Raw genomic sequence first — 72089 nt, 5'->3', positions numbered from 1 at the left:
GAGCATTCAAAAAGTACGTGAGGAGAGTTTTCCGGTAGCCCACATCGACAGGAGACTGTATTGGAAAGTCTGAATTCGTAGAGTTTTTTTGCGTAAAGCGAACCATGTCCAGTTAGTATGTAGGAGGTAAACAGAGAGGATGAAAACAATTTTCTGGTGGATGATGAAAGTAGTGCAGTTACTTCGGGAACGAATTTTTTGGTAATAGCTCCTTTTTCGGTAGAATTCCATCTATTCTGGTGTCACTAACAAATTCCAGCATCGGGTTCGTTCAGTTTTAGGATCAGCCTGAGGGTTAACAATGATTCCCTGAAATTCCGTAGAAATGCCTCTGCGGGCGTAAAAGCAAACCCCCTCTAAACACAACATGCAGGTCAAGTGGTATAGTGCCTGCAAGAGTTTGTAGAACTGGAGTTGATACTGTTCGGCAAACGAGAAGTAGGCTAAGGAGAAAAACAACATTGAATAGTAGATAACTTTGTACAGTTTTAAGTGCAGTACGTCTAAACCAAAGGCTGGTAGCATAGGTTGTAATTGGGATTATGGCAGCATTATAAAATAGATGTAGTGTTTTGGTGTTCAGTCCCCAGTCTTGTCTGGTAATTCGGAGCAGCATTGCTGTAAAACTCTTAACTTCGATGGACAGATGTTAAATATGTGCAGTAAAGGAAAAGTGGTCGTCGATGATGACTCCTAAAAATTTGGTGCTTCGGACAAGTGGCAGTGATTTCTTATCAAGTTATCCAGTAATATATGTATGTAGACATGTATAGTATCTTCTGTATAGCGGCTCCAGGAACATAAGTTCATCTCTGCCCTGTTACTCTGTGATGATACAAAACTCTGTAGAGCGGCCAGAAACGTGTAGTGTTATGTTTGTATACATTATGTGTTGTTTAGTTGTTTCTGGCCTTTTTGCCACCGGGCAGGCGATCTCCTGGAAAGCGTGCCCGATGCCCGTCTACACCAGGAGGAGGTGGGCCACAACTAGATATGTCCTTAGCCAAGTGGAGATAGACTATTACAATCTTTGTCTGCCCTGAAGAGAGCGAAGTCCCGCACCCACTGGAGATAGTGCTATACCAGTGGGTGCCAGCAAATCCCATACCCACAGCTACCCAAACTTAGGGTACCAGCATAGAGGAAAAAATTTATAAATAAAATCATAATTAAAAAAAAAAAAAAGTTAGCTAAAAAAAAAAAAAGAAAATAAAATAAACTCGGATAAAAATTTATAGAGAAGAGTGGGGGAAAAAAATAAAATAAAAAATTAAATTAAAAAAAGGTAAAATAAAATAAAATATAAAAAGAAAAAAAAAATTACACAAAAGTAAAAATAAAATATATTAAAAAATAAATAAATAAAATAAAAAAAGAAGAGAAAAAAAGAAAAGAGTAAAATAAATATATATAAATAAATAAAATAAAAAAGAAGAGAAAAAAAGAAAAGAGAAAAATAAATATATATAAATAAATTTAAAAGAAAAAAATATTTAAAAATAGATTAAAAAAATAAAAAAAATAGATAAAAAAATAAAATAAAAGTGAATTGTCTAAGATTAGACAAATCCCGCACCCACTGGAGGCAGTGCAATACCAGTGGGTGCCAGCAATCCTCGTGTTGCCCAGACCTGAGGGGATAAAAGTAAAAGTTAAAAAAAAATAAAATAATAATAATAATAATAAATAAAAAAAAAACTGGATCTATGTGATCTTCTAAGAGCTATTCAAGATGACAATATTTTATCTTTGCAAGACACCGCTCACTGTTGAGGCTGACATTATTGAAGGTGCTGGAGGCACCGTAGCAGGTGAAGCTGAACAAGATTGGCCAACAGAAGTTTTCTTCTAGCAAATAAATCAGAAGCAAATTGTTGTAGGATTCTAAGGTGTAAGGAAGAGATGTTTTTCATTGTCAGGTGAGAAGGTGTTTATAGAGTCTTGTAGGGATTTCCGTAGGTCAGCATAAAGAGGGCAGTGGTAAAGCAGGTGGTTCCAGTCTTCCAGTTGGAGAAAAAGACAAGAATCGGTATTGCTTATTCTGACTGAAAGAGTTTGGAGTTGAAAGAGCCATGTCCAGTTATGATAAATGATATGTAGAGGTTTGGAGAGAACCATAGGGAATTTTTCTTGTTGGCAGTAAAGGAGACATCTGGTAGAAATTTATATGTAGTTCTGCCTTTAGGGGTTGTATTCCAACGATCTTGCCAAATTTTTGTTAAAGCAGACCAAATCCGAGTTGTTTCAGCTTTGGTGTCTACAAGGACATCATTCTGTATTCCATAGAATTCCATGGAGGTCTGATGTTTTTGAAAGTAGCAGAAGGCACGATGTAAAATGTGCAAGTCCAGAGGTAATACTCCAGCTATGACCTGCAGGGCATCAGTTGAGACAGTTCTGCAGGCACGGAGCATTGTAAGAATCACGGATCTTTGCAAGGAGAGTAGTTTCGATTTCAGTTTGACGTTCTTAATTCTGTCATATCAAACCGGAGCAGCATAGGTTGCAATAGGGATGAATACTGCCTTGTAATATAAGGAAGAACTCTAGTAACCACACCCTCTAGCCACGTGCTGTCTATGGGTGTCTCGTAAGAGAAATAAACAGATATTAATAATAATAATAATAACTCTGCGTCCAAGCCCCCAGTCGGTTCTCGTAATCTGAACAATAGCCATAGTAAATTTCTTGATTTTATCTATTAGGTGGTTTGCGTGAAGAGTAAGATCCAGTAATATATAGGAATTGTCTCTGCTTTTGGCCCTAGATAATTGCCGCCTTTAATTAAGGCTGTATTAAATCCTATAAAATATTTTATCAGTACCGCTACTAAATGGTTCTTCTTCCAGTCAAATAGTTCCCTGAGGAGCTGTTGTGGCCACCTACTACATCGATCATATACTATACGAGCGGCATCGCAAAATATCACACCCAAAAGTTCACTGATCCCTTCCTTCCACCTAATTGCAGATCTTCCTTTAACAGCAGTTTTTGGAGTTGGTTTTGTTATGGTCTCTGTAGCATCAGATAATGTGATGGAATGCCATTGCCTACCACATGGCCGATTTTGAAAGGAGCCGACTTTAATCATAGAAAGAGTCATCATGCATCCCACGAGATGCTCTTGAAGAGGAAAGGTGACTACAGCAGAGCCCCACTTAGTGCAGAAGGCTGATTACAACTGGTTTTCTCCTGGTTTCTTGACTGTATTATATCAAAGTCTCTTTCCCTTCAATATTTCTTCTTATTTTGATGCCATCTCCTATTAGAGGTTGTAACTAATTGTAACTCTTTCGTTTCCGATATTCTAATATATCCTTTAATAGCCAAAGGTTATATTCTACCGCATTCTCGGTATACCGTAGCACTGTGTACTTCTAACTACCTGGGTTACGTTGCGTTTTAACTTAACTATCAAAATCTTTGCAAATATTTTGTAGTCACAATTAGCCAACGTTATAAGTCTCCAGTTACCAATTTTCGTTAAATCCTGTCCATTCTTCGGAATTAAAGTAGTATAGACATTTAAAAAGCCTTTGGGTTCAAACTCTTCCTGAAAAAATTTGCTAAAGACAGCTAGAAGAATAGGCGCTAACAAGTACTAAAATTTCTTATAAAATTCAACTCCCAAACCATCAGATCCAGGCACGCATCAGAATTTACATGATTTTAGAGCCACAGTTAGATCCCCCATAATTATTTTCCTGTCCTGTAATGTTTTTGCCGGGTGTGAATTGTCCAATCGTCCAATCGTCCAAATGGAGTCGTCTTTTTTTCTGCAAAGCAAGCTCTTTTTCATAGTAATTAACAAAACAAATCATAATAGTGAGCGCTGTTGAATATGTATTGTTATTGTCTTTGTTACTGTCATCAGCCAAAAAAAAAAAAAAAAAAAAAAAAAAACCTTCCCATTTCACCAATCCAGTCACATCAAATGTTTGTTAAGTTCAGCCATAAATTTATTTCAGCTATCAACATCCACAACAACAGATGAAAGTCTGTTCCAGCAATCAACTACTCGTTGGCTAAAGGCAAACTTCTGGACACCTATTCTACAACTGTCTTTGCTCACTTTGAATCTATGCCCCTCAGGTTCTTAGTCTGAGCAAGCGAAAGTATCCCGTCAGCATTGAGCCTGCTCAAACCATTCAAGGCCTTATACACCTCAATCAAACCACCTCGAAGGTGCCTAGTCTCCAGATGCTGCAACTTTCAGAACTTAAGCCTTTCTTTGTAAGCGCACCCCTTTATTACTCTCACTAGTCTTGTTGCCCTTCTCTGTACTCGTTCTAGCAACTCTACATCCTTCCTAAAATGAGTACTCCAGACCTGTATACAGTACTCTAGGTGTGGCCTGACCATTGCCTTGTATAACGTCATAATCACCTCCCTGTCCCTCCTAGCAAAATTCCTATACTGTATATCATTGACAAGACGCCATGACCTGCCCTGGCAGCCCGTCTGCGCTGCTCAGCGAACTTCATATTGATTGCACAATTACCCCCAGGTCTTTTTCACTTTCCACTTCCCTGAGTATAGTACCACAGAGTCGTTACGTTTCTCTTGGGTTACTGCTACCCATATGCAGTACTTTGCATTTGTTAATGTTAAACTTCAGTTGCCACTTCTCAGCCCACTGCCTAACTTTTCTAGATCCTGTTGCAGTAGTATACTGTCTTTAGGGTGATTAACAACCGTGCCAATGGGTTGTTAATTCGCAAACTTAGACATTAAGCCTGATATACCTTCGTCGATATCATCGATAAATACACAAATCAACAACGGGCCCAGCACTGATCCCTCGGGAACTCCACTAGTAACATTAGTCGACGTAGAGCAGGGTCCATATATTACCACTCTCTTCCATCTCCCACTCAATCATCACTTTATCCATTGCAGAACTTGCTCTTAATGACATACCTCTCCAATTTGTACAGCAGTTTTCCGATTTCTCCTCCACTTTACTCTCAGTTATTACAAAATCACTTAGCTCCATGTTAGCGTTTGATAAACTTCTAGCACCCCCCTCATTGAATGACTCCTCATGTGTGAATGTAGATGCAAAATACTCATTCAACTTATCAGATTCCTGAGCATGATCATCAATAGTCAACCCATCTATGTTAAGTGGTGCAATCTGATTCATCCCCTTCCTTCTAGAGTTTACATAAGGCAAGGACTTTTTGCTGTTTTTCTTGGCATCCTTTGCCAAAGATTTCTCGTAATCTGCCTTCGCCTGCCTAACTTCCTTTGTGACTTGATTACAGACTAGTTTAAACCTGCCATAGGCTTCTGTATCACCTGATACTTTATATGCATATATTCTTCTTCTCTGTCACGAGCCTCATTAATTCATCTGACATCGATTTAGGCCTAAACCTTGAACAGTATTTCTTAGTTGGAATGAACAGCCTTGTAGCCTCCATAATTAAGTCCCTGAAGGCTTCCCATTTAGAATTCAACGTTGGTAACATCATCAGTTGATCCCACTGTACAGAATTTAAAAACTGTCTGAGACCTCTGTAGTCACCTTTACAAAAACAAAAGCCCTTCCCTTTAGCCTTGATGGTAAGTAATTTCCACATCAGTACATTGTGATCACTGTCATCCAGTGGTTCTTTTATCTGCAAATTCTTAATGCATGAATAATCACTGCTGATAATGAGATCAAGAGTATTATTCCCTATGATTGCCTCTCGAACATGTTACTGTAGAAAACAGTCATCCAATCAATCCACAAAAGTCTTGCTAGTGTGCGAGTGACCAACTCAGAAGTTCCAGTCAATATCTGGAAAGTTAAAACCCCTCATTATGAGACATTCTGATTTACTGGCTCACTATTTCTCTGCACAATTGCTCATTATACTCATCAGATTCATTAGGCCAAACAGACACCAAACAGACTCAACACCGCATTGTCCTCCAACATCAATTGGATGCACTTCTTTAGATTTTATGTGTTTCTTAACTAACAGCATAACCCCTCCTCCCTTCCTGCCCTGTCCATCCTTTCTGTACACATTGTACTCCCCAAATTCCAATTCTGCACTGCTTATATCTGCGCGACACCACGTCTCTGATATCCCAACAATATCTGTGTACATGCAAGTATACATGCACCTGTTTCTACTCTTAGTTACCCTAACACAGCCCATGTATTTATTTGTTCCACTATGACTCCCAACAGTCCTAGAAATCTCCACTGCCTTGCTTTCCAGGCTCCTGCTCATTCTAATAGAAGCAGTGCAAGAATCACTTTTGCCTCTGCCTGCAGCTACTGTTAACCTTTCAGTCTGTGTATCCCCCAAAGCTAGCAGCTTTCCGAACCACCTAACATATTTATTTATTACTTCTATAGTACTTATATTACTTATTATTTCACTCCTCCTTGCTCTCCTCGAGTTTTAACAAGTTCAGCCAACCTTCGCCTATATTCTCTGTATTTTTTTCTGTTTCCTACTACATTTAACCATTCTATTTCTTCGTATTCCCTTGTTTGTATACCATCTGAATCCGAATTGGACCACGAAAGTGTTTTACAATCTTTCCTACCACCTGACAAAATTGATACCTGTGACCCATCAAATCAATGATGTTTGGCACGGGCGTTTTCATGTCAATATGAATTTGAATCGTATCCTGTTTCTACACCTGGCCATTCCTCATATTCTTTCCTGTGAATACCTGCCCACCCACCGATGATGAAGCCAAGCTTCGAAACGGTGCCGTCTGGGTAGTGGTGCCCATCTGAGAATAAGTAACAGTAGTCTTCTCTACCAGAGAAGTATGCTTATTCGAAGTAGTGCGATACCTAGGCAACTCGTTGTGAAGGTATTTACAATATGGGATATGAATAAACGATGCATTCATACCACCTGGGTAGTAGAAGTGATGCAATTGCCATAGCCATGCATAAACAACCTGTTTCATACTCTTAGACATTCAGTCAAGAAATATTAATGTATTTTTATTCTGAATTAATGACTAGATTAGTGTTTTTTTTATACTCTCCTCCCACCTAACACACGACCTTCAAAATAGCGGTAGTAACACGATAAGACGTTTTCCATCTTATTGTTATTGACAACGTGGATGGTTGAGGAAAGGGATGAGTGAAAGCGCGTTAAAACATTCATCCAATTATTTGTAAATATTCGCAATAATTCCAGACAGCTGAAACTGCGAAACCTTACTGAAGGAAGTACATTTCAAAATGGAGTTCCTCCACCATAGAAGGAAACAGGAGGGATAATGGCACTCTGAATCAGACTTGCGACTTCCTTCCGTCTATTTTTTCGTGTCTTCACAGTCAGGCCGGTTGCGTACTATCATACTATCATATACTTTGCATTGTGACTACGTTAGCTCTCAACGCCCCTTGAAATTCATATTATTAAGGAAAGCTATTATTTACTAGAATAATTAAAACGGCAATCTTTTTCTATGGGTTCGCCGTTGTATAATTATGCTCTTTGTCTTCAGAATGTGTGTGTATATGTTAAGCTCTAATGCAATTAAGGCTATAAGGCACAGTTGTTGTTGTAAGGTTTTAGAAGCATCAGCGACTGAAGATATTGCGCCGTATATACACTGAAAGGACAAAATACATGGGATACTTGGTTCCTGGATAACGCAACGCTGTCACCCCTTTCGCTAGTGGACGAACCCACCACTTGGCAGGTATATAGGTACTCTGTATCACTGCATTCACGTAGACGGTAATTCGATGTCAGTATGGATAAATGTCGTGAGTTAATCGACTTCGTAAGAGGGACGATAGTGTGTGTGCCCGACGTATGGGTCACTCTAACGCGGAAGTTGGACAGAAATTGCACGGTCCCCGTTCGATAGTATCAAGATATCACGAATATGCCATTTACGGGAGGAGATGGGAGGAGAAAGGTGGTGGATGAACGTGGCCGTCGACGTTTGTCTCGCATTATTTTAGCCAACTGGAGAGCGACAGTGGCACAAATCACCACCGATTTCAGCGAGAGCGACAGAAACGTCTCCACGAAGACCATCAGGCGATCATTAACCACAATAGGTGAGCCTCCGACCCACCAGAGGTCCCATTGCTAACACCACAACAGAGGACTCTACGCCTCAACTGGGAGAAAGAACATTGGCACTGGACTTTGGATGATTTGAGACGGATCTCCTGGTCTAATGAGTCCCGTTTCCAGCTACTTCTAGCGGACAGGAATCCTCCCGTCCGCTCGAAGTAGCTGGAAACGGGACTGGTAGTAGCTGGAAACGCGTATCTGGTGGAAACCACACGATGATATGCACCCGTCATGTCAAAAAGGAACTGTTCAGGCAGGTGGACGGTCGGTAATGGTCTGGGGTATGTTCAACTGGCACATGTTGGGACCTCTGGTACGTCTAGACGCATCTCTGAATGGTCCAGGTTATGTGTCCATCCTTACAGACGATCTACATCCCTTTATGGTCATCGTGCACCCAGAGAGTAATGGACTCTTCCAGCAGGATATTGAGCCTCCTCACAGAGCAGTGGTGATTAGAACATGATTCGAAGGGCATTCCGCAGATTTTACCACCATGGAATCGCCTCCCCATTCACCCGACATGAACTCTGTGGAGCATCTTTGGGATGCTCTGGAAAGGTCCGTTCGAGCTTTGGATCCTCCACCCAGGAATGTAACGGAATTATGGACAGCGGTGCAGCAAGCATGGATGGAAATGCATGTGGAACGATTTCATGGAATAGTGGACTCAATGTCTTGCCGTGTGACTGCCCTTATTCGGGCGAAAGTTGGGCCTACCTGTGATTTCTGTCAACTCAATGTAATATATCTGAAATTTGGGTTCTGCGGTCGGTAACACTGAATTTCCAGGAAAAAACCATGCTAACCTTGCCTGAGACAGACTAATTTAGCTATGTTGTAAAAAAGACCCGTAAAAATTTCCTCACGTCATCGATGGGAGGCTGACTGAGGTCTTTTCTGCCTGGGGTGGGAAGGATGGCGATTCTACCATGCGCTACGGACGAGGACCATCCTCATCGAGGGTTACACACTGGCCTCGCTGGAGAGGTCAGCCAACTCCATGCTGGCTGGGCCGACTCGTACTGCTAACTGCCAGGCCACTCCTAGGAGTGAATACCTGCTGCCACTAAGGTCTCCTCCATTGGTGTAGGATTTATCTTTGGAGGGCAGGATGCCTCCAAAAGGGCCACTTCCTTCTTTAGGTTTCCTGGCTTGTTTTGCCTAGGGGTGGTGTCTTCTCTAATATCGCCTTATTTGTCTTTCCCTGTCATCCAACCCTTAAACTACTGTATACGCAAATTCCCTTTCCTTCATGATACCCAGGCCAGGGCAACACGCTTTCCCTGGCCAGAGTGTTGCTAGCCATAACAATCCAATCTATCAAAGGTTCCAATATTCCTTGCCAACGCTGGCTTCCCATCCCATGAACGAATTCTGGGAGGTCACATCCCGCTGGTGTACATCCCGGTTACTAAATGACTAGTCGAACAACACGCTACTCACGCATAACCCAAACCATCCACACCTACTGGTTTTGCAAAATTATGCAGCTTCACAGGGTACTTGTATATCAATAGATTGATATAAAATTGACACTCACCAACACAAACCGTACAGAAATGTTAATGATTTTGATAATTATTTTTAATTTTTAAAAGCAGTTGTAATTAAAATATTGTCTTCATTTATAAACCTGGTTTAACTGTGACAATGATCCAATATGTTTAGGTACACTTTTCTTCTTAATATCTGTATTAAATAAAAAATAAATATCCGTTCATTCGTTGTGCTAGAGAATGACATAACCCTTGCCTGGTGACAATAAACCCTTTGTGAGCGAGGCCAGATGGAATCCAATATAATTTTTTTGTCATCTTGGGGTTAGAGTTGTTACATTCATAGTTAATTTATACATTTATCCAAATTAATAATAGCCTGTATTCTACTGAGAAGAGACCTTTAATAAGAGCGGGCCATGCAGTATATAAGATTTTAGCTGAAATTAACATCAAAGAGAAAAGATGAAAGGTGAGCTCTTGTGACCTGGTGGGTAGCACAGTTGGTAGAATCACCGTCCACCTCCCCATTGGGTGGAAAAGGATTGAATTCGAGTCCCGGCAAGAATTTTTATGGGCGAATTTTTTTCACAACATGGCTGAGTTAGTCGGTCTCAAGCGAAGTTACCATAGTTTTTCCCTCCCAGAAACTCTAGTTTTTCGTCCAGCAAACAGAAAATCGACCACAGAAGACGCCCAATTTATAGTCAATATACATGGAGCAATATGACCTTAGTCGCTGATGCTCCTAAAATCCTACTACAACAACATGATCTCTAAACGAGCTATATAATTCAGTGTGGTTTGTGCTAGCTAACAGGAGAGCTGCTTCTACAGGGATGGGATACACTTAAATAGAAAGAAAGGTGCAAGAATATTTGCTGATGCTATCGAGGCATAGGTGGGTCTGAAAACTTGGGGAAAATTCACAGAGAAAGATTAACAGTGGTCACAGGCAGAGGCGAAAGTGATTTTTGCACTACTTCTGTTAGAATGAGAAGCAACCTGGAAAGCAAGGTGCTGGGGATTTCCAGGACTTCTGTGAGTCATCGTGGAAATGGAAAATGAGAGTAGGCCTAATGACTTTCATGAGTATAATGAACAATTGTGCAGAGAAATAGAGTGGGCAAGTAAATCCCAATGTCTAATAATGGAGGATTTTAACTTTCCAAATATTGACTGGAACTTGTGAATTGGTCACTCGCACACTAACAAAGCAGTCAGATATGAAGTTTGTGAATTTATTAGATCACTGTTTTCTACAGCAATATGTTCGAGAGGCAACTAGACGGAATAATATCCTTGATCTCATTAGATAATTATTATCATATACTTGGATTTCAGCAAAGCTCTTGATACATTGCACATGGAAGACTGCTGTACAAATTGGAGCGGTATGGTATTAAGGGCAAGTGCAACAATGGATGAAGGGATGGTTGAGTGGGAGATGACAGAGAGTGATAATCAATGGACACTGCTCTACGTGGACTAATGTTATTAGTGGAGTCCCCCAGGTTTTGGTACTGGGGCCCATTGTTGTTTTGTGTATTCCTCAATGATATTGATGAAGGTACATCATGCTTAATATCCAAGTTTGCATTTGATACAAAGGTAGGCAGGGTTGTTAACAGTATGCTACAGTAAACACAGTATTCTACTCCAATAGGATCTAGATAAGTTGGGATAAATGGACTGAGAAGTGGCAAATGAAGTTTAACATTGGCAAATGCAAAGTACTGCATATGAGTAGCAGTAACCCAAGAGAAACATACCAACCATGTAGTACTACATTCAGGGGTTCGAGTCCCGTCGATGACGCGAGGAACTTTAATGGGTTTTTTCACTCCGTGGCTGAGTTAGTCGGTCTCAGACAGAGATAGCAAGGTTTTCACCCCCAGAAACTGAGGGATTTTCGTCCAGCAAAACAGGCAAATTGACCAGAGAACACATGCAATTTAGAGACATATTACATAAACGGGTATACGTAAGAAATTACGGGTGGCCGTAATATGATAATTTGAATTTGACTCAGGAAAGTGTAGAATGCAAAAGACCTGAGGGTAATTGTGCAGTCAGATATGAAGTTCGCTGAGCTATGCAGAAGGGCTGCCAGAACAGATCACGGAGTCTTGTCAATGATATATAGGAATTTTGCTAAAGGGACAAGGAGGTGATTATCCCGTTGTACAAGGCAATGGTGAGGCCACACCTTAAGTACTGTGTACAGGTCTGGAGGCCTCATTTTAGGAAGGATGTAGGGTTGCTAGAACGCGTACAAAAAAAGGGCAACAAAATTATTGAGGGGAACTCTTACCAAGAGAGGCTTAAGTTCTGCAAATTGCAGCGCCAGGAGATTAGGCACCTGCAAGTTGATCTGATTGAGGTGTATAAGGCCTTGAACGGGTTGAGCAAGCTCAATGCTGATAGGATTCTTCCCTTTAACTCAGATTACGAACCTGAGGGGGTATAAATTCAAATTGAGGCAAGACAGTTGTAACATAGATGTGCGGAAATTTGCCTTTAGCCAGCGGGTAGTTGATTGCTGGAACAGACTTCCCTCTCTTGTGGAAGTTGATACATAAATAAATTTAAGGCTGAGCTGGACAGGCATTTGGAGTGAATGGATGGGTGAAATGGAAGTGGGTTTTTTTTTGGCTGATACTACATAAGCTTGCTTTCTTGCATCGTATGCTTCAACTAATGCTAATAATAGTGGAGGATGATAAGCGAATTTGAGACATGAAAAGCTGTCGTATTAATACCTACTTCTTATGGAGAGAACAATTTTAAGAAAGTTAATGTGAGAATGAAAGATAAGTTTAGGATCAAAGAGAACCCGATATTTTTACACGACAGGACCGATTTACCAAGATGAGTTCCAATAAGAGGGGTTAGTTTAGAAGAAGAGGTTTTCCTCTAGAGAAAAATATGGGCACACTTATCAGGATTACTGAAAAGTCGAGGACTGAATAATTGAGACTACAGCAATAACATTATTATTATGCAAATTGTTCTGCAATGCCCCATCTAGTGAGGTGGAGATAATTCACTTTTATTATCATCAGCATATGTGACAAGTGTGATTCTTGCATAGGCACTCTTACCAAGGAACATAATAGTGGAATTAAAAGTACTGTAGCATTCTCCCCACCCATTTTCGAAACAGTATTGCATTGTCACTGGTCATTAGCATCAATCAAATAAAAAAAAAGGTTTCTCGATTTTTCATATTATAACATCATTTGAATTCATTCAAGTAATTTATTACAAGACTAAAACATGAAGCCTTGTCATTTATTATATTGACGAGCATGTTTTGCAAACTTAAAACAATGTTCTGTGGAGACAAAAAAGTTGTCTCCATTTCTAAAACAAGTAAGTGGGTCATTCACTCACTAGTGATTAAGAAAGCTCAAGCCTGATGACATTCTTCCTCAGAGTACACACGGTAGGAGGCATAAATTCAAATTGAGGGAAGATGGTTGCATGATAGATGTACGGAAGTTTGCCTTTAGCCAACGGTTAATTGCTGCAACAAACTTCCGTCTGATGTTGAAATGGATCGCTTGAATAAATTCAAGGAAAAGGAAAAAACAAACTGTTGGATGCCATGAATAGGTGAATGTAAAGGTGTTTTTTATTTTTTTAAATTTTGGCTGATGCTGAATAAACTTGCTTTCTTCCATAATTTGCTATAATAATAGTAAAAATAACACCAACTTATTTTTAAATTTAGCTAGAGATCTTGGAAATTACGACTAATTATTCATACCGCTATTCTATCGATGTTTTGGCTCGAATATCATAACACGTAACTACACTGCTCGACAAAATTAACAGAACACATAGAAAACATGGTGTAACTTGTGCAGCTTGAGATGAAGCGGGACAAAATTTGTATGGTGGTGTACCATAGAATAACGATGCGATAAGGAGACATTTATAGAGGTTGAATAAGAATTACCAAAAAGGTCACATTGTAGAAGTCGATACAAGAGGCTCAAAAATGTGGTCACATGACATCAGTATGGATGTATATAATCCCCTCCAATATCTAAACAGAATCTGACAGCAGTGAACCCTGCTGATATAAGGGTGTCTATAAGATTCTGAGGAAGCAAATCCCATTCATCCAACCAGCCCAGGAGGGGTCATAAATTTCCTTTTCTATAATTTAAAAATATTTTTTTATATTCTAAAATAAATCCATTACTATCTTCTAATATAGTCCTGAAAAGATTTGCTAGTTGCAATTATTTTTTGTAATATTCTGTCCAATATTATTGCCATTAACGCAGTTTTGCCTCTGCATTATTCCGATTTGTCAACATTTTTGGCCAGATCCGAACTTCTAATCGGTAAATAGGTTTTTCACTGTCACAGGCAGATCAATTAATTAAAGCTTGCTCAATTTGTTTATACCCTCTTAATGCAAATAAGCAAGCAGTAATCCAGTTTTAAAACAGTAATCACATGACATCAGTATGTCATGTGAAAAAAAAAACACTTCCATTTCACCCCTCCGTTCGTTCGAAATACCTGTCTAGCTGAGCCTTAAATTTATTTAGGCTATCAACTTCCACGACAAGGGATGGAAGTCTGTTCCACCAACCAACCAACCGCTGGCTAAAGACAAATTTCCATACATCTATCCTACATCTGTCTTCCCTCAATCTGAATTTATGCCCTCTCAGGTGATTATTCTGAGCAAGAGGAAGAATCCCATCGGCATTGAGCATGCTCAAACCCAGGAGCGGATTAAGGTCGGTTGAGGCCCCGGGAGCAGAAGAAAATATTGGGCCCCTTAAAAAAAAGAGAGAGACAGGGAAAATAAAAATACATGTTAACCAATTTTTTAAATAAATAAAAAATATTATGTACTATTAATGTTTTATTTCCAATAAAATTTGAATAGAATATATGTATAATATAATTAATAATAGCATAATAATTATCACAAAGTTTTGAACTAATATGTTGGGGTTTTGCGTGGGCCCTTCAGAAGTTGGGGCCAGGGCACGCGCCCACCATTAAATCCGCCTCTACTCAAACCATTCAAGGCTTTATACACCTCTATCAGATCACCTCGCAGGTGCGTAGTCTCCAGACACTGTAATTTGCAAAATTTAAGCCTTTCTTCGTAAGAGCAACCCTTTGCTAATTCACTTTGCTAATTCACTAATCTTGTTTCCCTTCTCTGTACTCGTTCCAGAGGCGGGAATAGATCTGAGTAAAAGTTGCTATCAATAAGCTTTGACAAGAGACCATAACGCTCGACTACGATTTGGACAAAAAGCAAGTTTTTCTATTCTTAGCCTGTTTAAAATTTAGTTTGGACTGATTAATAACTGTTTTACAATTGTTGTGAACTTTGGTGTATGCAGAAAATGAACTTGGAGATTTCGAAGCAAGCCACTTGTGATATGCATTATTCTTATCTTGAACAGCCTTAGTACATTTACTGGAAAAGCAAGGTTTAGATGAAGAACAAGATTTTAGGGTGGAGTGTGGAATATTGGCATCAAATGACTTAGTATTAGCATTAGCATTAGTAGAGGCATATGATGCAAGAAAGCAAGCTTATGCAGAATCAGCCGAAAAAAAAAAAAAAACTACTTCCATTTCACCCCTTCGTTCGTTCGAAAAATACCTGTCCAGCTGAGCCTTAAATTTATTTAGTCTATCACTTCCACAACAAGGGATGGAAGTCTGTTCCACCAACCAACTACCCGCTGGCTAAAGGCAAATTTCCGCACATCTGTCTTTCCTCAATCTGAATTTATGCCCTCTCAGGTGATTATTCTGAGCAAGAGGAAGAATCTCGTCAGCATTGAGCATGCTCAAGCCATTCAAGGCTTTATACAATTCTATCAGATCTCCTCACCAGTGCCTAGTCTCCACACACTGTAATTTACAAAACTTAAACCTTTCTTCGTAAGAGCAACCCTTTGTTCCATTCACTAATCTTATTGCCCTTCTCTGTACTCGTTCCAGCAGCTCTACATCTTTCTTCAAATGAGGCCTCCAGACCTGTATACAGTGCTCAAGGTGTGGCCTGACAATTGCCTTATACAAGGGAATAATCACCTCCTTATCCCTGCTAGAAAAATTCCTGTATATCATTGACAAGACACCATGAGCTACTCTTGCAGCACATCTGCACTGCTCAAAGAACTTCATATCTGCCTGCACAATTACCCCCAGGTCCTTTTCATTCTCTACCACTGTCAGTGTAGTACAACAGCGTTGATACGTTGCACTGGGGTTATTGTTTTCCATATGTAGTACTTTACATTTGTCAATGTTTAACTTCATTTGCCACCTCTCAGCCCATCTGCTCAACCTTTCCAGATCCTGTTGCAGCAGCATAGCGTCAGTAGTGTCCTTATCAACCCTGACAACCTTTGTATCGTGTGCAAACTTGGACATTAAGCTTGATATACTATCATCATTATCATTTATAAATACAGAAAACAATAATGGACCCAACACTGACCCCTAAGGGACTCTACTAATAACATTAGTCCACAATGAGCAGTGTCCATTGATTACTACTCTATCTTCTCCCCCTCAACCATCCCTTTATCCATAGCAGCAATTTTCCTCCAATGCTACACTGCTCCAATTTGTGCAGCAGTCTTCCATGTGCAACAGTATCAAACGTCTTTCTAAGATCCAAGTATATAATATCAAAGTTATTCCCTGCATCCATTTCTTTTGTGACCGCATCATAGTATCCAATCAAATTGGTCAGACAAGACCTGCCCTTAACAAAACCATGCTGTGTCCGAGCTATAACTGAAGTCTTGTCTAGATGATGCTGCAGTGCTTCTTTAACCAGTGCCTCCATTAATTTTCCTGGAACAGAAGTTAAACTCACAGGTCTATAATTACTTGTCAGCCTTTGATCCTCCTTTGTGAATTGGGGACACATTTGCACATCTCCAGTCTATGGGTCCCTCCCCCGAGTCCAAAGAAGCTCTCATAATTATGGCTAAGGGTTTGCTTACTTCCTTTGCTGCCTCCTTTAATATAACTGAATAGATTCCATCCACCCCAGGGGGCCTTTTTTATGTTTATCCCCAACAAGTTCTCCTCCACTTTCCTCTCAGTTATTACAAAATCATCTAGCTCACTGCCAGAGTTTACTTCACCTCTGGCATTCTCCTTCCTGAATAACTCCTCACATGTGAATGTAGATGCAAAATACTCGTTTAGTTTGTTAGCCACCTGAGCAGGATCCTCAACCATTGAACCATCAATATCCAGTGGACCAATCTGATTCATCCCTTTCCTTCTAGAGTTTACATAGGTAAAGAACTCTTTTCTGTTTCTCTTTGCATCCTTTGCCAAGGATTTCTCGTAATCTGCCTTTGCCTGCCTAATCTCCTTTGTAACTTGGTTACAGACCAGCTTATATCTATCATAGGCTTCCATGTCACCCATTAATTTATAATGTATCCCCATGCATTTTTCTTCTCTGCCATATGTCTTATTAGTTCATCTGACATCCATTTAGGCCTAAACCTTGAACAATATTTCGTAGCTGGTATGTAAAGCCTAGTAGCTTCCAAGATAAGTTCTTTGAATGCTTCCCATTTTGAATTTGCCGTTGGTAACATCATCAGTTGGTCCCACTGTATAGAATTTAAATAGTGTCTCAGACCATCGTAGTCGCCTTTTGCCTTTAGCCAGCGGGTGGTTGGTTGGTGGAACAGACTTCCATCCCTTGTCGTGGAAGTTGATAGCCTAAATAAGTTTAAGGCTCAGCTGGACAGGTATTTTGAACGAACAGAGGGGTGAAGTAGTGGGTTTTTTTTTTTTTTTTTGGCTGATGCTTCGTAAGCTTGCTTTCTTGCATCAAATGCCTCTACTAATGCTAATGCCTTTACGAAAGCAAAAACCCTTCCCTTTACCCCTGATGGTAGTTACCTCTTTGAGTAAATCCCACTTCAGCACACTGTGATCACTGCCACCTGTGGTTCCTTTATCTGCAGATTTTTAATGCATGAAGAATCACTACTGATAATCAGTTCAAGAGTATTACTCCCTCTAGTTGCCTCCCGAACATGTTGATGTAGCAAACAATCATCGAATAAATCCACAAAAGCCTTGCTAGTGTGTGAGTGACCAACCCACAAATTCCAGTCAGTATCTGGGAAATTAAAATCCCCCATTATAAGACTCTAATTTACTGGCCCACTATTTCCCTGTACAGTTTCTTATTATACTCATCAAAGTCATTAGGCCTATAGCACGCTCCTACTGTCAATTTTGATCTCCCAATGCTTATGTCACACCAAACTGACTTGACACTGCAAGTGTCCAGCGATGTCGACTGGATTTACTTCCTTTGATTTTATGTGTTTCTTAACTAAGAGCATAACCCCTCCTCCCTTCCTATCCTGTCTATCCTTTCTGTACACATTGTACTCCCCAAATTCCAGTTCTGTAATTGCTTCCTTATCAGACATGTGACACCACGTCTCTGATATCCCAATAATATCTGCCTTTGATGTTTTGAGCAATACCTCAAATTTATTTACCAAACTCCTAGCATTTGTGTACATGCAAGTAGACATGCACTTGGTCCTATTCTTAGCACCCTAACACAACCCATGTTTACTTGTACTGCAATGACTCCCAGCAGTCTCTGAAATATCCTGCATCTTGTTTTCGAGGCTGCTTAAAACACTTAAAAGCCGCTTAAAACAATAATCCAACCAAGGTAAGAAATTGCACTGATTATCCTGCATTCTTTTAATGTCAAACAATGCAAGGCTGAGAATGGCCACAAGAAAAAGGCTCCATTGGAGAAGAGACCATCAAGTTGTGATCAGATTTGTCCCAGAGAACTACTCACTTCAACTGCGTATTTGAAAGGGTTGAGAAAAAGATAACTTTTTTTTTATACGTAACTGAATTTTCTCCTAAATATTTGTATGTTCCATTTCTTTCTTGGTGTCTCTCTTTCAGGGTAACTCAATTTTTTTTTTTTTTTTTTGGCTCGTGCAGCATAAGCCTCAGGCTTCCTTCTACCATATGGCTAATAATAATAATCATCTTGTAGAAACAGGGGGAAAAAATTGTAAATTTTTGTATAAAATGAATGACTGGCACATGTTACGTTATTTGCTGTAGAACTGTATTGTTTCAATCTGGCCTGTAATACCATATTTAAAGCATTGTTGTAGGTCTTGTCCTGTACAGCTTTTAATATCTATAGGTAAATCATTTAATTTGTTTAAGATTATATAAGTATTCTGCACTGTGCTATTGTGTAGATAGGAAACCAAACTGACATACCTAATGTCAGTTTGGTTTCCTATATACCTATTATAAAAATTGCTCTGTGACTAACATCTGCATCAATGCAACTATTAGTGAAAATAAATTGCTTCCAGTATTTCAATTTCCTGTTTTATTCACTATCAAATTTATGAACTCATCACAAGCTTTGTGGGAAATACAATTTGTTCTATTAGGTCCACAATTAGCATACATTTCCAAACACTTTAAAAATTTGTGAAATTGCCTAAGATATTCAAAGCATATTAAGCAATTGCCACTACATTCAAAATACGTTGCTGTTGTAATAGCATTTTAGGAGCATCAGCAATTATTGCCCCGTGTATACAGTCTGTAAATTGTGTTCTGTGGTTGAATTTCTGTTTGCTGGAAGAAAAACTATAGAGTTTCTGGGGGAAAATCATGCTACCCTCGGGTCTGAGACCAACTCAGCATGCAAAACAGGCCCATAAAAATTCCTCACGTCATTGCCAGAACTCAAACTCGGGTCTTTTTCCATCTGGTATGGGGTATGACAATTCTACGAACTGTGCTATCCACAAGGTGTTCATAATGTATATTATCATTGCTACCTCAAAATGCAAAACCAAGCTTACTTAACAGTAGCAATAATTCTTTTCAAAAGATCACGCCAGTAATTTATCAGATTGAATTGTTAATTCCACATCAACACTTCCTTTTATTATTATTAGCCATATGGTGAGAGTGAGAGATTTTTCCAATCACTGGGGCCATTTGCCAAATTATTAAATTTGATAATTTACAAATAAAGCAATACACAACCCTTCTGGTGTCAGAACAAAACTTTTAAATTCATGAATATTTCTGTAATATGTTTGACTGCATTCTACATATGCTATTTAAAATTTTCCAATTTTTTTTTTTTTTAAATATTCTTACTATAAACCAAGAGCAATCACTGCTCAATGTATCCTATGTCTAAATCTAATTAAAAATTCATGAGTTACCTCTATTTTTCTTCATAGGATTGCTTCTCTTCCAAACTCTCCTTGTTTACACACAATTCGCAATTTAAAATAATTAAAAACGTATACTATACTTAATCAAATAAATGCATTCAATTTTCCAAGCTCACGAATGCCTCGACATCCCTGGGTTCATAACTAAAGGCCCAATCTGATCCCAGATCCATCAAAAACACCTCACAACTCTAAGAAATTTAATGCATTGTGTCAAAGTATTTAAAAATAAACATCATTAATATACGATAATTAAACTGGTTAATGTGAATTGTCCCCCGATGGTATGTATTACTACAAGATTACTTACTAACCTGCATGCACAAAAAAAGTCCACGAATCCAATAGGAGGAACGGTCTCCAATTGTTAATTGCATTGTTTTTTTATTTTCATGTCTAAGGTTTTACCTATTGTCTTGTGTAATCATGTTGTAAACTCAAAACCTTAGCTTCTTTAAACAAGGCATAGTCCTTGTTTATCGAATGAAATGACAGTTCAGATGCCGCAGCCCTCATTGCCCTAACCGACACATCATGTTGTTTTAAATGGATATTTAAAAAAGGCACCTAGTAGAGAACAGACATACAAAGAATCACAATTACTGCATGGAATATTATAGACTATATCATGTAATTCTATAACTGAAGAGGAAAGTGCAGAGTGCCTTGTCAGTACAGAATGCAGTTTTTGAGTGGGCTCTGCTATTACTTTGAAATCAATTTCAAAGTAATTGAAAAGCCCACTCAAAACTGTCATTGATTTCACTCCAATTTCCTCCTCTCTTAATGACATCAGTCTTTATCATGTCCTGTCATCTCATATACAATAATAATGCATTATATTGTTTCCTGATATTGGATTTTTCTATTTGGTTGCTTCTTTTCCACTTTGATTCATAAAGTATTTTTCTAATTTTGTTCTAGTTGTTTTACTTTATCAACTTTCATTTCATCATTAAATTCAGATTGCCTTAAAAAAAATAAAATGGTATTCCTTTGAATCTTCTGTTCTTAGCAACTCTTGAATCATATCTTCTCTGCATTATTTGAAAAGAAATAGTGCTCTGTACACAAAATATTACTAGTTTTATTATGAAATGGAAAATTTATAAAAAAAAAATTTTAATGTATATAATTTAAATATATAATCCGATAACAAGTCAGTCTTTTTTTTTTTTTTTTGTTTGTTTCAGTTTAGAAAATGTTCTTTCCCCTGTAGCAATTGACACCATAAAGGCTAAAGTGCATGTCAAAAAGCTTGTTTGGAAATATACTTTCAAGGTTTCTTAACAGAAATTTTTGTAAATCTTGCACCAATTGGGTGCTTGCATTGTTCGCTTCCTTCACAGCACTTGTTTCATAAGAAAATTTCCAAGTGCCGTAGTTCTGTGAAGATCAAGTCAGTTTCTTATTGTTGCTATAGTGCATCAACTGGTTGCTCAACTTTATCGAAGGAATTTTCCAAAAGGGTCTATCAGAATGCCGATGGGAGCACAAGTTGTATATGCATTTTCACACAGAGGCTCAAACTGGATACAGCAAGTGCAGCCCCAGACACAGGCAGCAATTCGTCAGATATGCCAAACGGAGTTAGACTTAGTATAATGAATTTATAATTTATTTTAAAATAAGATTACCTGAATAAATTATGAAAGCCTCATTTTATATAAAGCTACCATCTCAGTGATAATTTTTTAATTATCAATAAATACTAAAATTGATTCAAAATATTAGTTAATGTTAATATACAATTTAATTTCATTTTTATGGAATTTAAACATTTTCTGATTTTGATCATTAGGTGTCAAAATTATTAGCTTCTGTTTCCATATCCTTTTAAATTGGAAACTAGTTTTATCAATTACAGGTAGAAACATTTTTCCACAATGAATTTCTTACAATTTAGTCACATTGGAATGAGGATCATCATCAGCAAAAGTTGTGCTGTTTTCAAATTTAACTCTTTGCATAGCCTTGCTGAGACACAATTACTTCTAAACCTATTCCAAGTTTCAGATTAGTTTTCTGAAGTGATAGATTAGTCTTTATGCTCTCTAGTAAATAATTTCACATTTCAATCAAAAAGTTTTGAAGAAAGGTCAATGTCATAAAAGACCCACATCTCAATATTATGCGGTTTGTTTAGGAAGATTTGCATATATATAGTATATTATAATTGTTTATTTGTTATTACCATACTTATTGAAAAGATCAATAAACATCAAGTTGTCTTATGATTTATAGAAATATTCTTTAAGACAAAAATTTGGCAGTCCTGTCATAAATGTCCCCCCACCTCAAAACAATAACCTAAAATATGTTTCTATGCTTTTAGTTTAAAGATATAAACTATATTATTAAGACCAATACTGTCACAAAAACTTCTTTATGATAAAGTTATGGTCCTTAAATTTTAGGAACTTAGAAAAACACTAAACACACTACAGAAATAAAACTAAACGTGATCAAGTCTTGGATTAGGAGGGAAAATAGAGCTATGAAACAATGTTTAATGGCACAATAAACCTAGACTCCTCACACTTTTGCATTCTGTGGAATGCATGCAGTACTGTAGGCAGCACAGGTGGGAAGGCAGAGAAATGTAGTGTTTTACTTGCACTGTTTTTTTCAATGAAAATTGACATACTTATGAATGGTACCTAATATATTAAACTTTAACACAAATTTAAAAGTTTGTGAAACAGCATGTCTATATGTAGCCAACTACCAAGTAGTTACAAAATGGCATCGTTTTAAGAATATATTTATCACAATTAGAACCTTTGAATTAGAGCCATATTATTATTAATGGATGCACACATTTTAACATTTTAAGCACAAAATATATCAAATTCCATTCTTAACTAAACTAATATTTGGTCTGGATAGCCACTATTTACTTGTTTTGAGAAATATGGATTATTTAACAGTGAGAATTTCATAAAGGCCAGTTATGCAGGAGTAATACTTAGACCGCAAGTGCCTCTGTAGCCGAGTGGTCAGGAGCGGGGTGCAATAGCACACGCTCTTTGAGTAGACCAGGGTTCAAACCCCTGACTGCTAAATACGGTTGATCTGCCAACCGGCACCGGACCAGCGTGGCACATTATGGTCCATTTCCCTCAGCATGAATTGTTGAGGAAGCTTTCATCCTGCAGTGGGTTGATAATGGCTGCAGTTTACCTTTTTTTTTTTTTAATACTTAGACCATCTTAGTGTAAAGGGATTTTTATCATAGAAATGGTCCAGAAACAAATGCTTTAAAATACAACACACACACACACACACACTTGTTTACCACTACTTGGGAATGTATTGTTTGGTGGTACAAATTAATAAATTAAATTAAAGTTCAAATAATGTAATCATGTAAGAAACAAAATTTATACTTTATCAAAATTTAACTAAGAATGACAACAAGAATTAGGAAAAAAAAACAATTTTATTTAACAAAAATATTCTTTTCTCAGCATGATGGTATGGTAGCTATTCAACGTAATATCTTTATTACTAAACACTCGCAAAATAATGACACTGTTTTAACATACAAATATGTTAGTTAGAATTGTCTTCAGGTTCAAATAGTCAGAATTTAGGAGTTCTTCTGTGGCATTTTAATTGTCACCTGCATAGAAAAGAAAAACTATAAATGAACTGATTATGCAACTTCAAAAAGAATGAAAATAACTATGCATCCTAAGATTATCACTCACTAGAAGTAATTCATACACTACTTGCCTTGCCCTGAGATTTTCCATTCTGCAAATATTTGATACAAATATAGAAAAACTAAAAACTTTTTTGCTATATATGCACTAAACAGTTTCAAAGGGTTACTATTAAAAGCTTCTCAACCAGGAAATTAGTGTAATTTATGATAAAGAATCACTGCATTTCTACTGAAATGCAGTGATACTAAGCTGACAGCATAAATAATTAAGAGTTCAAATTAACAACCTAATAATGACATAGTAGTGGTATTTTATTCGCTAATTCAAATACCAGACATTAACATGTTAATGTTAAGTGAAGATCTTAATTTAAGTAAGTTTCATTCAGTAATGAATGAATAGTTCTGGTTGGTTGATAAAGTTAGAATTTTGACAGGGATAGAAAATGTTATCATTAAATGAAAACTTACCGTTTTAATCTCTAAGTATTCATGCAAGCAATCTTCTCCACTGTAAATAAACAGAAAAAGTTAGTTAAAATTTAAGAAAAGTGAAAATAAAATATTACGTCAATATTCACATAAATAGGAAATCAAGTACAGAGTGACACTTTAAACTGTATGATATGAATATGCTTGGAAGGATAGTACAGGCTGGCCTCGATTAATTTGTCCCGTGAGCGCATATCAAATAAAATAATCAATAGGAAAAATTATAATTGGTCCTTGACCTTCTGGAATGTCCACAAAGAATTTTAAAAATAGTTTTTAAAAACTTTAACTGTATACAATGTAAAAGATAATGAAAATAATTATGGAATTAAATGTTTATTGCATAAAACAGCGGTTCCCAAACGGTGCGCCACTGAATATTTTAAATTTGAGGAAAACACAGCGATACTCGACATCTGTCGGACACCGCACAAACTATTAGCTAACTCAAGGTAGTTCAGTTTCAACATTTCTTATTAAGTTGTTTGGACCTAACTATTTAATAAATGGAACTGTTAGGTATTTCTTTTGGTCTAAGTGCGCTGTGAACCGAGAAAGTTTAGGAACCTCTGACATAAAATACACAATGAAGAAATGACTGTTGTGGAAATATTTGAACAGTGTTGACTTTCTCTTGTCATCAATCAATTTCCGATAGCCGACAACAATCTTCTCTGAGCCCTGGCGAAATAAATATTGCAGAGAACCTCAAACCTTTTGTTTGAGGATCTCTGCGATACAAAAGATCTAGTTCTTTTATCTCCTTCACGGTAAAATTTTTAAACTGAGCTGGGCAGCAGGCAAACATTTGTTTATTGCCTATCCAACACGTGGTAAGCTTAACGCGCAATTCAAATCTTTTTCAACTATCACATAAAAAAAACGCATTAACTGGAAATTTGCATCATGTAAAGTGGTATAATTTTTTCAAATAGCGGTAACTGAAAAAAAGCGTTAATCGAACTCTCGTTATGCGAGGCCTGGCTGTATATTTAATCAAACAGCAGCTAACTTGTGAAAAAGTTCTTCGCAATTAGGAATTCAGTTTTATGTGCCGCAAGAAACACATGGCATTAAGTACAAAAACAAGTTATCTAAACACTTATTTTTCACATAAATTTATGATTCAGTGGAGTTGAATTAATGACCAAGTGGAGTTGAATTAATAGACTATTTCAAGCAGAACTGTTAATTTTGTTTTGCAATATATATCTTTTTCATCCTGAAAATGGAAAAACATGGTGCCCGTACAACTTAGGGTCTACAATGCCTTAGTGCTGATTCACATTGTAGTGCAATCTCCAGAAAGAAGCCAGAAAGGCCCACATTATACTGCAAGAAAAGTATGAGCAGAAAGACCACTACATTAACATAGCAGTTAACCTTGCTGACCACAAAAATACAAGCATGTTCTCATACTTTATCATTTAAAGATGGAGTATTTTGTGGTGCATGACAAATCAAGCTCTCAAAGAACTAACCTAAATCTGCACGAGCAACATGTGCTTTGAACATTTACTACTTTGGACAAACCGCACTAGTTCAGATGGTTGTTATTTTGAATTAACAATACATATGTGAAATAACTGTACAAGCAAGAATTTAGAAACTGATCAGCATGTTGAAACCTGAAATACAACACTGGAAAAATTTGTGCTACTGTAGGATTATTTCATAGCATCTACTTGTTGCTTGCTGACACTTCATCGATTTTGTCAGACAGCTAGTATACAGTTTGAAAAATTGAGTTGACAAAGAAATCTTAAGAGATCTGAATGCTATCTACATTTGCTTTACTTCTTATTAATGTGACACATCATGCTGTTTTAATAAATGTCAGGTTTAGTAACTAGAGCTGCACTTTTTTTAAAAAATTAGCCATAGGATGCAAAGAATGGATTAATATAAAAGGTAGGGCAAATGTCATCTAGCACTATAGGTCGGGCCTCTTGATTTTTTAATGTTTTTCAGAACACAGGTAGCTTGGGCCATGTCAAGGCATTGCAGGAAATTTCACTAATAGTATTTGTCTTTTCTGTTACAAGTGACTACTAAATGAAATATTGAAGAAGTGATGTTGATATATAACGTTGATAAAAAGGATCTTCAAAAAAAAATAAAAATCATTCTTCAGACTAGATTTATTTCTTATTTTCTTTTTGTGTATGTGGTACAAAGGGTACTAGGAAAGTTTTGCAATATGATGCAACAATGAATCACAGGAAGCTGCTTGTTGCTGCATGTTGAGACATGTTCATACGTGCATAGTAGGCGCCGCGCCAAGTCAATGGGCTCAGTTATTCATTAGTAGTGAGAGTGTAAAGTGTTTGCGATGGCATCGTGGTCACGAAATGAGATAAGGACAGTTTGCGGTATAATTTCGTGCGTGGTTTAACCATAGACCAGTGCTTAGAAGAAATGACTCTTGCACTAGATGATGATTGTCCACATCGTACAACGATATTCAGGTGGTATAGAGAATTCCAAAGGGGAAATTTCACTCTGGAGGATTCTGAGAGGCCTGGAAGGCCACGAACGTCAGTTACGGAGGAAAACGTTACTGCTGTGAGGAAAATGCTTGACGGAAACAGGCGAGTGACCTACCAACAGATAGGGGATACTTTGGGCCACCAGCAATTCGTTCGATTCTGCAAGATCATTTGCACGTGAAGAAACTTTGTTCTCTCTGGGTGCCGCATCAACTGACTGAAGAGCAGATGACACGACGTGTGACTTGGTGCCGGGAGATGTTAAAAAAGTTTGATAAGGGACAATCTCGGTATGTGAACAACATCGTGACAGGTGACGAGACTTGGCTGTACTATTACGATCTGCCGACCAAGGCTCAAAACAAAGTTTGGGTCTTTGATGATGACGACACACCCGTAATTGTCAGAAAATTCCGATCTGTAAAGAAGAAAATGATAGCTGTATTTTTCAAATCGAGTGGAATTGTGGAACGTGTCGTTTTGGACACGCAGAAGACAGTCACAGCTAAGTGGTATACTGAACAATGCCTACCTAAAGTCATTGGATCTATGAAGAACCTGCGGCCAAAGTCAAGAATGGACACCTGGTACCTCCATCACGATAATGCTCCAGCTCACCGCGCCAAAGCCTGCACCGAATATTTGACCACGACAGGACTGAAACTTCTTGAGCACCCTCCCTACAGTCCAGACCTTGCTCCCTGCGACTTTGCACTGTTCCCGCATGTGAAAATGAAGCTAAAAGGGAGGCGGTTTTCCAGTGATGAGGACCTTCTACGGGCTTGGGACAACAAGTGTGCTTTACTCCCTAGTGAAACTTGGCAGAACTGGTTTAAAGATTGGTTTCGGAGGATGGAGAGGTGTATTGAATGTAGAGGAAATTACTTTGAAAAAATTAAATAAACAAAGCTGTATTGCAAAACTTTCCTAGTACCCTTTGTATATTACTAAAATTAATATACAAATTATTGTTATTTAAGCAAAGTCTACTGCATATAAATAGAATAAAAATATTCAAAAATAACTGTTCTGGGCGAATAACTATCAATCTTGATACTAGAAGGAAAAAGATTCAGTGGCAGAAAAACATCAGGGGCTTATAATTAAGCAAATAAATGCTTAAATATTAAATAATGTGTAATGTATAGTGAATAACTGTTACTACAATAAAATCTGAAATGATCTAATTGTGAATGATTCACCTTGTCCAGTGGAAACAAAACCGTAGGAATAAATAAAAAAAAAATTTTTACAAGCAAACTAAAATTAGGAGATGGAGGGCTGAGAAGTAGGAAATGCAGCTTGTTTGTTCTATTGGCTTCCTTTTATTATTCTGAATAAAAATGATTATCCACTTGATAATCATTTTTATTCAGAATAATCCATTATTGTGTGAACTGTTATGCCTGAGTCCCACTGACTCATATATCAGACAGAAAGTAGTGTAGACATTTATGAAATTACTTTTAGGCTTGCTTACTTTAGGCTTTTTGTTGTCTGAAGTTTTTTTGTTGTTGTAATTCAGCTAAAATTGAATTGAGTTTTGATTTTATAACTTCTAAAATCAAAATTTCAGCCTAATCAACTTTTTCTCCTTCTCTCCCATGGAAAGTTGTTCCCTTCTTCAGTTTACTCTTAAAACATTATTTCTGTACATAATCATGGTAAACCAATTTTATTCAAAGAAAAGACAAAACAATGGATTTGTGGGATGTTTGCACATTGTGTGTGTGTGTGTCACATCTGATTGGTCCACTTGATAGCAATGGTTTGACTGTTAATGATCCTGCTCAGATAGCAAACAAACTGAATGAGTATTTTGCATCTACATTCACACATGAGGAGTTATTAAGGTTTGAAAATGGCAGAAGGTTATCAAATCGTAGCAGGGTTCTTAATGATTTTGTAATAACTGAGAGCAAAGTGGAGGACAAATTGTTGATGTTAAACATAAGAAAGGCACCTGGGGTGGATAGGATCTATCCAGTTATATTAAAGGAGGTGGCAAAGCAACTAAGCAAACCCTTAGTCATAATTATGAGAGCATCCTTTGACTCAGGGGAGGTCCCCACGGACTGGAGATGTGTGAATGTATCCCCAATTCACAAAGGGGGATTGAAGGGTTACACTAGTAATTACAGACCAGTTAGTTTAACTTCTGTTGCGGGTAAAATAATGGAGTCACTGGTTAAAGATGCATTGCAGGATCATCTAGACAAGACTGCAGCAATAATTCAGACACAGCATGGGGTTTGTTAAGGGAAAGTCTTGTCTGACAAATTGGATAGGATATTATGATGTGGTTACAAAGGAACTGGATGCAAAAAATAGTTTTGATATCATATATTTGGATTTCAGGAAAGCTTTTGACACTGTTGTGCATGGAAGACTATTGTACAAATTGGAGCAGAATGGTATTAAGGGTAAGTTGCTACAATGGATAAAAGGATGGTTAAGTGGGAGAAGACAGAAGGTGGTAATCAATGGGTGCTGCTCTTCTTGGACTAATGTTATTAGTGGGGTCCCACAGGGTTCGGTGTTAGGTCCACTGTTGTTTTGTATATTTATCAATGATATTGATGAAGGTATATCAGGCTTAATGTCAAAGTTTGCAGATGATACAAAGGTTGGCAGGGTTGTTAATGACAGTAATGGCAGTGTGCTACTGCAACAGGATCTAGATAATTTGGGCAGATGGGCTAAGAAGTGGCAACTGAAGTTTAACCTTGACAAATGCAAAGAACTGCATATGGGTAGAAGTAACCCCAGAGAAACGTACCAACTGTGTGGTACTACACTTAAGGTGGTAGAAAATGAAAAAGAATTGGGAGTAATTGTGCAGTCAGATATGAAGTTTTCTGAGCAATGCAGACCAGCTGCCAGGGCAGGTCATGGGGTTTTGTCAATGATATATAGGAATTTTGCTAGCAGGGAAAAGGGGGTGATTGTCCCTCTGTATAAGGCAATGGTCAGGCCACGCCTTGAATACTGCATACAGGTCTGGAGGCCTCATTTTAGGAAGGATGTAGATTTGCTCGAGCGTCTACAGAGAAGGGCAACAAGATTGGTGAGGGGAATGAAGGGATCCTCTTACCAAGAGAGGCTTAAGTTCTGCAAATTGCAGTGGCTGGAGACTAGGCACACGCGTGGTGATCTGATTGAGGTGTATAAGGCCTTGAAAGGGTTGAGCACACTGACTTCTAATGGGATTCTTCCACTTGTTCAGATTAAAAACCTAAAGGGGGCATGAATTGAAAAAGGACAGATATAGAATAGATGTGCAGAAATTTGCCTTTAGCCAGCGGGCGGTTAATTGCTGGAACAAACTTCCATCTGTCATTGTGGAAGTTGATAGGTTAAATAAATTTAAGGAGGAACTGGACTGGCATTTGGAGGGAATGGTGTGATTATTTTTTTTTTTTTTTTGGCTGATGCTGGATAAGCTCATACACTTGCTTTCTTGCATCACATGCCACTACTACTTCTGCACACTACACCATTCTGTTATTATTTTTTCCTTCTTCAAATAAAATGATTTGTGCTCTTTTCAGAAGTACACCGAGGACATGGAACAAGTTTTCCACTAAGAAAAATAGCATTTCATTAGGCAAAATTTTAATGGTAATATGTATTCCAATTTTAACATCAAATTAAAAAACTAAATGAAAGAAAGAAAAGAATTTATAAAAAATTTGCTGTTTTATTTGGTTTTGACACAAAATTTTTCTGTCAATAAATAATTTGGTTGTGGAAGGGGGAAAGAACATCTTATGAGTAATGTGCACTTTGCGTATGACATAAGGTGGTTGAAATTCGACAGAGCAGCCTGGAACCATTTGTCCTATTTAAAGTTTCTATGAGAACTAACGGTAAACGAGGAATAACAATTCTAAACATTTTTTTTTATGTCATAAAATCAAATTAAGAACAGCAATAACTGCAAAACATTTTCAGAATTTTGTGGAGGGAACCTAAAAAGTTAAGCTTAGTGGCATTTTACTCTTTATTCTGAATTTTACTTTATAATTAAAGAGATTAAAATTTTCAATAGAGAAATTCAATTTAAAAAAAAATAAACACTTTTCTTAAAAGCCATTTCAAGTTGCATAGTAAAGATTACATTTTAATGCTCACATTGAAATAATTTTAAAACTGTTTGCATCCTGTATAATTCCAAATACTGATTGCAGGGTTTGGCTTCTGTCACTGAAGGGCATCTAAAGAGAAAAACTGAATATATATCCAATTCAAGCTGAATGGACAAGGTAGATGAAGAGGTTTCAATTGAGTTATTTTATTTATTTTTTTTTTTGGCAGTGATGAAAACAAAAATTCACACAACTGTTGCAGTGCTCTTTCCATGTGATGCCCTTGTTGTATTAGTCTTCAAAATATTGCTCTAATCGGGGGAAAAGAAGTACGTCTTAGAGGATTTGCTTATAGTATTTAATGCTGCCTGCAGTGCAAAACAGTTGTTCATAGTTAACTCCTGCTTAAACCAGGACATAAGTCAGTTTGTGTAATCACAGATTGACTTTGAAAACAGCAGAATCAACAATATCAGTTTGGTTATTAGCCAATGAAAGCATCTTACTAGGTCAAGAGATATCTAAAACTAGGTTTTGGGGAAATTTATTAAAAAAAACAAAAACACAACAATAAAGGCTGAAAAGAAAGAATGAATAAGTATCTAAAAAAAAAAAAACACACACACACCTTACACACACCAATTTAAATTTGCTCCCAAACTTACATCACCTGCATATTAATAACATCATTAACAAATACAAGAGAAAGAAAGATGAGCAAAAATCTAAGTTTCAAAAAACAGGATGTTAAGTACAACAGATGCATAAAAACTTACAGTTCTCGTCCCTGACCAGACATCTTGAAGCCTCCAAATGGAGTTTGTACAACTACAGCATCATAACAGTTAACCCTAGAAATAAAACAAAAAAAATGTTAAATTAGATCTGGTTTTAACTACTTAAGAAGATTAATTTATGGGAAGGGAATGGAAGGTAGGTATGTATGTATGGGCACAAACAAATATTATATTATAGTCATGACTTAACTATTTGGATCATTTCTATATACAACCTTACAAAACAACTCATAAAACATCTGCATGCATGTGAAATACATGAAAATGAATATAATACTTTTAATCCTCACCCCAGTTTAAAACTGTCGCTAAAACTCAGTTTTCATAAATGGCTGTAATGGAATTGAAATATTTAATGTCTTTGAATTAGTTTTTGCAACATTAAATCACATAACTGTTGTAGATTATTTTTTTAAATCAACCAGCAAATTGGTAGGCATATATTATTGAACAGACGAATTGTGATTCATCTTAAATTTAGGTACAAGGAAAAGGCAAATCACATAGCAGTTATCCATTTTAAATTAATGAAAAAAAAATATAATAATAAAAAATAAACAAGCTGCTACTCATCTTATAAGAATTACCACAATATCACTACTGAAAGGCATGAATCATGGTGCAAGACAAGATCCCATACCATGGGATCACATGCTTTAACCCATACCAAACAATAACATGTCAGCACTGGAGAGGAACTTTATTGATAACATGTTCAATATTCCACATACATGATAATTATGGGTATTCACAACACTACAGCTGAAAATAAGTCTTCATTTGTCCATAAGATGTTCCTATCAACAAACATCTTATAAAGGAACCATTGCAGGAGTGACAAAACAGTTTGTGGATTGTTGCTTATGGATTACCCTGGCGCCTCCATAGCCAGGCGAGTGGGAAGGAGCAGCAGTGCGTAGCACATGCTTCTTGATTAGACCGGGGTTCGAGCCCGTCACCACCAAATACGGAAAGGTCAGGGAATGACCACTGCATATTCCCGGAGCAATATGGCCTTAGTTGCTAAATGCTCCTAAAACCCAAATAACATGGACTAAAAAATGAATAGAAAATGCTTAAAAAACAGTACTTAACGTGTATAATCTGCAATAAATTTATTGGTAGATGGCGGCTAAATTTAGGTTGGAAGATGCATTAAAAAGAACTAAGGCGGAGAATGGGGTGAAAATATTTTAAACAGATTTTAAAATGAGCACAAGGAAGTAGAAGTGCAGATCTCCAATCCTTGGTTGTCATAAAGAGGTTAAAGGATGCGAATGAAAAAAAAAAAAGAGAAGACTGGTGGTGCCAATAGTCGTTGTGAGGGACTTTCGTTGAATAAACTCATCAGTTGGCAAATGGGAGAGAAGTGAGCACGTGTTGTATTTAAAGTTCATCTATACTCTTGTGATGCTCTTTTTGACACGTGGGAACTTTAGCCACGAGAGGTTGAAGGGAAGTTTAGTGTTAATAATATTGAGGTCAGATTGGTGTCGGTACCATTCAATGGTGAGGGCTTCATATTGAAGAATTCTGTAGCTCGATCTAAGTTAATGGCGATGACAGAGTCAACAAGGGGGGTGTGGTTGTGGATTTGAGCGTAGGTTGTTAACTCAGTGCAGGATTGACTTGTCCTGAAACTGTTGAAGTGGTAGTATGCGTGGGTATTGGAAGTTGTGGAGGAACCGAATTTGGTGGTAGTGCTGCCGATGTAACAGGTGTCGCAGTTTGGTTGGCATTTATGAGATATATTATATTATTCAGATCATTGATGGGATATTTGTGTGTATATCTTTATAAGAATTAAATAGGGAACCTAGTTTATTGTAGGTAGAGAAAGTGAGGGAGATGTCTGTATCTTTGAATGTACATCGGAATTGTGCTGCGAGTTCACTATGGTAAGGGAGAACTATGCGAGTATTTGTCTTGTTACTGTGTCTGGTGGGGTTATTAATACTGTTTTGAATGGTGGATATTGTGTGTTGGATGAGTTGAGGGGGGTAGTCCTAGCTATGAATTTATCAGTAAGGTATTGAAGTTCATTGTGTAGATAGTTTTGTGAAGAGCTGAATTTGATAGTGTTGTTTTGGTTGGGTAGGACGGCTTTTTTGGTACTAAGGGGATGATGTGAAGTGAAATGTAGATATTTACCGGGGTGCGTGTTTTTCCTGAAAATCTTGGTATTTAAATTTGTGTCTGTTGTATAAGTAGTGAGATTAAGAAAAGTAATCTGGTTGTCCGTTGCGATTTCGAGGGTAAGGTTTAGCCTGTCATGTATTGTATTGAATTTAAAAAAAAAAAAAAATTGTCTATGGTTGTTCTGTTACCTATTATTAGGATATCATCGGCGTAGAATATGCATAATTTAATTTCAGAAGGGAAAGGTTGTAAAATTTGGTTTTCAATAGTGGAGAGAAATTTCAGAAAGGGGGGGGGGCAGAAATGCCTAAACTCATTGGTAAACCGAATGTTTGTCGATAAATTTTATTATTAAATCTAAAACATCTAGAGTCTAGTAAAAGAGTGGTAAGTTCAAGGATGTGGTCAACTGAAAGAGAGGTATGTTTCATTTGTCATCAGCTGTTAGAAGTATGCATAATGCTTGTAGGGTGAAAGGAACATGCACATTAGTGTATAGGGATATGATGTCAAAAGAAGCTAATACGTCTTCGTCGGATATGGTGGTGTTACTGATTTTTTAGAATGCTTGGTTGGTATTATTAATTTTGAATGTAGAGAATCGAGTGAGTGAGTGGGGATATAATTTTGACAAGGAAGGTGGATAAATTAGCAAAAGCTGATCTACTAAAAGAAATGATAGGTCTCAGTGGGTGGCCAGGTTTGTGTAATTTGGTTATTCCGAACACGTGGGGCAGAATGCTGTTGCGAATACCTATCTGTTGTAACGTAAAAAGGTTGATTTCTTTGTTCTGTCTGAGTTTTCTGAGAATTGTGTCAAGTTTATTTTAAAACTTAAGCTTCTGTGAGGGAAGATGTTATCCCAAATTTTCCTAAACATTGGTATAGCCAGTCATTGTGCATATGTACCATATTTTTCATTCTTAATACCCTAAGTGATTAAGGAAGAGGATTAAAATAACCCTAGGTATTCAGAAATTTTGAATACACTTATTTATTTCCAGTTAGCCTTAGCAGTTTTGAAAGAAGTAATTATTCCTTGACTTGCAGTTATTTAGAAACCAATTGTGCAATGAAGTCTTAAAAAGCATACCACTTGCATTATATCAGTTTTCTGGAGACAGCTTGTTTATATTATCATTTGATGCCGCCTAATGTTTACACTATCTTTAATCTTGTGCTCCTCGTGTTCCAATGGATGGTTCTTTGTAGAGAAATCATTTGGTGGAATGTAGTTTGTTTATATCACAGCTGTCTTACAAGCATTCCATTAAGAGTGCACTATTACTTTAACATTTCCTGTAAAACTTAATGAAAGCCCCTCATATGCTACAAGCTATAACTGTTCTGAGAGTTGTACATTTTAAGATAGTGAAATTATAGTAACCTTATTTTTTTTAGTCACATTTTAAGATTTAATTTGCTTTTATAATATTGTTTATCAACAGAAAAGATATTCAACAATGTTGGTTTCCGTAACACTTACTACTAAATTTGAGGTGTAGAAAGTTACTGAAAATCACTCCCATTACAAAATTATTTAAAAAAAAAAGGGGGGGGGGGGGGACAGAGGAGCAATTTTTTTCCAAAAAAAAAAAAATAAATAAAATAAGTTTATCAATATTTTAGAAACTACAGCAAAATACGATAAAAACATCACTAAACATCTTTTTCAGTTTCTTCCACAAAACTGCTAACAAAAAATATTCTTACCACACACTTCCTGACTGAACTCCTTGGGCAAATGTAAGGGCAGTTTCTATATTACTAGTGAAGACTCCTGCTCCTAACCCATAATGGGTATTATTAGCTCTAGTTAAAACTTCCTCTAAAGTTTTAAATTTCAAAATTTGTTGGACAGGCCCAAAAATTTCTTCTTTTGCAATTCTATGATTGTCTGTAACATTGGAAAATATTGTTGGCTGTATAAAATATCCTTTATTTCCAACACGGCTGCCTCCAAATTCAAGTTTGGCACCTTCTTTCTTACCAGATTCAATTAGCTCCAGGACTTTATTGAACTGTATGTCATCAATCTATTAAATGGGAGAGAAAAAAAAAAAAAGTCAGTGATGTATGCAGTGCATTCGATTTTTATTTCTTAATTTAATCAAATTTTCTTTTTCTAATTAACAGAAGTGAAAAGTAAATAACTAATAATCTTGTTGCCAATTAACTAATAATATATAAAAGTAATTGAATATTATACTTCCTAATATAATATTCACTTCATAATTTTACAATATTTATAATGAACAGCACATGATCCAACATGTGCTTTGGGGTCTATGATTTAATAAATTTAAGCAATCATTGCATACTGTCAACACCTGTAACACGTTTACTTATTTCCAACTGGATTTTAATAATGATTGAAATAACATACTTAACATTCCTACTCTGATTAATATAATAAGCAAATAGAAATAATTCACTAGTTTTGTATTAAGTAAACTGATAACTCCCCAATAAAGCAATGACATTCACGCACAAACCGAGAATATTGTCACTACACAATCCACCACATTGACAACAAACATAACATCCAGTGCTTCAACTATAGTATGCATGTAGTTTGTGATATGTATGCAACAAAGGATAACAACTGCTAAATTTCTATTGATCTAATTTCAATTAAATTTTGGAATACCCAAAAAATCTTTCTAAGAGGAAAAAACATAAGATGTCATGGAAATCCATCCACTGGGCATAGTTATTATATGCAGACAGACAGACACACACATGGTAAAGAAAACATGCACTTTATGCATATATGCCAACAAGGCTAAACATGTTAAGGGAATAAGGTAATTAATTTAAAAACAAAAGTAATAAAATAATTTTTAGCTTCCAATTTTAAAACTATTTAAATCTTATCTTGAAATTAATTTTTCACAAGAGATCCTTGTGGCTGGGATATGCATTTCCATATCATTAACTCCTATTATGATAAAGCTTTGAAAATAAATGGAATCAGAGACAGATATAGAGAACAAAATCTAAAGTAATATTGAGATGAACTATAAACTACTTCAATAACAAATTTTAGAAACAAGAACGCAATTATTTTTTATTATTTAGAATGATTATTTATTATTATCAGAATGATGCAATTATTATTTAGAATGCAATTATGATTATTAATAATAATAAAAAAAAAAAAAAAAAAAAAAGTCTTACTTGTGGTCCTTGCTGGGTCTTGTTATCAAAAGGATCTCCAACTACTCTCTTAGCAGTGAGTTCTTTGCTCTTCTTGACGAATTCATCATAGATATCTTCCTGAACAAATGTACGAGTACCAGCACAGCAGCACTGACCCATGTTAGTGAACACAGCTTCATGAGCAACTGCTACAGCATCGTCCACTACATGCAAACAAACACATTAGTCTTGCTGCAAATAAACTTTTAATATTCTTTAATAGCAAGCAAATTAAAGTTTAAATCCAACATTAATGCAGATAAAAATCAATATGAAATGGTTCATAGGGCAAAATTTATTTTTACGTCTAATTTTCCTTCTTTGGATACACAAAATTACTAACTAACTTATTCCAATTTTTAGTTATTCCATCCAATGTTTTCTTATCTCTTCTAACTTTCATGTCAAATTTAATTCCTTTAACCTATTCACAGATTCTTGATCTTATAATTTTCCTATTTAACAGCACTATATAAATTTGCACATAATAATGATCCAATTTTTTTATATTTGTCACACGAAACATTGTCAATAAATTATTTGGTTGACTACTACATGAAATTTTAAAAATAACCAGCAATAATGTGCAGGTCTGCCTAACTGCAACCTAAGAGATTATCCTTGATATATTTTTCGAAAATTTGAAAAAGCAAAATTTTTAGGTACTTGGATATAAAATGTTAATTAAAAAAAAAAAAAAAAAAAGTTACAAACCAAAGAATATTTGAATTTATTAATTTTTTCAAATAAATGATCTTTAAAAATCACAGATTAAGAGAGCTAACATATGCTATACAAAATGTTGACTTGAATAGTATATGCTTCTCAAGACAGAAGAAAATAACCAAACAATTTTCCCATGCATAATACAGTAATACCCCGAAGTTACGCGATAGGTGGGTCTGACGAAAATTGCTCAAGTCAAATTCGTGTAGGTTGGGGTACAACTTTACATATAAATTTTGTTTAATTGGGATCAAGGACTAACAAAAACACTAGTTTACAAGAAAAATATTTAATAAAATTGCAGTTCTTTATACGTATTAATACAAAATATGTATTAAAGAAATAAATGAGTTATGTAAAAAAGTTATTTCGATGTCGATGGCTTCATAAAATCTAACAAATTCATCTGACGACACGGCACCTTTTTCTCACGCAGAATTTCTTCGTAGCAAGCTAATAATTTTTTTATTCCTTGCTTTGTAGCTATAACGCATTCTTTGTTGGAGTCTGTTTTCTAAAATTTTTAAGCCCTTTTCAATTGAGCTGAGACCTGTCAAGCTTGCAATTGTCATGTGCTTTTCTGGTGGAACTGGGTCTGAAGTGTCGGATACTTCAGTGACATTTTACTCATGCATCTCTATGAGCCCATTCATAGTCAGGAGCTGACAATGTGAATCCAACAGCTCGTTGACATCATCACCATTGACTTCCAAATCTAATTGCATGGCAAGATTAACAACTTCTATCACATGAGCGACATGATCAGTTTCTGACATTTTTTTTCAAAAACGAGACGAAAACAATGGACAAAGTTTCTTTCAGACACCATTTAATGTTTTTTTGTGAATTTCATCCCAAGATTCTTCAATGATTCTTACGGCATCTAAAACATTGAATTGTTTCCAAAAATCTTTAACAGATATCTCACTATTTTGTCTCATAGCTTCATTCAGATGTGCAAACGAACGCCTCGTGTAGTAAACCTTGAATGTTTTGACGACTCCCTGGTCCATCGGTTGAAGCAAGCTGGTTGTGTTTGGAGGCAAAAACACAACTTTCACATGTGGGCCAAAATTAATTAGGGTGGCAGGAGAGTGACTGAGTGCATTGTCAATAAGAAGCATCACTTTAAATGGAATCTGTTTACTTGCAATAACGTTTGACTTCGGGTATGAAGTAGTGACTAAACCAGTCCTCAAAAAAGGGAAGCTGTCACCCAAGCTTTATGGTTCGACTTCCAAATCACTGGTAAGCTAATTTTAGATATATTTTTTAAAAAACTCTTGGGTTTTTGGAGCGATAAATTAAGAGAGGTTTTAACTTGCAGTCACCAGCTGCATTCCCACCGACCATCACTGTCAAATCGGTCTTTGGAAACCTTAAAGCCTGGAAAGTTTTTTTCTTCATGCATGATAAGAGTTCTTTTAGGCATCTTCTTCCAGAACAGGCCAGTCTCATCCACGTTAAATATGGTTTCACTGCTTTAGTCACCTTCTATCATAGCCTTGAGTGTCCCAGGAAAAGAAGATGCAGCTTCTTTATTGGCACTTGCCGCCTCTCCACGATACTGTGCCAGTTACAGCAAGTTTTAAATTGGTTGAACCAACCGTTACTAGCTACAAAGTTTCTTTGCCAGCCTCCCCAGCTTCTTCTTTCAACCTCTCAAAAATCAGCTTAGCTTGATAGCACACAGTGTTCTGATTGATTGGACAATTCTTCACTTTTACTTGATTATCACACCATAATTGCAGCATTGTTTCCATCTCAACAATAATACCATGACGTTTACGAATTATACTTGAGTTCAAGGATTGAGCATTTTTCACAGCTTCGAGAATTTTCTTTATCTTTTACGATTGTTCTTACCGTGGATTCTGGTAGCTCAAACTTCTTTGCCAATTCACAAAATTTTCATTCTGCTATCAAATTCCTTGATAAATGTTAAGTTTACATTCCAAAGATAATGTTTTCCTTTTCTTACTAGGTGCAGGAGAATCAGATTTATTTCGTTTGAACAAAAGTTTTTTTTTTAACGGTTTAGAAAACATATAACAAAACAAATCTTAACTTTCGTCAATCGTAATTGTGCGCGTCGAGTTCGTGAGAAACACATCCAATGCGTATCACAGCAAGAGAAACACTGAGGGTTGTTTTTCATATGCCATCGATATACGGCTCGACCGACGTGATCCATTTCTCTCGTGAAAATGATGTAATTTCCAACAAAAGTTGAGCACGAATTCAAACCTACACATAAATGACAGTTGGAATACAAATTCTTGTACATGTGTGCAGCTCATGCGGCAGCAAAGTTGAATTTTGTTCATCTTTCGCTCTCACTCTCTGCCATCGCACCGTATATCGATAGCATATGAAAAAATTACCTTGAATAGTGGGCGGCAGTGTTTCCAAACGAAAAAAAAGAAAATCAAGAACCGCACAGCTCAGAGTTCAAGTAAGTCGGGGTATTACTGTATATGAAAATCCATGCAGTTTTCTTTGAAACATTGATAACACAAAAAAAAAAAAAAAAAAACACCTTTACAATAATGAAACAAAAGTAATACTTACAGTTAGCATCAGCAAACACTACAAGAGGGCTCTTTCCACCCATCTCCAGTGTGATTCGTTTAGTATTACTACGGCCTGCTGCTTCCTGGATCAATTTTCCCACCTAAAAATTTAAAAAATAAGTTGAATGAATTATAGAATATCGAGAACGAAGAGAACATTTTATGTAGAATAGCAAGCTGTTCCTACATATGAGACAGAAAAGGGAACAAAATGGCAATTAATAGGTCTAGGTAAATCCTACTCGTACAAATGGCAGAAATGTTTTTTTTTCTTCTATTTAAACAGGAAATCGCATATCCAGTATACAAAAATTAAAAGGACAAGTCTAATTCTCAAACAAATGAACTTAAAATCATGCAATAAACAATTTTTTTATTATACTTTATTTAGGCATCAAAGATGCCCAAGTAGACAAATTAAGTTTGCCAACTTAGGATAAAGAACAATAAGCTCCATATTGCAGGTTTACAAATCACTACTTACAAGAGTAATTACAATCCTCTTGATAGGTAAAATAACAAACATGCACAACACAAAGAACAGTCACTTAATATGTTCTTCCATTCATTTTTGTACACAGTTCAGAGCACAAATTCTAACTGGTAAAACTTCAGATAGCACAGGAACATCAACACCTTCACATTCGATCGATTGATCACACACATGCACACTACTGTCACAGAGAATGGAGGAAACTTATTCTAATGACTAACAGCTCACTGGCCAAAAGAAAACTTGAGCTTTCATAAAACCAAGCTCTGTCTTATATGGGCACCACTTTAGTAATTTCACCAGGTACATTACCCATTTTTAGACCATTTCAAATTGTATTAACTCATTTACAAATTCTCATATAATACGAGGTTCAATGTCGCCAAGTCGACAAACGTGAGGGTAAATGAAGATACATGTTTGCATGGATGCGAGTCAAGCTCTGACTGCTATAAACATGATTAAATGATTGTATGCATTGGCTAAAAAACATCAGGATGCTCAGAAATGGCAGCACCAACTTAAGTCCATATCCAAGCACCACATTAACAACACTAGGAGGAAATGATTAAATGTAAATTCCTTTGACCTACTGGTCATACTAGAGTATAAGTAAAACTAAACAAATTAGATCAAATCCTACACACTTTCCTCAATCCAAACCTAAATAAGCATTCATCAGTCTAAATAAAGTGAATAATCACCCAGTTCTTTTTACATTAAAAAGTGTTTTTTCCATTTATTTTTGCTAATAAAAATAGTGAAAGATTACCTCTGTTGATCCAGTAAATGCAACTTTATCAACGTCAGGATGTTCAGAAATGGCAGCACCAGCTGTAGGTCCATATCCAGGCACCATATTAACAACACCAGGAGGAAAACCAGCTTCTTTAATCAAACTAGCACAGTAAAGAGCTGTTAGGGGAGTCTGCTCTGCAGGCTTTAAAACAAGTGTGTTTCCAGTAGCTAAAGCTGGGGCTATTTTCCAGGCTGCCATTGGTATAGGATAGTTCCACTATAAAACAAAAATAAATAATTATTTTTAAACTTTCAATTATCACAAATAAATATGCTGTACTACAAATATTTCATATTTAGTAACTTTGAGTGAGAGAGCATCTGTTTACAGACAAACCCATAGAGAATTATAATATCATAAATGCAAAAACACTTTCATAAACTAAGTTCTCATGCTTCTTCAACATGAGTCATGTTGAAGAAAAGGAAATTTTTACCCAAAAGATTGTTTATAGTTATGACCTCCGGTTGAAGAAACATCAAAAGCTTGTCTCATATGATTAGTTAACTATTTTGTCACACTATTTTTTAAAAGTCAAATCCTTTCTGAAGAGCTTTACACCCAAGGTTCTCTTATAATACAGTAGACTGTCAAAATAACGGCACGTTGAGATCAGATATTTATATACAGAGCAGATGACATGCAGTGCTAGGGCAAAAAAAAAAAAAAAAAAAAGGGCAAGTCGTGCAATTACTTTTTTGTTCAAAATTTGCCATTTTGAAAACTAATTCTGTACTAATATCATGGATTTTAGTGCAGTTTTACATTTATTTTAAATTAAAAACCCCTCACTATAGCCCTAAAGTTAACAAAAACTTTATAGAGAGAAGAAAATAAGAATAATTAAGAACATTAAAGCTTAGTGACAAACTTCATATTATAATATGAATGAGTGCAAGTAGGAGTATTAATGGCAGAATATAACACTGGATAGTTAACATATTTATGTTCTTTATGTGCAGTTAAGAAAATTGCATTCTTAATCTTTCTATTTCTTATTTAGCCTCATTATTTCTGCATTAAATATATTAAAAATAAAACTTCCTAGATAACAGAAAAACCAAAATAACGACATCTTGAATCCCCAAAGGTGCCGTTATGCTGAAAGTCTACTGTAAATCTTTTAATAAAAAGATTCTCAAATGGAATTAGGTTATTATTTGACTATCATATCCTAAAGCAATTAAAAAAAAAAAAAAGTTAAATTTCTCCTTGTATCAAATTTTAATTTCCTGTATTCTGTACTGAATACAAATTTGTTAGTACATTATAGATCCTTTTCTTCTGTCTATGACACAGAAATCTGATCAATAAATAAGGTTATTGAAGGAATGTTGGAATATTCCTTCACATAAAGGTTAAACAAAATATACCTCATAATTATACAGAAATTAAGACAACCTAGAAAAAAACAAAATTTAACAGAGTAAGATAATGTCTGTTTCTTTAATTCTTTTTTAAAATTTAAACACTTACAGGAATTATTCCACCACAGACTCCTTTAGGTTCCAGCCTTGTAAAAGAGAAGACATTCCCATCTACAATTTGGGAGAAAAACAAAAAAAGCATTTTTGAACATAAAAAAAAAAAAAAAAAAAAAAAAAAAAAAACAATTTAAGTGCAATTGATTTAAGTCCAACATTACATTTTAATATATTATTTTGATGAGATATATTTCTACTATATATGAAAAATATATATAATAATAAGATAAGAATTTTACCATGCTTAAGTTTAAAAAAATATTTTTTTATTAATAGTAGCTTTAATCATACCTTCAAATTATTCATATGATGAAAGTAGATATACGGGGCTACTAAAAAAAAAAAAAGATTCCATGGATTATATTTTGTTTATTAAATGCATCAATTAACTGCTAAATGTCCAGTAGGCAATGAAATAAAGTTTTTGTAATCAGGTATAATAAGGTTTGATTTCATTAGTTTTAGGGATTTATCATAAAAATCATATGAACTTACAAAACATTCACAATCTTACACTTTTAAGAACTCCAAAATTATTATTATTAGCTATATAGTGCAAGGAAGCCTGAGGCTTATGCTGCACCAGCAAAGAAAAAAAAAAAAAAAATTTCCCACGTTACAGAGAGAGAGAGAGAGAGAGCGAGAGCGAGAGAGAGAGAGAGTAGAAGGGAATTTCCAAGAAAGAAAAGAATGATGATATTCAGTTCAGGACCCTGGGTGTACTAAGTCCATACTCACCAGATGTGAGCCATGCTCATATGATCTGATGCAAACAAAGGTCTGTCTGGAACTGCCAATACAACTTATGTCAATTTGCCTATTCTGGTAAATTGTTTACATTTTTTTTTACATGATCGGTAAAACAAACATGAAAATGCAAATGAAATACATGGCAGAATTTTAACAAGATAAAATGTTTTACCAGCAGGAATAGTTTTGCCATGAAATTTATCACTGTATCCCGCATAATAACGAATAACTGCAGCTGAAAATTCAGTTTCTGCCAGAGCTTCTTTGTATGGTTTTCCATTGTCCAAAGTTTCCAGGCTCTACAAAACAAAGTAAGTAGATTAATCGTAAGCCTGCAAACTATACAATTGTGAATAAATTCATCACATCAGTTTAAATTGCTAAAAAGTTCTTAATTCTGAAATTTTAGGCTGTTAAACTAAACTGGTTAGCTTGTATTTTCATATACATGTGTGTCAGATTTTTCCCAACAAAATATTTATATACATCAAAATCAACAAAACTTAAAATTTTATCCATTTTATCCTTACATTTTATCCTAATATCTTACAATTACATTACCTAACTTGAATGTGAAGAACAAACTAACTGAATAACAAATGCCCTTCAGTGAAAAAAAACAAAAAAAAAACTTTGCAATAATAACAAATTTAAAGTGAAGTATTAATTTTATATTGAAAATTTAATGTATGAATTTAGTATTAGTTAATTATGCAAGAACACACAAACTTTTACTAATTTTAAATGGAATAATGTTACTAAATTAAAAAATATATATTAATGAACTTGCACTAAACTGTCTGGCTAATAGAAACATTTTTTTTCTTCTATAAACCTTGATCATGTTGTGGCTTCTTGATAAGTACACTTGATCTAAGTGTACTGAAACTAACTTTTCACTATTCCAAACCCACAAATTCTAATGCCGTTAAAACAGTAATCTCTCTCACCACATGTTACATATTTCATGTCAGAAACGGAGGCCTTACCTCTTGCTGTCTTTCCTTTGGTTTTGACGGTTGATCCTTGAAGATATTATAATCAATCATTGAATTTACAGCATTAAGTACTTCTTTTAATGTATTGTTATTTTTCCAAGTACGTACAAATTTTTCCATAGTCTTGACTTCGGGTTATGTCAGCTTGTCTCCCCTCTCTTAACCATGTTCTACTTATCTATATTCCATTATGGTCCTTGGGCTCTTCCTGCTATTTTTAGAAGTGCTCTAGTCCATAATCCATTTTAATATCACTAACTTTTCACTACAACCTCTTATTGTATGAAGAAACACACACATACACACACACGCAATTCCTCTTTAAATTTAGATAAACTTCCAACCCCAGAGAAGTAGATAGGAGTTAGCCGCAACAGTCACTTTTATTATTATTATTTTTTTTTATTAAGGCAATTTTTTTTTATTATTAAGGCAAATCTATTCAATAATTATTTCTTTCCAATTTATATTAAGTGGCTAAATTGGGGTGGGGGAACCCACCAGTATTTAGTTTACTCAACCCTTTAAATTTTAAAGACCTCATTCAGATCACCATGCAGATACCTATTTTCCAAATAGTAATGCACAGACCTGTGTTCTCTGTTGATAAAAATACCTTTTAGCACCCTTATCAATCTCTCTTCTCTGTAACCAACAGGTTTGCATCTTTCCTAAAATGCAATTTTGAATACCACATTGTATGTACACAATATTAGAGATATAGCCTACATTGCTTTATGTAATGGAATCCCCTTTGTCTCTACTGGGGGGGGGGAACTTTTCCTAGTATCACTGGCAAAATCCCACAAGCTGTCCTAGCAGCCTGTCTACACTTTCAAATAATTTAATAATAGATTTCATTATTCCATAGTATGTTTCATTAGAAACATTGAGTTTAGTGCTATCCAAGTCATGTGTTACAGTCATATGATTTCTTCTTATTCTGACTGAATTAAATCAGCCTCTGGTGAAGGCTGCTTGAAAAAAAAAAAAAAAAAAAAAAGATTTTCTTCTGTTATATTTGAATAAAAATAGTTCAAAAAGCAGGGTGGTTACCCCCCCCCCCCAAGGTGGATTAAAAATTGAGTCAGGAAGTAGTGAATGTGCTAAGATCCATTGCAAATTAGTATCCTCAATTACACTTGCTCTAACCTTCCCAATCAAAAATTTTTAAGTTACTATATAAATGGAAATCCTAAACACCAGTATGTTAAATCCCCTGGTATTATACTAAGCAAACTGATATGTCACTAACATGTTGATTTAGTTTTTTTTTGTAAATGTTCCATTACAAAAAAAATTGTTTAAAAAAAAAAAAAAAAAAACTGAACATTCCCCCAATCCTCCTCAACCATTTCAGATATAGCAGATTTATCTACAGCAGCATTTCCCAATTTAAATTTGCCCACAGAACCCTTTCATAATCTTGAAAAATTTAAGGAACTCCAATAGTACTCTTAACATAATGTACAGAGCCAGAAAATAGTCATAATAAGTATGGATAAAAATAATGTACTCTTAATAAAATTAAGAGATCAACTTGATTACTAAATTAAAAAAAAAAAAAAAGAAAAATATCACATTTAATATAAACATTTTTCTGGTCTGGAAGAACCCATGCTTTCACTTCACAGAACACAAATGTTCCGAGCAACATCATTTGGGTAACAGTGATCTACAGGCCGAGGTTATTTTATGTTGCAAGATCAACTACTCAGACTTTATCAAAGTTTTTAATATTCATTCTTATAAGAACTTTCACCAGAAAGTAAAGGTTCTTTATAATTGGAAAAAATTTATTTAATACATTTTATAGTGGCTAAATAAAAAGAAACATTTTGAAGAGGAACTATTTACTCACAGCTAAATATTCTTTATCTCTTAACATCAAATCTGCAAATTTATGGAGTAGAACTCCTCTATTTGATGCATCCATAGTCCTCCATGGAGATCCCAATTTGAATGCTTCACGAGCTGCTTTAACTGCAAGATCCACATCTGCCTGAAAGATAAGTTTGTTTAAAAAAAAAAGAACAACTCAATTTGCCAACCTTAGTAAAGCATCAATAGGAATACAATTCCTATTATGTCATAATAGTAAAAGTTCTTAAAAAAAAAAAAAAAAAAAAATTTAACTTATTGCTTTAAGAGTATTACACAATTTAAATGATTTTGCCATTATAATCTAAATCAGTGTTTAAACAAGTAGCATGCATACCACAGGCGTGCAAGATGTGGGGGTCTTATTTTTAATAATCAATTATGTACATGCACTACTGATACATATGATGAACTAGAACTGCATTCCAAGCGCTGCTTATTGTACAGAAGATGGACATTTCAACATTCTTGTAGAAAACAATAGGTAGAGGTAAACAACCAAGTAACATAGCCCGTGCAAACTTCCTCCCATTTGCAAACTACTTATGTTAAGCAAGTTTTTCTGCTATAAGAGAATTAAATAAAATTAAGTTTCTAGAAATGATTTAATTGTAACCGTCAGCAGTTTAAAAATTTGATTTCATTCCAACCAGCTCAATTTCATTATAAATTATCACTATTCACTGATGTTTGCATAAAAAAAAACACACATGCACGCATGTATATATATATAAAAAATAAATAAAAACACCCTATTTTATGTTCTAATTTCTTGTTTATCCTATTTGTACAATCATAGTTCAGCAGCAAGTTTACTGCCTACAGGCATCTTTTTTTTTTTTTTTTTTTTTTCCCCAACCAGCCAGTTTACATTTAAGTTGTTTTTAATATATTTTTAAAATTCGCTGCCATGGCAGAACAAAAAAAAGGAAACACAGATCTACATTACTGAAAAAAAAAAAATTTCCTGAAAAATCATGTTCTTCATAAAGTCAATTTTATACTTTAGTTCTTAACTATACAAGGTCTTTAAAATGTTTTACCCCCTCCCCTTTTTTAAAAATTCATTTCTAAGAATACCAGATTTACAATGCAAGTGAGTATATAGTCATTCAACTCCAACATCTTAGAGATTAATATATTCATTTGGAATCAAAACAATTCCAAATTAAGCAACTTTCATGGAGTTTTACTTTGCTTTAATGCCTACACAGAATTTAAATAGCCCAAATAGATCAATCTCTGTATTGCAATTGTTCTTCATTTTTATGAGAAATGCATTGAATCAAATGGTAATGATAACTTGTGTACCCCAGGATCTGAAAAAAATAAAAATCTGCTGATCCCCAGCTTCTGAAACCATCAGGCTTCTAGATACTAAGCTCACCTCTGGGAATTGGGTCCTGTTACACTAACTGCACCTTTTTTAAGCCACAAATGACACTCTTCTTCTGTTCCATGGTAACTGAATCCTCAAATTCACTCCACTAAGGGAAGGAATCACATATGTTGGTTTAACTGTCAATGATCCTGCTCTGACTGCCTACAAACTCAATAGGTATTTGGCATCTACATTAACACAAGGAATTTTTTTAGGAATTGAGATGCCAAAAGTTTATTAAATTCTAAGAGTGAGCTTAATGACTTTGATAATAGAGAGGAAAGTGGAAGAGAAATTAAAAATAAATGTATCTGGGATGATTGGGATCTATCCAATTATATTAAGGGCAACAGCAAAGGAAGTAAGCAAAGCTTTAGCCACAATTACAAGAACATACTTGGATTTGGGAAAAGTCCCTATGGACTAGAGATGTGCAAATGTATCCCCAAATTCACAAAGAGGGATCAAAGGGTGACACAAATAATTATAGACCTGCTAGCTTGACTTCTCTTTTGAGGAAAATAATGGAATCACTGGTTAAAGAAGTAATGCATTACTATCTAGACAGGAATGCAGTTATCTTAGAGTTAGCAAATCCATACTAAGAGAAGACCTTGTCTGGCCAGTGGCTACTGTCAATAAATTGACAGTAGCCACTGGCAGAGGTGAAAGAGATTCTTGCACTGCTTCTATTAGAATGAGCAGAAGCCTGAAAAACAAGATGCATGGTATTTCAGAGACTGCTGGGAGCCATTGTGGTACAAGTAAACACATGGGTTGTGTTAGGGTAGCTAAGAATAGAAACAGGTGCAATTATACTTGCGTGTACACCAATGCTAGGAGTTTAGTAAATAAATTTGATGAATTTGAGGTATTGCTCAAAACATCAAAGGCAGATATTGTTGGGATATCAGAGACGTGGTGTCACACAGATATAAGGGATGCAGAACTGCAATTTGAGGAGTACGTCTACAGAAAGGATAGACAGAATAGGAAGGGGGGAGGGGTTATGCTATTAGTTAAGAAACACATAAAAACCAAGGAAGTGAAGCCAGTCGACATCGCCGGACAGTGCAGTGTTGAGTCAGTTTGGTGTGACATAAGAATTGGGAGATCAAAATTGAGAGTAGGAGTGTGCTATAGGCCTAATGACTCTGATGAGTATAATAAGAAACTGTACAGGGAAATAGAGTGGGCCAGTAAATCAGAGAGTCTTATAATGGGAGATTTTCATTTCCCAGATATTGACTGGAATTTGGGGGCTGGTTACTCACACACTAGCAGGGCTTTTGTGGATTTATTGGATGATTGTTTTCTACATCAGCATGTTCGGGAGGCAACTAGAGGGAGCAATACTCTTGATTTGATTATCAGCAGCGATTCTTCATGCATTAAGAATCTGCAGATAAATGAACCACTAGGTGGCAGTGATCACAGTGTGCTGAAGTGGGATTTACTCAAAGAGGTAACTACCATTAGGGGTAAAGGGAAGGGTTATTGCTTCCGTAAAGGCGACTACGATGGACTGAGACAGTATTTAAATTCTATACAGTGGGACCAACTGATGATGTTACCAACAGCAAATTCAAAATGGGAAGCATTCAAAGAACTTATCTTGGAAGCTACTAGGCTTTACATACCAACTAAGAAATATTGTTCAAGGTTTAGGCCAAAATGGATGTCAAATGAACTAATGAGGCGTATGGCAGAGAAGAAAAATGCATGGGATACTTACAAATTAACACATGACACAGAAGCCTATGATAGATACAAGTTGATATGCAACCAAGTTACAAAGGAGGTTAGGCAGGCGAAAGCAGATTACGAGAAATCCTTGGCAAGGGATGCAAAGAAAAACAGCAAAGAGTTCTTTACTTATGTAAACTCTAGAAGGAAGGGGATGAATCAGATTGGTCCACTTGATATTGATGGGTCAACTGTTGATGATCCTGCTCAGGTAGCTAACAAACTAAATGAATATTGGTCCACTTGATATTGATGGGTCAACTGTTGATGATCCTGCTCAGGTAGCTAACAAACTAAATGAATATTTTGCATCGACATTCACACATGAGGAGTTATTCAGCAAGGGGAATGCCAGAGGTGTATTCAACTCTAGCAGTAAGCTACAGAATCTTAAAATAACTGGGAGTAAAGTGGAGGAGAAACTGTTGAAAATAAACACAAGAAAGGCACCCGGAGTGGATGGGATCTATCCAGTTATATTAAAGGAGGCAGCAAAGGAAGTAAGCAAACCCTTAGCCATAATTATGAGAGCTTCCTTGGACTCAGGGGAGGTACCCATAGACTGGAAATGTGCAAATGGGACCCCAATTCACAAAGGAGGATCAAAGGCTGACACAAGTAATTATAGACCTGTGAGCTTAACTTCTGTTCCAGGAAAATTAATGGAGGCACTGGTTAAAGAAGCACTGCAGGATCATTTAGACAAGACTTCAGTTATAGCTCAGACACAGCATGGTTTTGTTAAGGGGAAGTCTTGCCTGACCAACTTGATTGGATACTATGATGTAGTCACAAAAGAACTGGATGCAGGGAATAACTTTGATATTATATACTTGGATCTTAGAAAGGCTTTTGATACTGTTGCACATGGAAGACTGCTACACAAATTGGAACAGTGTGACATTGGAGGCAAATTGCTGCTGTGGATAAAGGGGTGGCTGAGGGGGAGAAGACAGAGTGGTAATCAATGGACACTGCTCATCGTGGACTAATGTTATTAGTGGAGTCCCTCAGGGCTCAGTGTTGGGTCTATTATTGTTTTCTCTATTTATAAATGATATTGATGATGGTATATCAAGCTTAATGTCCAAGTTTGCAGATGATACAAAGGTTGGCAGGGTTGTCAAGGACACTACTGACACTATGCTGCTGCAACAGGATCTGGAAAGGTTGAGCAGATGGGCTGAGAGGTGGCAAATGAAGTTTAACATTGACAAATGTAAAGTACTACACATGGGAAACAGCAACCCCAGAGCAACGTATCAACTCTGTGGTACTACACTGACAGTGGTAGAGAATGAAAGGGACTTGGGGGTGGTTGTGCAGGCAGATATGAAGTTCTCTGAGCAGTGCAGACAGGCTGCAAGAGTAGCTCATGGAGTATTGTCAATGATATACAGGAATTTTTCCAGCAGGGATAAGGAGGTGATTATTCCATTGTATAAGGCAATGGTCAGGCCACACCTAGAGTACTGTATACAGGTCTGGAGGCCTCATTTCAAGAAGGATGTAGAGCTGCTGGAACGAGTACAGAGAAGGGCAACAAGATTAGTGAATGGAACAAAGGGGTGCTCTTACGAAGAAAGGCTTAAGTTTTGCAAATTACAGTGTCTGGAGACTAGGCACCAGCGAGGTGATCTGATAGAGGTGTATAAAGCCTTGAATGGTTTAAGCATGCTCAATGCTGATGGGATTCTTCCTCTAGCTTAGAAAAATCACCTGAGAGGGCATAAATTCAAATTGAGGAAAGACATGTAGGATAGATGTGCGGAAATTTGCCTTTAGCCAGCGGGTGGTTGGTTGGTGGAACAGACCTCCTTTCCTTGTGGTGGAGGTTGGTAGCCTAAATAAGTTTAAGGCTCAGCTGGACAGGTATTTTGAACGAACAGAGGGGTGAAGTGGAAGTGGGTTTTTTTTTTTTTTTTGTTGGCTGATGCTGCATAAGCTTGCTTTCTTGCATCAAATGCCTCTACTAATGCTAATCTGATTGGATACTATAACAATAACAAAGAAATTGGATGAAAAAAATAATTTTGATATCATATACTTGGATTTCAGAAGAGTTTTTTGATACTGCTGTACATAAAAAGACAGCTGCATAAATTGGTGCTGTATAAATCAGTGTGGCATTAAGGGAAAGTAACTGCTATGGATAAAGGCATCATTGAGTGGAAGAAGACAATTGTTATTAGTGGATACTTCTCTTCCTGTATAATGTTATTAATGAAGTATCCCTGGGTTCAGTGCTGGGCCCATTTTTATTATTATTTTCTACATTTATTAATAATATGAATGAAGGCATATCTGGCTTAATGTTTAAGTTTACAAATGATATGAACTTTGGCAGGGTGTTAATGACAGTAACCAAGGTAAGTTACTGCAACAAGATCTAGAAAATATTAGGTAGATGAGCTAAGGAGAGCAATTGAAGTTTAATATTGACAAGTGCAAGATACTGCACATGGGTGGCAGTAATCACATTCTCTGTGGTACTACCCTCAGGGTAGTGGAAAATGAAAGACCTGAGGGTAATTGTGCAGTCAGATATGAAGTTATGTGAGTAGTGTAGACGGGCAGCCAGAACAACTCATGAAGTTTTGTCAATGACATACAGGAATTTTGCCAGCAGGGATAAGGAGGCAATTATCCTGCTGTTGAATAAGGCAATGGTTAGGCCACATCATGCACTGCATACAGGTCTGGAAGCCTTATTTTAGATTGTAGGTCTGCTGCAATGGATGCAGAGAAGAGGAACAAAAGAGTACACATTTGTGCTTAAGATTCAAACAGTGCACAATGAAATGTTTACTATGCTAGAGTTGCAGCACTCAAAGTGCAAAGTTCTATAAACTGTAGGAATATCAGAATTGCTATAGATTTCCAGTACAGATTCATTCTGTGAAAGTTGGGCAACAGCTCCAACAGAAATGATGTGACCATGACTTGTTTTAGCCACCTTACTTCAAAGCATAGAACAATCTCCTTGACTCGCTTTGGACCAATGAACTGAAAGCAACTATGACTAAAGCTGACAAATCACCAAAAGTGAGACGCCATCACAAAACTGTCTAATGCACAGGTCTTCTTGGAGCAGAAGAGACAGCAAGTGTGTGAGATAATTATGTCTTGAAGAAAATTCAGGCAGACTATAAGAACTCTCAGCGTAACAACTAATTTCATAAAAATGTGAGGCGAAGGTAAAGAAAGCCTGTATGAGAAGCATGCAAAAGTTTGATGAAATTTACTGGTAAAATTACTTTGCCATAACGGCATCTGTATTGTTGCTCACTCGGTAAACAGATGGTGGGTGTTATCAGTCAGGAGAAGAAATTGAATCCCTCCCGAAGTGGAGGGGGTAACCTCACTTTTTTTTCTTTAGAATCACTGGTGGACTAGTGGATAAATTGTTTATTAAGAAAAAAAAAAAGGCAAAGGAAGCTCACATGAGAAGCACGGCAAACTTCAAAAAAGTTTACCGGTGAAACTACGTTATGAACATTTTTTACGACACCAGAACTTCCAGTATGACTGTTTGTGATTCAATTAGTAACTCTAAAAGAAAAAAGGTCAGGTTACCCTTCCCCTCCACTTCGAGAGGGTTTCAAGCTCCCGTGGGATTTAACTTCTACTCCAGACCAATAACACCCACCATCTGTTTACCGAGTGAGCAATAATACAGATGCTGTTACAGCAAAGTACTTTTACCAGTAAATTTCATCGAACTTTTGCATGCTTCTCATGCAGACTTTCTTTACCTTAGCCAAATGTGATGGATGTAACACTGTACCAAGAAACTGATCAGCAAAAAGTTATATTCTCGTAAAAGTCCAAGCAGGAGTACTAGCAAGACATCCAAATTAACAGCAAGATATGACCATTCTGATTCACATAGCAGCCATATAATGAAGGACACAAGACAACAGTACATATTCACAAGTGAATCAGGATAGGGACTCCAAAAATAGAGTAAAAGTACACTTCTTATGAACAATGAGATGAAGTTTCCACATTTCAGTTCATGAATTCAGGTTATTGTAATGTCTCAAAGTACAACTAAAGTTTAGCAAGTACCTTTGGATAGAAAGATCCAAAATCTAAAGCAATGATACCATTTCCTTCAGGAAATGTTTTGAAAGTCTTGGCTGGTTTTTTATTATTTATTATTATTTTTTTTTAATTTAGCACTAGATTATAATGACATTAAATACTAGTAAGAAACTGACAGTCAAATAAAATAAAGGGTATTTTCAACACTGTTTATAAAATTAATAAAATTTACTAAAATTACTTACTTTATCACCTTCCTGTACATCACATATCTTTTCTGCAGTACAAGGATTAAATGTGGGAAATGTTTTACCACTGACAGAATTAACCCAATTATTATTAATAAATATCTGCAATGAAAAAAAAAAAAAGGTACAAGCATATTAATGTAGTTACAGTCATTAATGTAGAAAGAAACAAATATAAATTATAAAAATAAAAGATAATTATGTGCTTTTTTTTAAAACTTTGTAAGTACAATAATGGTTGTTGTTCCTATATGACATCAAGGAGCAGAAAGAACTGAAAGTTGGTTCAATATTAATTATTGTATCTTTAGTTATATATAAATATTTGTCAAGCCATTTAAGAAAAAAATGGAAATTTCTCAATTAAATCTCTTATAAGAACTATAAAAAAAATAAAAAAAAAATAAGGCAAACAACATAGGCATACGAAATATTTGAATTACTTTTAATGATCTGGAATATCTGTTAATCCAGTACTACAGCAGTCTCATAGATACCAAATTATCCAACTTCTGTTATAATGCCAAACTAAATCAGAACTCCTATAATTTGCTACTATAAGTACTTTTAAAGAACCTTAGTTCACATCCCATGCACCAATAACAATGTATATGATACAAAATAGCTTCAGATGTATAATGTAAACATACAATGTGTATTCATCTGTGAAATTGAATCTAAGTAACAGATAAGTTGACAATATTTTGGAGAAGCAGTTTCTAATCATTTCATTAATCCCAACAGACTGAAAAAAAATCTGTTCATCACTAAAGTCAAAATTTCCAAACAAAAAAAAAAAACACCTCATTATTTATACCTGCATATAATGAGTCTATATTATAATGATTCTGAACCATAAAAATGGGGCATTCTTGATATTAGCTTATTACACTACCACATCATATGCATAACAATATATGCACCTAAACGACATCCCTGACCAGTGCAGCATATATAGTGATGGAATGTGTCATGCCTGTCAGTTCATCAGTAGGAAGCTCATGCAATGGGATAGGAAAGGACCTGATAGTTTGAATGAGGAATGATTTGTGGCGCTAGGAAGGAACAGTCACTGTCAACTGTTCAAGGGCCACCATAGTGAAGTTAAGACAGGAATGTCCAAAGAGGGGGACACAATCACTCAACAAGCTGGGATGGGGAAACCACCACTAGCTGATTGTCAAGGTGAATGGCATCTGTATGTGCTGTCAGGACAACAGCCAGCTCACAATCCTTCAACGGCAGCCTATAACCAGAGCACAGAGAAAAACATTTCTGACAACACCCAGAGGATGCTCTTGCAGATAGGCCTACAGAGTAGATGACCTGGTGTGCCCATGTTGACTGACCAACTGTCATCAACACTGCCTGCAGTGGGCATGGGAGTACCATTCCTGGAAAAGGATGACTGGGGAAAAAAAAAAAAAAAAAAAAAAAAAAAGGTCACTTGCTCTTATTAATGGTTTCAAGTTCCATCAGGTAAATATTCTATGGAGAGCAGATAAACAGCTGCACCTAGCTATATGGTTGGACAAACACAGGCTGGCAGTGGCGGTATCATGGTTTTGGAGATGTTTTCATGAACACACCCTCACCACCAGATCCTAACTCAGCACCATTTCAGATCAGGTTTTGCCCTACATGGTGACAATGTATCCAAATAGCGAAGGACTCTTTCAACAAGACAATGCCACTAAGTCTACATCACACGGTGATGGTTCAAAGTTCGTGTCCAATAATGTCTCAAAGCATCAAAGGCAGATATTGTTGGGATATCAGAGACGTGATGTCACACAGATATAAGTAATGCAGAACTGGAATTTGGGGAGTACAATGTCTACAGAAAGGATAGGAAGGGAGGAGGGGTTATGCTATTAGTTAAGAAACACATAAAATCCAAGGAAGTGAAGCCAGTTGACATCGCTGGACAGTGCAGTGTCGAGTCAGTTTGGTGTGACATAAGCATTGGGAGATCAAAATTGAGAGTAGGAGTGTGCTATAGGCCTAATGGCTCTGATGAGTATAATAAGAAACTGTACAGGGAAATAGAGTGGGCCAGTAAATCAGAGAGTCTTATAATGGGGGATTTTAATTTCCCAGATATTGACTGGAATTTGTGGGTTGGTCACTCACATACTAGCAAGGCTTTTGTGGATTTATTGGATGATGTTTTCTACATCAGCATGTTGGGGAGGCAACTAGAGAGAGTAATACTCTTGATTTGATTATCAGTAGTGATTCTTCATGCATTAAGAATCTGCAGATACAGGAACCACTAGGTGGGAGTGATCATAGTGTGCTGAAGTGGGATTTACTCAAGGAGGTAACTACCATCAGGAGTAAAGGGAAGGGTTATTGCATTCGTAAAGGCGACTACAATTGTCTGACAGAGTATTTAAATTCTATACAGTGGGACCAACTGATGATGTTACCAACAGCAAACTCAAAATGGAAAGCATTCAAAGAACTTATCTTGGAAGCTACTAGGCTTTACATACCAACTAAAAAATATTATTCAAGGTTCAGACCTAAATGGATGCCAGATGAACTAATGAGACATATGGCAGAGAAGAAAAATGCATGGGATACATACAAATTAACACGTGACACAGAAGCCTATGATAGATAAGTTGATCTGTAACCAAGTTACAAAGGAGGTTAGGCAGGTGAAGGCAGATTAACAGAAATCTTTGGCAAGGGATGCAAAGAAAAACAGCAAGGAGTTCTTTACTCATGTAAACTCTAGAAGGAAGGGGACGAATCAGATTGGTCCACTTGATATCGATCGTTCAACGGTTCATGATCCTGCTCAGGTAGCTAACAAATTAAATCAATATTTTGCATCTACATTCGCACAAGAGTTATTCAGGAAGGGGAATGCCATAGATGAAGTAAATACTGGCAGTGAGCTAGATGATCTTGTAATAATTGAGAGTAAAGTGGAGGAGAAATTGTTGAAGATAAATACAAGAAAGGCACCTGGGGTGGATGGGATCTATCCAGTTATATTAAAGGAGGCAGCAAAGGAAGTAAGCAATCCGTTAGCCATAATTATGAGAGCTTCCTTGGACTGAGGCGAGGTACCCACAGACTGGAGATGTGCAAATGTAACCCCAATTCACAAAGGAGGATCAAAGGCTGACACAAGTAATTATAAACCTGCGAGTTTAACTTCTGTTCCAGGAAAATTAATGGAAGCACTGGTTAAAGAAGCACTAAAGGATCATCTTGACAAGAATTCAGTTATAGCTCAGACACAGCATGGTTTTATTAAGGGAAGGTCTTGCCTGACCAATTTGATTGGATACTATGATGTGGTCACAGAGGAACTGGATGCAGGGAATAATTTTGATATCATATATTTGGATCTTAGAAAGGCTTTTGATACTGTTGCACATGGAAGACTGGTGCACAAATTGGAGCAGTGTGGCACTGGTGGCAAATTGTTGCTATGGATAAAGGGATGGTTGAGTGGCAGAAGACAGAGTGGTAATTAATGGACACTGCTCATCGTGGACTAATGTTATTAGTGGAGTCCCTCAGGGTTCAGTGTTGGGTTCATTGTTGTTTTCTGTATTTATAAATAATATTGATGATGGTATATCAAGCTTAATGTCCAAGTTTGCAGACGATACAAAGGTTGGCAGGGTTGTTAAGGACGCTACGCTGCTGCAACAGGATCTGGAAAGGTTGAGCAGATGTGCTGAGAGGTGGCAAATGAAGTTTAACATTGACAAATGTAAAGTACTACATATGGGAAACAGCAACCCCAGAGCAATGTATCAACTCTGTGGTACTACACTGACAGTGGTAGAGAATGAAAAGGACCCAGGGGTAATTGTGCAGGCAGATATGAAGTTCTCTGAGCAGTGCAGATGGGTTGCAAGAGTAGCTCATGGTGTCTTATCAATGATATACAGGAATTTTTCTAGCAAGGATAGGGAGGTGATTATTCCCTTGTATAAGGCACTGGTCAGGAGGCCTCATTTCAGGAAGGATGTGGAGCTGCTGGAGCGAGTACAGAGAAGGGCAACAGGGTTAGTGAATGGAACAAAGGGTTGCTCTTACGAAGAAAGGGCTTAAGTTTTGCAAATTACAGTGTCTGGAGACTAGGCACCGGCGAGGTGATCTGATAAGAGGTGTACAAGGCCTTGAATGGTTTGAGCATGCTCAATGCTGATGGGATACTGACTCTTGCTCAGAATAATCACCTGAGAGGGCATAAATTCAAATTGAGGAAAGACAGATAGATGTGTAGGATAGATAGACAGTAGGATAGATGTGCGGAAATTTGCCTTTAGCCAGCGGGTAGTTGGTTGGTGGAACAGACTTCCATCCCTTGTTGTGGAAGTTGATATAAATTTAAGGCTCAGTTGGACAGGTATTTCGAACGAATGGAGGGGTGAAGTGGAAGGGTTTTTTTTTGGCTGATGCTGCATAAGCTTGCTTTCTTGCATCATATGCCTCTACTAATGCTAATCATTTCCTGTGCTCCCTTGGCTGTCAAATTCCAATATAAACCCATTAAATATTTGTGGGTTGTAGTGAAACAACATTTGCCAGTCCATGCCAGCACCTCACTCTGTTGGCAAACTACATGTCCTTCTGGCTGAGGAAACCTTCCACCACGGTCTCATGGAATTGTGCTACACCAGGTAGAAGCAGTTATGACAAAAGGTGACTCAACACACTATTAGGTAGGTGGTTATAATGTTTTGGCTAATGGGTATATGTACACCTTGTATATGTCATCCAAGAAAGAGTAAGGAATGCCATGAGAATTTACTTTACTCTTCCATTTACGCAAAATAGATGAATATGCAAAACCAGGCTTCCTGTATGCCACAGATGCATACATGTACCTCACTGGGTAATCGAGTGCTGCAGTCCCCACCCCTGATTAAATGGGCATGTTGTCCCAATTAAGCAAAGAAAACCCTGGCTATTTTCTCAATTAGATTCTGTTCTTTAAGATTTGTCCCAAATAAATGGCTGCCACAATTAACCAGTGGTCCAAATAACTGGAATCTATTGTATTTGGATTTCAGAATAGTTTTTGATACTGTTGCACATGGAAGACTGCTGTACAAATTGGAACAGTATAGCCTTAAGGAAAAGTAGCTGCTATGGATAAAGGATGAGTGGGGAGAAGACAGTGGTAATCAATGGACACTGCTCTTCATGGATTAATATTATTACTGGAGTCATATGCAGAAATCTAGATTTCATTATTGTTAACTAGGGTGAATTCTAGGGCTCTCTTCTGTGAGAGCTAGGGTTAGCTGATCTCAGGCAGAGGAGGTAGACCTTTTTCCCTGCCAGTTATTCCAGTTTTAATCAGTTCATGCAAATCAGTCTGTGAACACAAAATATTTTATATGGATGTGGCAACAGAGCTCTAGTGCTATTAAAAATAATTTTGTTTTAACTAAAGCACCACAACTTCTCAAACCAATTAAAAATTTAGTTTGAATGAATTGCTCTACTGATGTATTGACACCACGCAGCAGCAGCACAAAACAGTACTGTTACAATTAGCTGTTAATGACACATGACAGGAGGGAGCTTGATATCAGTGTCAGACAAACCATATGAAGAGATACTTCAGATTAAATGAGTTAAAACATCAAACTAAGGATAAATACTACACAAACACACATAGGTCCAGGTCCACTGTTGTAGCTGGAGGTGTTTGCAAATAACAGTGTGAAGAATCCACAAATCCTACATAAAAATAGCTTTCACATTAATTTTTGCTGCTAACACCCAAAAGTGTTGGAGGGATGCAGGAAACTCAGTTATCATAGGCCCAAAGATTATGAAGGGGACTCAGACTCCAATCTCCCCCTGCAGAAAAGGCAGGCCAGCCCAGTGAGGCCATCTTTACCATGTTCCCATACTGGCTCTCAATACCCCTGTCAACAACAATATTTAAGCTTCATAAAGTAAACTAATGTAGACAAATATACAAATGCAGTTAATAGTGCATTTAACTTAAATCAGAAGGTGGTGCTTTATTTTCCAGCATAGGCAACATATTTTACCAAGAAGATACTTTTGGTAGTGTCCAAAACTTAGCAACAAATGATTCCCAGATCCATATATTATTCAAGAATTGATATTGGCACTCCATCCAAGCATGGCTGAATTTCCATTGATGTGGATTTCAAAGAGAATGATAGTTGTTGACTTATTTTATTTAGAGCTTGAATTGATGATTATGCCCTAAAAAATTAATTACTGCACTGATTTATTCTTAGCCCTAACAGAAAAAAAAAATATACAGTACTTGAAAGTCTGGATTAATATTAGTATTAGCCAAATAGTGCAAAGTAGCCATAGGCTTTTGATGCAATGGCCAAAACAAAAATAAATAAAATATATATATATAAGTAGAAAAGAAAACAAATTATGTAATTCAATCCTCAAGCAGGTAACTATCCAGTTGACTGAATTTCTTCAAACTGTCAGCTTCAACTACCTGTGGAGGCAACTTGTTCCAGCAATCAATGACTCACTAGCTAAAAGAAAACTTCCTACAATCTAATCTAAATCCCTTTCCCTGTAATTTCAATTTTTTTTTTTTTTTGCCCTTAATTCTGGACTTTTTTATAACAGCAAAAATTACACTTTCATTCATTTTACTAACTCCTCTTGGATCGTTAAAAAAAAAAAAAATAAAAAACAACTTTTCTTATTAATTTCAACTGTTTTCTCATCTTTCCTTATATTAAGATACTGCTGGTGTCTGTTAAAAAAACAGAATTTATTTTAGTCTGTTAACAACAGGACTAATTTAAGTCAGTTTACAACAGGACTAAAATAAATGAAAACAATAAGATTAAAATTAATGATACTGCTACATAACAGCAAGTGGGTCCTCCCCTTAATCTCTCAGAAGAGCCTGGATTCAGTGAGGCAGAGTCCATGAGATGTCAAAAGCCATTAGGTCAGCATAAACCAGTTTCTTTATGGAAGCTAGTCTGTTGACAATAGCTCAATTGCTTCCCACAGTTGTTGCAAATTAGAAGATTGAAAATCTCTGCTGAGAAGAGCTTGTTCCACCTCATCCTATAGGTGCTTGATTGGATTGAGATCTGGAGGGTGGAAAAGCCACTGCAGTAGGCTGATTTCACCCATTTCCAGGACCATTTCTGTACACTTCTGGCCTTATAGTATGGCACATTATCGTAGTGGAAGAACCCATTCATTCACAGACGGATACACTGTAGCCATAAAGGGATGCACCTGATTGAAAACAATTTAGAGATAGCCTGTGTCATCTAAATATTGCACCACTGGTATCAAAGGTCCTCCTAACGTACACCACAAAAATGCTGCATGTGCTATTACACTGCTATCACCAGCCTGCATTGTTGACAACCAGAAGGATAGGTCCGCAGATGTGTGCTGTTTTTGTCATATTTTAAACACAAAACAACAGGAATCAGGATTCAGACCAAGCAACATATATCCAATCTTCTACATATATCCAATCAGGGACACCAACTTCAGAGTTGGTGTCCCTGAGCTGACTGTAACCATATCTTGTTTTTGCTGACAGGAGTAGAACCCAGTTTGGTATTTTCCTGTTATACCCCATCCATGGCAGGGTACAAGTTATGCATTCTGAAGTGCCTGTGGTTATCATAGTTGTAATTTGACTGATGGTAGCCGTTTGATTATCCTGAACAAGTCCTTTCAGCCTCCACTGCCACCTGCATCATTTCCTGCCACAAGATTGCTATATAACCAAATAATATCTAGTCATTCCCATTGGCTAGATATTATCTGGTTACTTGGCCAATTTCAATGCACCAAAGACAATCTTACATGTAAACTCCAACAGGGGTGCCACTGACTACCACATGTTCAAAGTCACTTAAATCTTTCATCTTGCACAGTCTCACATGAATTGAACAAGCAGCATCCCTATATATCTGTATACTTGCTTTGATTGAGTGGTATGAATACATGATATTACTGAAGGAGCACCCCACTGTTTGAAAAGGATTGGTGTACCTGATAAAATGGACAGTGTACACATGTATCTTTTTTCGGAGAGAAAGGAAACAAATTACATGGAAAACTACAATAAATATTGTACAGTAAAGTAAATATATAGTACAGTAAAAATAAAATTATTTCCCTTTCAAAAACATACCATACTGTGTGTGTGTGTGTGGATAGCACTGTACATTTTGGTATGGGAAAATGCAAAAAATTATTCAAACAATCACTTTGACATCCCAATGTCAAAGTGTATTGAACAATACCTTTTCCACAATAGATGAGGATCTGTGTATGCATTTTGAAAGTCCTCAATCCTCTAGGATATTTAATTTAATTAAGTGACCTATGTCAAAAAATGGAGTTACTTCATGAATGTTGTTTACAAACAAAACCCAAAATTTAAAAAGACATTCACTAACAGTAAACATCTTTAGTAAATCGTTCCCATAGTCTAACATTTTGTCTGCAAGTTGAGAAATGAGAAAATGAATAAGCCATTGTTTGTTTATATATATATATAGCTAAATTTCTCATTGTTGTTGAAGTGCCTTTTAGGTAATATCTGCTGCATCTGTACACTGTTTTAATGCACTACTAGTGTGATTGCTCAATCTGATAACTAAACTTATTGGTTCTCAAGTGGTTTGCTGGACTAGCCTACATTCCTAAATACAGTTGGAAAATTGGTGGTGCCAAATAATGAGATGGCCACATTTGGGAGGTTTAACGGTACCGTACTGGGCCATGGCACTGAAATTGGCTCCAGGGGAAAGAAAATAAAATGCAACCTTCAAAAATACTAAATTGAAACTGCCTCTACACTCAAGGTAGTTGTCTACCCAAATCTACCCATGCATAACAGACTATTCTGCTAGACTGAGCCAGTTGAGAGTTGTGGCCTCCTCAGCCAACTTTGCTTTGCAGCACATACCCCATTCCATTCATATAAGTTGCAAAAAGTTTCTCAGTTTAAAAATAAATTGATGCAATTTTATTTCATTCAGTTCATTTTAAAATAAGTGTAAAATTAATTTAATTTCAATAAACAAGTAGCATTAATTCTTACACACTCATTAAAATTTCACTTTCAAAGATTAACTTTTTCCTGATAAGTTACAAATGTTTGGATCATTTTGTCCAGATGCAAATTTTTGGCAATACCACATTCAATTTATAAGGTTGTTAATCTATTCAGCTGATTGCATATAGTCATGGAATGGAAATGTTAGATTATCTATCTCTCTCTCTCTCTCTCGCACCTGCATAGCCAGGTGGGCAGGAGCAGCAGTGCATAGCACACTCTTCTTAATTAGACTGGGGTTCGAGTCAGTGACCACCAAATATGGAGGATGCAGAAAGGTCAGGGAATGACCACCGCATATCCCCGGAGCAATATGGCCTTAGTTGCTAATGCTCCTAAAAACCAAATAGCTACAACTCTCTCTCTCTCTCTCTCTCTCTCTCTCTCAGGGAGATTTGGGAATTTTTTTTTTGGCTGGTGCAGCATAAAACTTAGGCTTCCTTGCACCATGTAGCTAATAATAATTCTTGTTGCTTAAATTCAGGTTCAATTCAATTAACACATTTTTTACATCATCTGGAAGGCATTTATCATTGGCATTTAGTTTTTAAAAGTATTTGATTGATTTTGAAAGCTGGGAGACAGCTTTTGATATATTCAAGTTGACCTCTTTGAGGGCAACAAATGCCCTCAAAGAGGTAATATTTGTTTTTAATATTTATTTGGCTCAAGAAGTTGTAGCAATCAGGCCACCAGATAAATGTTTTAAATATGCTATACATATATTTTTAAGTTGTTCACTTGTTTCTTGTTAGTGAATTTTTTTTTTTTTTTTTTTCTGTTTCTCCTTTGATTTTTGGTACTCCTATAAACTTCGGCACCCTGGGTAATGTTTATTCTCAATACAGCAGATGCCAAAAGTTTATTTTCCACATATTTATTCCACAAATGGTGAAGGTTAAGAATTCAAAACTTTATATTCCTCAAATATTCTTTCTTTAATTAAAATAATTGAAAATGAACTTAAATTTGTTTATCGCACACTGAATAAACACTTCTAATATACTTTGTGCAAGTTTCTTCTGATTTTTTTAAATTAATTTTAATTAAAGAATACAAAATAACCAGAATATAATTTGTCGAATAATTGAACATTCGAATTACAATATTTATTAGTATATAAGCAAAATAGTAAATTATGTACAGCAGCATGAAGAAACTTTTATGAAAAGTTACTCATAAGTTTATTAAAATCAATATTCTCCTATCGCATAAGCTTCACGTCAGTACACTAATTTATTTTGGGAGTTTATTTTCAAGGCCTGTTCACTCAAAAAAATAACAATAAATAAATAAATAAAGGTATAATTCCCCTTAGGGCAATTTTAGCTAATCTAAGCCAAAAAAAAAATTTAATCGTCCCCCCCCCCCCCCCCACTTCAACAAAGATTCCTCGGAGAGTAAGGGTTTTTTTTTTTTTTTTTAACTCTGATTCAAAAGAAACAAAAAGCAAAAAAAGCATTTTTGTAATTAACATAAGTCCACGAATATTAACTCATCTTCAAATCAAAAAATTACTCTGCAGTTGTTATATATCAGTAAACTAATGAATTTTTGCTTGTCACGCATGCAGCGATTACTTACTTTGGTGTATTTTATCTCTGGGTTGCGGTCGGGTGCCATCGCTGCTACTAAACTTTGTACTGAACGCTCGAACGACACGGTACTCAGAAGAACGTCAATAGCCGCAGCTCTTGGTTTTATAGCAAGTCGGAAAGTACACGCAATCAAGATATAGTTATGAAGATTACGTATTTCCTAACAGAGGAAGCGTGCTTCCTCCTGGAACTTTTCTGAATTTATGCTGTTAATTCTAATGTTTGAATGTTTCAATGCGCCGTCGTCCCCACCCCTTCAAAATGTACGCAATAACATAAGACGTTTTAGTGGATAAATGACAAAGAAAGAACAAGGTGGTAGAAATATCTCAAGTCATTCATAACATTCACACAAATATCAGCATTCGGTAATAATAATTCCTGAAAGAAATAAATCTGAATTGTTTCATTATGGAGAGAAGTATAGTACATTTCAAATGCGAATGGAATAACTGCATTCTAAATGAGATCCGCTACCCTTCGTAGCCGAGTGGTCAGGAGCAGGAGTGCAGTAGACACGCTCCTTAATTGCCCGGGGTTCAAGCCCCTGACTGCTAAATACGGTCGATCTGCCAACCCGCACTGGACCAGCGTGGCAGATTATGGTCCATTTCCCTCAGCATGAATTGTTGAGGAGGCTTCCATCCCGCAGTGGGTTGATAATGGCTGCAGTTTTACCCTCATGGGGGGGGGTGCACGGTATTACTATCAACGCAAGCAGACGTTAGTTTGAATCCTGTCAAGATAAGAGAAAACTTTTATAGGCTTTTCACACGTAGCTGAGTTAGTTTTGGATGACGGTTGCATTGCTTTATCTCCTGGAATATACAAGCAAGCGAACCCATCATACAATACACGCAACAAGATTTAACCGTAATCCTATGCCAAACTCAGATCTAGCTCTACTAACAGAGCCCATCCAGCAAGAAGTGTTGAACAACATTCAGATTACAAAACAACAGCTGATCGTAGCCATCAATTCTCTACCTGCCTCGTCAACCACTGGTGATGATGGAGTTCCCCAATTCATGCTCAAATGCCTAAGTCCGAACATTATTCAGCCAGTTTTAATTATCTTCAACCAGTTACTCTCGAACAAAATTTTCCCACAGCAGTGGAAAAACTATCTCATCAAACCTTTAGCCAAAGTTCAGTCGCCATCGAAACCTAAACACTTCCGACCCATCTCCAACTCCTCCAGCCTGCTGAAGCTCCTGGAGAAGGCCTTACTCCCCATCCTCACTAAGCAGATCTTGCCCAGTAATCCAGCCCAAATTCACTACTCCCTTCCAAACAGATCAACGATCAACAATCTGCTAGCCACCACGAATACTATCTTGTCAGCATTGGAGAATAGGCAGGAACTAGCTGTGACTTACTTAGACATTGAGGCTGCATTTGATGCCGTCCAAGTAAATCAACTTCTCACTCTCCTGGAATGCCACTTCCAGATCACAGGGGACATATTATGCTTTCTCTCCTCTCTTCTGAATAACAGAGTTATAAAACTTCATACAGGAGATCGCACCCTTACTAGATCCGTCACCGCAGGAGTCCCACAAGGAGGGGTCATTTCGGGCCTTCTATTTTCATCCATTATCTTCCCACTGGTTGCACATTCTCGATGTCTACTGAGCTATGCGGACGATATCAAGATACTCACTCCCATCATCCCAGGTCAAGACCTAGATCTGGTAAAAGTGGAAATTAACAACACTCTCACCATAGTCACATCTTACCTCTGCCAGTTTGGGCTCAAGATCAATCCTGCTAAGTCCGAATTCATGGTGTATTCATTGAAGCAAACGCCTTCTTCTCTCCAGCCTTCGGTCGGCAACACCCTCATCCCAATTGTGTCCAGCCATCGTGATCTGGGCGTTGTATTCGACCCAAAACTTCGATTCAACGCCCACATCGACATGCTCCTCACACGTGCTTCAAGGCTCCGGTGGATAGCAAAACAACATCTCCTTCATATCACAGATAAAAAGATAACTGTGAGGTACATAAGAACAGTTATCTTTCCACCTTTACTCTATGCTGCTGAAATTTGGGCGTCAGCGGCACCGTCAATAAAGAAACCACTCTTTGCCACAGAATTCTGGCTCCTAAAGTGGGCCAACAGGAAGCACAACCTCCCAGCTCAGATTCGTACCACGCAGCTTGCCAACTCTCTCGGAATTCCACGGCTTCCCACCTTAGTCGACGACCAACGCCTCCTAGCAACAGTCAAGATGATAACAGGCATAATGGCAACACCTTCATTCTGGGATACCTGTGGCTGGAGGATCCCCCCTGCTGCCCTTGGGGCCAATCCCGAGCTCTACTCGCATTCAGCACGACTCCATCTCTCGGACAGGTTCCTTCCTCAGCAGATGCTCAAGCAAACCCAGGCACTGGACGCCGACCTGAACAATTCGCTGCTGACCAGGACTTACCGGAAAAAAATTATGACGAGTAGGACTAATCAGCAATGACTGATGTGTACTTTGCATCTGTTCCTGTCTGATTGAGCTGGTGCTCTTATCTCGATGTTAAGCCAGCTCAATCAGATTTAACTCTCGTAACGAGTTCTCTCCTTTGTATTATATATGTTTTCTTTGTAAAATTACCTTTTTGTAAATAATTGTTCAATTTTCCCGGAAGTTTGGGAAACTGTAAGCCCCTGGCTTTATGGCCGTGAAGGGTAATAAAGATTATCTCTCTCTCTCTCTCTCTCAATTATGGACACGGTAAAGTGACATTTCACAGTCGATTTGCTTTGTTGTGATACGTTGCTGTACCCTAGCGATTCTCATAGTAGTTGTAATCACTGACCTCCCACACGGTGCGGAAAAGGTCTAATTTCGATTCCCGTCATGACGCATGGATTTTAATGCGCTTCTTTTACAGCTTGGTCGACTTCGTCGGTCTCGGCGGGAGTCCTGATGGAAACTGAATCGCCCAGAAACTTAGATATTTGTCCAACAAACAGGCAAACCGACCGAAGAATATATGCAATTACAGATTTTTTGCTTTCTTTACTGACACTAGCCTGCACTGATGCGGAATTTGTTGGTAGTTTTCTATCAGTTCTTTTATTTTTTTATTTTATTTATTTATTTATATTTTATTGGTTTGGACATTCGGTATGTCACACTCGAGGTTAGCCGCGGTTCCTACTTGGTTGTGGTCCGCTTCCTCGTGGCGTAGACGGATACCAGGGCGCACCTTGCTAGTGGCAAAGTGCCCAGAAACAACTGAACAACACACATACACACACAGGGCCAGATTAAGGTATGGGCTTTAGGGACTACAGCCCAGGAGCCTCCGCCAGCTGGAGGGCCTCCAGAGATTAAGTGAAAAGTTATTTCATTTGTGAATGCTAATCAAAGTATAAGTACTCTAAATTATCTATTTAAAAAAAAAGGGTTCAATCAATATACTGTATATATATTTGTAGTAATCATACTACGGCAAAAAGAAACACTGTACTGTATACATATAAGTTGTATGACGGTTTGTGACATCATACAGACTGTAAAATATGAATAATGGTTTTATTGGTTGGAACTTTGCAAAAGGTTTTGAAATCTGACAAGGACTGACATTGGTGTTTACAGTTACTGCATTAAGTTTATAATTATAGTATGTTATTATATCACGTATATGATAAACTGTTGACTGTTGTGATTAATTTTTGATAGAGATTTAAGAGTGGATGCCAATAAGTCAGATGTTATTCGGTTTGCTTAGGCCTTATAGTATAATGTCAATTTGTCAAACCTAGCGGCAAAGGCCTATCTTTCTTTTTATATGAATTTCATTTTACCATGTTTTATTTGGATGTGTTGGTGAGAGACGTGAAGAGTACAGCACCATGCAGTATGCTGTTCGCGGACGATATTGTACTTTGTGAACCATCCCAAGAGAAAGGTAGAGATGAAATTGAAGGAATGGAGGAAAGCGCTGGAAGAGAGAGGCATTAGGATAAGTAGAACAAAGATAGAATATATGGCATTGAATGGAGAAGATGAGAGTTCTATAAAACTGCAAGAGGAAAAGCTACCATCAGTTTCGAAATTGAAGTATCTGGGATCGAACGTTGAGAGGGATGGAGGATTGAGTGCAGAAATACAGCATAGAGTGCAATGTGGATGGTTGAACTGGAGAAGATGAGTGGGATGCTGTGTGATAAGAAAGTAATTGTATAATGAAGGGAAGGGTGTATAAACTGTGGTTAGACCCGCATTGATGTACGGTGCTGAGACATGGGCAATTACGAGGGCCCAGGAGAAGAAGATGGAAGTGGCGGAGATGAGGATGCTAAAATGGATGTGTGGTGTGACGAGGAAGGACAGGATAAGAAATGACTACATCAGAGGTACGGTTGAGGTGGGGCCTCTGATTAAAAAAAAATGCGGTAATCTAGGTTGAAGTGGCTTGGACACGCAGAACGAAGAAGAGAGGAGTATGTGGGGAAGAGATGCGAAGTTGGAGGTGATAGGGAAGAGGAAGAGGAGGAGACCTAAGCTGAGATGGAAGGACAAAGGTGGCAGAGGATTTAAAAGAGAGAGGATGGAGGAGGGAGGAAAAGAATTAAGGATGGAAATGCCGACCCCATATAAACGTGGGAAGAAGGCGAAGATAAAGAAGAAGAAGAGGATTAATGATGTGAATTTTGCCAGTGTATTATTAAGTAATAACCCTTCATTAATCAGTATTATTATGCTCAATAATTCGGCAGTTAAAGACCTACGCTGATTTGAGGCTAGGACCTACTTAGATTTCAGCTAGGGCCTACTTTGAGCAGCATCTGTTCTGGTTTCGACCAGTGCCTCTCTCAGGCAAAGGGCTCTCTGAACTCGCCAAGCCGTATGCTTCGGCGAACTATATTCTTATACAGTTTGCGAAATTATCTCGAAAAAATGCTCCATCCGCCCCCTGTCGCCCCCTTTCATGCCTATCGCCCCCCCCCCCGTCGTCCACTTTGAGAAGCACTGCTCTACACGGATTACAGAACATGAGAACAGTTCTGGACATCAGCCCACTATGATGACATGGATTTCTAGACGAAAAGCACTTGGACGAACTGATTCAATATTGGAAATCCAATTCACAAAGGAAAAAGAATACTGGAAAAAGTACTGCAAAGAGTAGTTTCAACTATAAAGTTTCTCTCATCTCGTGGATTTGTGGGGGGTGGTTTGTGGATAATAGTTATTCTGGGGGGATAATACTTTTTTCTTTTATATTATTATTATTTATTTCTTTTATAATAAATCTCGTTAACCTTCCAGACCTACCACTTTTAATTTTGTATTTCTCAATTAAATTTCCCCCTTAATTTACCACCCTCCACGTTAACACCTGACTTGTATACTGCACAGAAGATCACAGATTCTGGGGGAATAATGGTTCGTGTATGTCTCCTCTGGACTGGCTGAGTATTCAGAATGACTCAATACTACACATGATAAACATATACAAATTTGTTTATTTCACAGTATATACATTAAAGAATTGTATCATACAACATCAATTGGTATAATGTTAATAACTGGCATTATATGTGTGTTAAGATGTAAAATTAATAGCAAATGATATAATATGTCTCTTCGTGTCTTTCTGCTTTTTCTCCTTCTGGTTTAGGTTACATCTCATAACATTATTTTTTCTTTCTAACAGTTAAACTTCCAACTGGAATTACCTCAGTGGGGCTTAACACCTCTATGGATATTGTCCTAGATTTATAAATCCCCGCTATAATCTTTCATTAATTATCCCTTCCAAAATAATTCAATCTTAATATTTTGTAACGTTTCAAGTACATAGAACACCTTTACTTCTTAACTTAGAACATACCAGTCTCAAGTACATGTATCTAAATCTTCCTTGCTTTAACTTATCCTTGAGATGAAGTACATACATCTATGAACCCTTTTCTTCCTTTATACTAATCAATACCAAATCTACTATCAACTAAATAAACATTTTTCTAAAGTCCTTCTCTTCAAATCTACTATCAACTAAATAAACATTTTTCTAAAGTCCTTCTCTTCAAATCTAGCTTAAAATTATTATCTCGTACTTACATATTAACTTAGGGAATCACTCTTTACACTACCTTTTCTCAGTTCAGGGGCGACTCATCATCAACAGCATAGGGCATCATCAGCTCCAACTGGAATTTTTCATCGGCAAAGTACTGCTGTTCATCTACGGGGATTCTCCTACGTTCAGGAACTCGCTCTTCTTTCATACGGCTATTAAATAAGTTGCTCCGGCCTGCTTATGGGCGTCTGATCAGTTCGATGAAACTGGGAAGCACAATAGAATTATCAGGACTCTTCTTACTGCTTTATCAGGAAGCCTGGCTATGTAGCTCTTCCTTATCGTTCTATGGTGAGGCTTTTCGATCCTTTTTCTCAGCTCCAGCATAGGTGTTTCCATCGTTCAACGGTTATCTCCTTCCTATTCCAACAACTCTTGAACAGCAACTCCCACAACTCATTACTCTGTCCGTTATTTTCTGGCGATTCTCCCGGCACTTCTCGGGATTTCTTTCCAGCCGAACATCACTCAGGCATCTCCACGGAACTCTCAAAAACTTCCACACTGCCAAAAACTCACAACTCTCCCAAGAAAAACTCTTCACTGTCTTTTCTGTCTTGCACCTCTTCTTTTTTTCAGGCGCTCATTCTATTTTGATCCAATCGTCGTTCGTTCTCCATCATCTCATTATTCTCATTCGCTCTCTCCCACTTCTTCCGTTTTTCTTGGCCCTTCCCTCTCCTGGGGTAACTTCCTGTTTACAAAATTTCCAGCAACTTCGATGAACTACAGGGCGTCTAGAAATTTCTCGATATTTCCTTGTGATCATTCCCGATTCACTTACCGCCATTAGTCCACTCTGTTTTCTTCTCTACCGCTCCTTGGAAATTAATAAGTGCTCAAGAGTCGGTCTGTTTCATATAGTGGCTAGCCATTACCACAGGTGTATATCGCATCCAGGGTTTTCTTCACCCTCTTAGTTCTTAAAATCTTCCTTCCACAAGGGGGAGTCGGTTCCCTTGTTCTTCTTCTTCCAAAGAGTTGCTCACTTTCTGTTTATGCGACCATGAACTGGCCTTGCGGTGCTCCCTTTGTACTAGTGTTTCCAGTGCTCCCATTGTCTTGTGTACCGTCCTGCTACCCCCCGTTGTTACGTTAATCCTCCCCTGCTTGACTGTATGGACAGAGCGATCGCAATCTAAGCTGAAAATCATCCTATGTAAATAATATTATTTACTATATACATCTTTTTCTTGTTATGTTATAATATTTATAACATAACATTCGCTAGGATAAGTGTAAGAATTTTGTTCTTACAGATTAGCATTTCGTGGTAATACAGAAGTATTTAATTCTCAACAGAATGGCCACTACTTTGGGATACTTGAATTACTGGTTTCTTGCTGAGTATGATCCTTTTCCTAGTTTTCATATAGCAAAATATGATAATCAAGGATGAGGTAACGCTTCATATCTATCTCCAACAAGATGTGAGGAAGTCATAGAGA

The 72089-nt window shown here is 36.8% G+C and overlaps 1 protein-coding gene across 1 annotated transcript; it reads right to left on the bottom strand.

Moving 5' to 3' along the window:
• Positions 1 to 23328: 23328 nt before the first annotated feature.
• Positions 23329 to 64656, bottom strand: LOC150091812 (aldehyde dehydrogenase 1A1-like). Its single transcript, XM_090377126.1, has 12 exons — positions 64535 to 64656; positions 53854 to 53958; positions 46415 to 46555; positions 43728 to 43854; positions 42798 to 42859; positions 41295 to 41537; positions 40028 to 40130; positions 36710 to 36894; positions 35243 to 35565; positions 31370 to 31444; positions 23996 to 24035; positions 23329 to 23479 (listed from the first exon to the last, which is right to left on the bottom strand). Exons 1-12 carry the CDS (start codon positions 64571 to 64573, stop codon positions 23447 to 23449), a joined length of 1476 nt encoding a protein of 491 aa, XP_090233252.1. The 5' UTR covers positions 64574 to 64656; the 3' UTR covers positions 23329 to 23446.
• Positions 64657 to 72089: the final 7433 nt, after the last annotated feature.

This window comes from Mastigoproctus giganteus, chromosome 1, assembly GCF_048544385.1.
Source record: "Mastigoproctus giganteus isolate SK-2022 chromosome 1, ASM4854438v1, whole genome shotgun sequence".
Lineage (NCBI taxonomy): Eukaryota > Metazoa > Arthropoda > Arachnida > Uropygi > Thelyphonidae > Mastigoproctus > Mastigoproctus giganteus.
The sequence above is the reverse complement of the archived record's forward strand: the minus strand, read 5'-3'. Positions and strand labels throughout refer to the sequence as shown.

Coding starts and splice junctions, on each gene's coding strand:
- LOC150091812 (XM_090377126.1), bottom strand. CDS start 64,573: ATGGCACCCGACCGCAACCCAGAGATAAAATACACCAAA. Junction 43,855..46,414: donor GAGATAAAGAATATTTAGCT/GTGAGTAAATAG, acceptor TTTGTTTTGTAG/AGCCTGGAAACTTTGGACAA. Junction 36,895..40,027: donor AGTGTTTGCTGATGCTAACT/GTAAGTATTACT, acceptor GTTTGCATGTAG/TGGACGATGCTGTAGCAGTT.